Consider the following 72,089-nt stretch of genomic DNA (forward strand, 5'->3'; position numbering starts at 1 on the left):
ACATTGAAAATACAGTTTTGATATTAGGATTCATTATGTGCATGTGTATGTATGTATATATATATATATTTCTAGTTTTTATACTGTTTCTGGCACAGAGCTCCTAACACTTTTAGAAATTACAGAAGTGAGGAGAACATAAATGTGTCTTTTGTTATGTTAATGAAGTAAATTTGGGACCTCATCTGACGCAGACACTGTCTGGCAGTGCCCCCAGCATTATGGATGAGACATGAGATACATTCACATGGACTACCGAGTCCTGTGGAGGAAAAGGGATGGCATGGCTACCCTCTCAAGGAAGGTGCCTCAGAGCGGTCTGGCCTCTCTCTCTAGGGAGACCGCCCCAATCCTTGCCTTCACTGGTTTTTATTGGAATCAATTTGCACAAGAATACAGGTACAGCTTATTAATCATTGTCAAGCAGTAAGGGTCAAATGATAGATAGCATACAAAGAACTATTAGGGCTCATTCTGAGTCAGGGTCTATCACCTAAAAGGCTACAAAACTTAAGGGAACAAACTCATTTCCTGCCTGGGCCTAAGAATTAAGAGCATTCTTAGCAAAGCAGGTTTCACAGGAATTTCTATATTCTTTCTCAGGCCTGATCACCCAGGGAGCCCACCCCTGGGTTCCAGCACAGGACTGCACCTCTCTCTGTCATTGTTTCAGGATTAAGTCAGGCAGAGGAAGCAAAGCAGCCAAGAGATTAGGAGACTTCTCACAGACAGGATGAGGACTCAGGCTTTGCCAAAGCCAAGGGGGGAGGGTCCATCACCCCCTTTTGCTGTGGCCCCCCAAGTCCTTCCTTGGGGGCCTCCCATGTGATCATGCCTGTCTTAAGTCATTCCCCCCTTGGGGAATCTTACCCATCATTGGCTAACTGACCAAGCACTGGGGGCCAGTTATGGATGAAGTAAAAAGACCAGAAGCAGAGCTCCTGCCAGGGAGATAAGCTTTGTCTCTTTAGTGGCTTATGGTTCAAAGGTCACTCACTCTGCCTTAGTCATAGGGGTGGTTGCAGCTCCTGAAACCAGGCAGGGCAGCTCCCAACACTCAGCCAAATGCAGGCTGGTTGCCAGGAAAACTAACTATGTGATATGAAGTTTGGAATTTTAAGTCACACACTAGGGTAGGGAGACTGACAGTTAAGTTGATAGTTAGTGGCCAATGATTTAATAAATTATGCATATAGTGTGAAGCATCCATAAAACTCCAAAAGCATATGGTTTGGAGTGACTCCAGTTTGGAAAACATAAAAATTTTGGAAAAGTGATACACATGGGAAGAGTATGGATAATGTTCTCCAGGTCCATCCATACTGTCGTAAAGGGTAATTTTTTTTTCTTTTTGGCAGCCGAGTAGTATTTCATTGTTTAATGCTAAATGAAATGAGCCAGTCAGAGAAAGACAAATGCAATATGATTTCACTCATATGTGGAATATAATGAACAAACTGAACTAGCAAGCAAAAGAGAGACAGAGTCACAGATAGAGAGCAGGGTTTCAGCTAAGGACAGGGGAGTTGAGGGAGTGGAGGGATTGAGCAACAATGGAAAAAGAACTCATGGACATGGACAACAGTGTGGTGATTGCATGGGCAGGTGTATAAGGAACAAATTAGTAACAGCAATATACAATTAAATTTTTTTAAAACTAAGAGTATGGCGGCTCAACACTTTGTCATGCGTCTCTTCCATCTGGTTGTTCCTGTGTTATAGTCTTTTATAATGAACTGCTAATCTAGTAAGCAAAATATTTCTCTGAATTATATGAGGTTCTCTAGAAAATTAATCAATCCCAGGGAGGAGGTCTTTGGAACCTCCAATCTTTAGCCAGTCGGTAATTATCTGGACTTACAATTGCCATCAGAATGCTGAGATAGTCTTCTAGAACTAAGCCCTTAATCTTTGGTACCTAATGGTAGATAGGTACCTACCAGGTACCTCCAGGTAGATAGTGCCAGAACTGAGATGAATTGTAGGTCAACCAGCTGGTGTTGGACAATGGCTTAAAGGTGTGGAAAAACTCCCCTCCCCCAACCTCCAATGGGAAAGGACCACAATATCACAGGAAGTAAACAGAGGAAAACTTAGCCATGTAGTTTTAGGGGCAAAGGAATAATATTAGGACCAGATATGTGATACAGAACATTGCTTTTGGATTATCTTTGCCCATAAAGATAAGCATGTTGATATAGTAACAGGAGGAAGATCAGTGTTGCACTCTTTAGAAAACATTAGGGTAAGGAGTATTTTACACACATAGATACATATCTGTAGTGAGAGCCAAGCCAATAAATGCACACAACAATATTTCTGGCAAAAGGCCTTTTGCAAAAAGAGATATGACATATAAAAAGAAGACATTTTCTTGCTGGCAATACAGCTTGCTCAGCCCCCAACCATTGCAGGCTAACATCAATGATCCATTTAAAAAGATCTGGGGGGAGTCTAACAAAATCTAGGAAAAGAGTAAAGGCATCTAAGAAATATACATTCTATTTTTGGACAATGCTAGGTTTAGGTAGACTGACATTATTTAATGAGTATAAATGGAACAGTTAGGAAAACATTACAATATAGTTTTAAAAACTCAAATATCAACTTCTTGATTCTTGTAGCACTGTGTCACCCTTATTGATTTCTATAACTCACCATTAAGGCAGGAACCTTAGACTATTTTATTTATTGATATTTCTCTAAACCTTAAAAACAGTGCCATGCCTATCTCACAGATGTTCATTAAATATATAGAAAATAAGTGAATGCCTCTCTCTGACTTTTTTCAGCATTACCATTTGATATTTCTTCTCAATCTTTCCAGACCTAAATATGGTTCATGTGCTGTGTCTCCTCTACTCATCCCTCCCAGTAATCTTAATAATGAATGTGATAATGATAACCACTGCTGGTTGGATTCCCTGAGTATCCATATCTTCAGACATCTGCTTGATATTTCCACTCAAGCATCAAAACTTCAGATTTTACATCTCTAAAATTGAACTTATCATCTTCTTTATTAAATCCGATTATCCTTCTAGATTACCTGTCAGCCAATGGTGACTTTGAGTTGCTCAAACCAGAAATCTAGTCTTTATTTTTAAAATTTATTTCTATATCTCAGCAACAATAAATTCTCTCTAAACCAATAAATAAGATCTACAATACTTAATTTCCTTTTATCTTCCTTACCATCAACAAATTCAAGTTATTGTGGTCTTTTTTTTTTTTTTTTTTTGCATTACTGCTTCAGCTTTCTAACTAGCTTAACTGCCCACTGTTTAGCATCCTCCCACACAATCTTCATTAAATGCAATCTGCTCAGTTACTTGCTTATTCAAAAGCCTTTCATGGTTCTATTGTTTTAGGATAAAATTCAGTTTTTTATCATGACTTTATTATTTTTTATTTAATTTATTGGACTGACAGTTAATAAAACTATACAGGTTTCAAGAATACAATCATACAATACAACATCTCTATACTGCATTGTGTGTTTACCACTCCAAGTCAAGTCTCCTTCCATCACCATTTATGCCCCCTTTCCCCTCTCCCCTCCCTCTGGCAATCACATACTGTTGTCTACTCTATGAGCCTTTATTGTTTTTTTCCTTGGTCAATCCCTTCACCTTTCTTACCCAGTCCCTAAACCGCTCCCTTCTGACAGCTATCAATCTGTTCTCTGCATCTATGAGTCTGTCTCCACTTTGTTGGCTTATTTTGTTCACTAGATTCCATATATAAGTGAAGCTAGTCAGAGAAAGACAAGGGCCATATCTAGAAAACTTTATTAACAAAAACTAAACTTAAAAAAGTTGGATGTGAGGTCAATCTGGATGTGAGGGAGATCTGGCTGCAACATCTGTCACCCCATTTTCACCATGATTGATTCAGCTGATCTGGCTGGCTAGGTGGGTGTCCCTTCCTCCCTCACCAATCCCTGTGTGTCCCTCCTGAAGCTGCATTCTGGGTAGAAAAGGACGACCTCCCCAGCTAGAGAGGACTGGTCATAGGTTAGGAGTATACTAATAGCTGTGCTCCCCTGCTAGAACATACAAACAAACTCTCAAAAAAGTCTCTGAATATGATGCTATTCTCTCACATCTCTAGATCCCTGGACATATATTAATCTCTTTGTCTGGAAAATATTTCTCCTCTTCTCTCTCCTGTTCCTAATCCTAATCCTTCCCTAAACTAAAGTCCACAGGTCTTAGTTTTGGTATCACTTGATTTGGGAATACTTTTATGATTAGAAAATCTGGGATGGGGTCTTATCTTAGGCCTCCAAACCTTATTGCATTTTTATCCACACACTCATTAAAATGTTTGTTGATGTGCCTAGATTTCCCTAGACACGAGACATTACTATTTTTGAGGGCAGGGATATATTTCTGTTGATTGAGAAAGTTTATGTGCATTGTAAGTACTCTATAAATAGTTTTAAGTGCATGGGTGACTGAAGATATGCAGTAAAATGCTAATTGTGATTACATTTGTGCAGTCTGATTAAATATTTTATAATATCCTGCCTTAAGCTTTTCTATTTTAACTAAATATTTTCAATTATCATCTTTTGATGGTTAGTTTTCTATGTGTCAGCTTGTCCGGGCTAATGGATGCCCAGCTAGCTGATTAAACATTCTTTTTGGGTTTGTCTATGAGAGTGCTTCTGGAAGAGATTAGTATTTGAATTGGCAGACTAAGGAAAGAAGATCTGTCTCACCGATGAGGATGAGCATGATCCAATCCATTAAAGACCTGAATAGAACAAAAAGATGGAGCAAGAGTACACTGGCTCTTCATTTGAACTGAGACATGCACCTTATCCTGTGCTCATATGAGGGTGCTCCTGGTTCTCAGGCTTCATTCAGACTGAGATTAAGTACTGGCAAGTTGTCCAGTTGGGGGGTCTGTGGGCCGCATGCAGCCCAGGATGGCTATGAATGTGGCCCAACTCAAAACTGTATACTTACTTAAAACATGATGAGATTATTTTTGTGATTATATGTCACAATATATTTAGTGCATGGCCAAAGACAACACTTCTTCTTCCACTGTGGCCCAGAGATGCCAAAAGGTTGGACACCCCTGCTGGTTTTCCATCCTGTAGACAACAGATTGGAGGATTTCTCAATACTAATCCTCCATTAGCTTGTGGGCCACTTCCTATAGTAAATATGTGTATGGGTGTGTATGTCTCTGTACATATAATAACGATATAATTACATTCAAATATGAGATACTTAATTTTTCTGTAAAACTACATATATACATACACATATATACATGAACACATGCACACATATATGTATGTCATCTCCTATTGGTCTCTGTCTTTGGAGCACCCTGACAAATACAAATGTATCATATTTCTTAACTATTGATTAACCCAAATACAGAATTTCTGCATGTATCAGGTTTTTAAGGTATATAATGAGATGAAGCAAACAACAATATTTGTTTTTATACCTATGTAAGCTAATTATATTTAAGACATCATTTGTTACTCTTACTTTCAGACTAATTTAAAAATATTTGTAACTATTCTTTAAGCTGAAGGAAGCTCTTGCATGTGTGAGAAAAGCAACCTATTATAGTTTTCTTAATTTAATTTTTGAATATTACACAAAATACAAGTAAAATTTACTCTCATTCTTTGGATGCTGTCATGGGAACATGCATCATCAGTCAGTTTACTAGTCTAAAAAACATTGTAATCTCTACTTTTCCAAGCCACAAATAATAAAGGAATATCCACTGGAAACAGCTGCCCTAAAATTTTACTCTTCTTGGGCTATTAACATTTTTAGGATTATGTTAAAACTTACCTTAATTTTAAACCTCCTTAAGTTGTCTCAACAAGCTTAATGTAGCCCAATAAAAACTTGGTAACTGAATAAACTATCAAATAAGTATTATTAGCTGGCAATTATATTCTTTGTCAAATAAAATATGAATTTATACACCATCATTAACCGTATATTCAACATAGTTTGGTCCTGGTACAGCATAATGCCTAAACGTATTTACAGTAGCTGTGGTCTACCTTAGATTAACCTCTCTGTAAAGCAACTTAATTTATCTATAAAATAAAGATAGTTTCTTTTCTACTTTATTATATTTTATAAAAATAAAATGAGGTGATTCATTTAATATAATATATGCATGGTACATAATAAGCCTCAAAGTTGTCATTTCAAAGTAATTAAAAATATCTTGCCCATTTTCCCCAGTAAGATTGTGTATGTGTGTGTATGTGTTTATTGTGTTTTATGGAATAATCTGTACTTGTAATGTCATGGCAACCTCTTCTCCTCTAAGTCTATAGAGGCTTAAAATTCTTCTAATGTTTACTTGTGCTTTCTTAGTTCTTAGAAGGAGTTACCACCAATCATTCTTGATGTAAAAAAATTGCATTAACCAATTTTTTGAGTTTTCAGTCATACATGTTTTAAATCATTTTGTTTGGAAAATATCCAGGAACTTCCTATTAGAATGTTGATTCTGGAAGTGATTAGGCATGGTATTAACTCATGTTCCTAGAGTGCCATTTGGAAAAGTACCTCTGTAGTGAATTAATTTGTACTCTAGACTGAGAACATTCATGTATCTTCAGAAATGCCTTACTTTATCTGGGGAAAAATTCATTGGAATAAATTTGCCATCTAATAAAGATTTTAGGTTAATATACTTACACAATTAAAGTAACTCACTTTCTCAAAATAAGTGGAATTACTCAGACTCTAGCCAGATTTGAAAGTCCATTATTATGATTTATTTCAACATTTCCTGAAAACCAATAGTGCACTAGGCAAGCCAGAGTGACACAATTCTACAGTGATGCCAGCAATTATGCAGGTTAAACTAGCTTTGTTACATATATGCCAAAACCCAATTTTTAAGCATGGATAACTTCATTTTTGCTTATTTCAAACTCAAAGTCATAGAGGACATCATGCACATACAATAAAAAGCTTTAAAAAGTTCAGTTGTGTGCTCACTATCTATGACAAGCTTCAAAAACTTGAAAAGGAAGACTGCTGACAAAGCAGAGAATATGGGTACACTTCTTTTCAAACAATAACCCGCAAATGAAAGAAGAAACTAAAAATTCAACCAGAAATAAACCCTGATTGTTCTCCTGTCAGCCTGTCACCTACATAAAACAGCTGCTAAAGCAAAGACAGACACAGCAGCTGTTGCTACTAAAAGTACTAATGCTAAAGCTTTAAACAAAGAGCTTATTTTTATTAACATAGAGCTGTGCTGACATGTTTTATCAATCTGGTGACACTGCCTATCTCAATTAGGCTCTCTACAAGGCCTCTACCAATGTCACACTTATGTCCAGGTTTGCATCCATGTCACTTTATGAATGTATTGGAACTCAAGCTATCTCTTCCCCATTTTGTGTGTGGTGTCAGTGAAGAACATTTTAAAAAATAATTTGAATAGGCCCTTATTTACTGAGACAAACTAAAATTCTTTCAAATGTTAACCCATAGATAAAAGTGGATTAAATGCTCTTGCCTTTATGTTTTCAATGTCTTTACAAACAGCTAATCCTGCAAGTACTTTCCAAAGAAAGAGACACTATGAAGAGAAATCTCTAAAGCAAGCAAAGGAATGAAATCTAAAAATCTAAGTATGAGGTATGAAAGAACAATTCAGACCTCAGCTCTTATAACTAAAGTTATACCTTGATTTCTTCATTGATGCAGTTCCCTAGGCCTGGAATGCCCTTCCATCTCTTTTTAATTTGGTTATTTCTAATCATTCTTACATTTTATTCAATGAAATGTCACATTCTCTTTTAGTTCTGCTAGGTTGAGTTAAATACAACCTTATATATTTATTATTAACTTCCTATACATTCTTCTATATAGTCACTATTTCGGGAACTGCTGAGAACATGAACTTGTTTTCTTTTCATTTGACAGTACCTAGCTCAGAGCCTGTTTAACCTAAGTTCAATAAGTATATGATGCATGCATGAATGAGATAAAAAACATCATCTCAATGGAAATTAGCAAAGGGGAAACTCTAAGTTTCTTTATCTTGAACTGAAATGTATAGCCTAATATAGGGGAGATTTTCCTACTGAAAGTAGTAGATATGGAGAAAATACATATATATATAGAATACATATGAATCAAAATGATATTCAATTTAAAAAAATTGGTGCCTCTTTATTTTTCATATGTGTAATGGAATCACATTATACTTTTATTATTTGTAACATTTGAACTATGCTCAGTAATCAGAACAGAGAGAAGCTATGAAATTATATCATAATAAGATTTGACGTACTTATGATCTTTAACATTAGGAAAAGATGTTTCAAAGAAGGAAAGGGCTAGAAAAAGCATCAATAGGTTAAAAAAAAAGAATGAGAGACAGTTCAACTTAAGACTTAACAATGAATATACTAACAATTAGTTAAATCCAGAGAAGGAGTGAGATACTCCAAAAAATAGTGAATTATTTGTAATGAAAATATTTAAATACCTGGTACAGGTAAATCAAGCATTAAATGGTTTGAAAGACCAGCTGAATTTTAAAGACCCTTTCTCTAAGGGTCTTAGAGACCCTTATAGTTGTTTATATACTAGTTTATATGCTAGTTAGCAAAGTTATAGTAAGACTTTAGGGTTTTATTGGTGCCTTAAAGACACATTAATAATGTTTCCTTTCATAAAATCTTTTCAGCTGTGGGAAATCCCAGGCTTATACACAGTTCCCTGAAATTAGAAGTTAAAATACAATTGCTATAGATTTTAAGTTACTATTTTTAATAATGTGACATTTATTACTTTTATATTAGTGTGTAACTCTAGCTTGTATCTCAAACTCTTTCTCTACAAATGGAAAACTATTTTTTTGGCATCTTCCAGCTTTGAAAATATGCTCAAACTGTCTCATTTACTGGAGGTCCTCATCATTCTAAATAGCAAGAAAAATAAATAAAGTGCATCTGGTTTGAAAGGTAGTATTAAAACTGTCTTCATTCTCACATGACATGATTGACTATGTATATTCCAATGAAATCTATAAAATAAGCTCTTAGAAGTAATAAGTGAAATTAGAAAGTTGATAAAATATTCTACCATATATGATAGCATTAAAATATAAAATAATTATACATCTGAAATATATGGGTTGGGAAAAAGGAGATTTTGAGTTTTGAGAGCTTCTTCTTGTATTATTCTTTATTAATTATTGTATTATTTTCCATATTAGCAACTATAAGCCTACTTTTTCCCACACAGAATGTGTAAGATCTTTATACTTAAAACTACAAAACATTGATGATAGAAAACAAAGAAGACCTCAATTACAGGAGTAATAACCACATTCCCAAAAAGAACACTCAACATTGTTGAAATGTCAATTTTTAACACAATCTCAATTAAAATCCTAGCAGGTTTTCTTTTAGAAATTGATGATATGATTCTAAAATTCATGTACAAGTGAAACTGATCTAAAATAGTCACAAAATTTGGAAAAATAAAGAAGAATCAAATTTGACAGGTTAACCATTACATGATTTGCTTAATAATTTGTATACACATGAAGTTTGCTAGCAACATCTAAAAACAACCAGTAATAATATTGAAGTGATTGTGGGTTAAAAATATCCAAAAAATTTCAGAATAATGTAGGGAATGAGCAAGCCAAAATATCAAGGTTAAGTTATAATAATTAGGACAGTGCATATTACATATACACCAAATGAACAAAATAGGATGCCTGCAAACAGACATCCAAAAACCTAGAGCTATTTGCATATTATAGAGACAACATTATAGATAATGGGAAAAATGTTAAGTTTTTAGTAAATGTTTGGACATGTGACCATTTCTTTGGAAAAATAAATTATATCCTACTTCACAACTCACTGAAGTATGTTTCAAATGGATTACCAAGGTAAATGTGAAAAATATTTCATACTCATAAGAAAACATAAAAGTAATTTTAGTTCCAGACATTGGTATTTATGGATTGGACACATATATTCACAAATATCACCTGACACCATGTATAGGTATTGTGATATTATTGACTATATTTTCTACACTGTGCTTTATGTCCCTGTCATTATTTTGTAACTACCAATCCATACTTCTTAGTCCCTTCATCTCTTTTACAGTCTTCCAACTTCCTTTTCCACAGTCAACCACCTGCTATCTCTCTGTGTCTATGAGTCTGTTTCAAATTTGTTTGTTCATTTATTCTGTTCTTTAGATTACATATATAAGTGAAATCATGTGGTATTTATCTTTTCTGACTGATATATTTCACTTAGCATAATACCCTCTAGGTTCATCTATGCTGTCACAACTGGTAAGATTTCATTCTTTTCTGTGGCCAAATAATATTCCATTGTATATATGTACCACCAGTTTCAAATCCACTTGTCTACTGATGGACACTTGTGTTGCTTCCATATCTTGGCTATTATGAATAATGCCACAATAAACATGGGGATGCATGTATTTTTTTGAATTAGTGTTTTGGGTTTCTTCAAATATGTACCCAGAAGTAGAACCACTGGAACATAAGGCAGTTTTACTTTTAACATTTTGAGGACCCTCCATACTATTTTCCATAGTGGCTGCAGCAATCTTCATTCTCACAACAGTGCAAAAAATATATACAGTATATAACTACCTATATAAAAAGTAAAAAGATATGCAATGTTACTGTATGTTCTTGAAAGCTACATATAAACCAGATTAATTCTAGAAGGAATAGAGGAGAACAGAAGGAAAAATGGGACTTGAGCACTTCATCATCTTATTTCTTTCAAACGTAAAGGAAATGTATTTAACAGTAGCAGCTTTTATTCTGTGGTGAATATCTTTGGCTATTATATTTATTTTCTTTTCTATGGGTATATGATGTGGACCCTGACTTGTGGGGTTCTTGACATGAGATACAAGAAATTCACATGGACTACTGAGTCCTGTGGAAGAAAAAGGGATGGTGTGGCTACTCTCTCAAGAGGAGAGCACCCCAACCCTTGCCTTGACAAGATTTTATTGGGTTCAATTTGCACAGGAATAAAGCTAGCTCATCAATCATTGTCAGGCAGAAATGTTTAAACAATAGGTAATGTTGAAAGAACTCTGAGGGTTTATTCTGAGTCAGGGTCAGATAGTTAAAGGGCCCTAAAACTCTGGGGAAAAAACTCACTTCCTGCTTGGTCCCTTATTATTTAAATTGAGGGTATTAGCAAAGTAGGTTTCATAGGATTTTATGCATTCTTTCTTAGGCCTGATTACCCTAGGGAACCTACCCTTTCCAGCACAGGGCTGTACCCACCTCCAGCATCGTTTCGGGCTTAAGGCATTGTTTCAGGCTTAAGTCAGGCAGAGAGAGTGAGACAGCCAAGACATTAGGAGACTTCCTGCAGACAGAGTGAGGACTCAAGCTATGTCAAAAATGAGTGGTGAGTGTCCATCACCCTCTTTTTCTATAGCCCCCCAAGTCCTTCCCTGGAGGCTCCCCAGGATCATGCCTGTCTTAGGTTGTCCCTCCTTTGAGGAATCTGACCCATCATTGGCTAACTGATCAAGCATTAGGGGCCAGGCAGGGTGAAGTAAAAGGAGCAGAGGTGGCACCCCTGCCAGGGAGGTAAGTTTTGTCTCTTTAGTGGCTTCTGGTATGAAGGCCACTCATTCAGCCTTAGCCATGGGGGGTTACAGCTCCTCAAACCAGGCAGGGCAGTTCCCAATAGGTATATAGTATTTCAATATTTAAAATAAAAATTAAAATAAATGAAGGACCCATGGACAAAGCCATAAGGGGGTAGGATTAAGGGTGGGAGGTGGGGGTAGGTGGAAAAAATGAATAAAATAAAATAAAATAAAATAAATAAAAGTAATTGCATGGACAAATATACATTCTGAAAGAAGTGTATATTTCTTCTTCTGAAAGAAAAAAAATTAAAGAATGTGGACACTCTATAGGAAAATATTCACTAAACACTTGAGAAGACACATTCAACTTTGAAATCATTTATTAACAATAGCTTCAACTTTAATTTGATTAAAAGTAATATATTACTCAGGTAAATGTTCAAATGTCAAAAATAAGATATAAGTACAGCAGGAAATTTATTTCTTGTAAGATGCCAGAATGTTTGGTAATGTGTATGATATATGATAGACAAATTTTCAAGTAAACAGATGAAGGTATATGTCATAGTTTTAATACCACATTGTAGTTTATTTTATGGTTATACCAATATTTACTTATGCAATTACTATTGCTAGACAGATTATATCCAATAATTTCTTGTTTAGAGCATAGTAGGGAGAGAATCTTACATATTTGTCTTAATATGTTTGTTTGTTTCTTTGTTTATACCTGAGGATGCCAAGTTCAATGTATTGATACATGCACAGTTTTCTTTGGAATGCAAATTACCAAATGCCTGTTAGATGGGTTAGGCCCTCATGTCTAATCCTGTGTTATATTAGTGGTTTTTTTTTTAATTCTTAGCAATGTGGTACATAAAATAAATCTTATTTTTAAATTTTGAATCTCATATACTGCTGCTAAGAATTGTACATTTTTGTTTATTATTTGGATTGCTTTGTTTCTGAATTGATTTATTTTATGGTTCTTTGCATGGAGTGTTTAACTTTTTATCTGTTTTAACTTTTTCTATATATATTTTAATGCTAAATAATTTTAAATATCTTATTATATATAAAACATAGATGCAGAAGTCTGTATAAAATAAATATACAGCATAAGGTAAATGTTTCCATAATATTAATACAATTACTCAGGTCAAAAAAATAATTTTATAAGATACTTCATGTAACCCACCCCAATATCAAATTTTCCTCTCCCTGCCAACTAAAGGACTATTCTGAGTCTCAAATTAATTATAGCTGTATCACCAGTGTATGCCTTTTTTAGTTTTACATTGATGGCCAATATCCAGATTCATTATTTCATAGAGTACAACCAAGTAAATGCATCTATTATAAAATATCAGTACTTTTTATTTGTTAATAGAATGTTCTTGTAAAGAGAATCTTCCTTTCAACTGCTAATTTTTACCTATAGTAACATTCATATAAGAAAAACAGAATAGCCTTGGCTGGTGTGGCTCAGTGGATTGAGGCCTGGCCTAGGAATCACAGGGTTTGATTCCCAGTCAGAGCATATGCCTGGTTTGTAGACCAGGTCCCCAGTAGGAGATATGTGAGAGGCAATGTTTCTCTTCCTTTCTCTCTTTCCCTTCCCCTCTCCTTACAAAAATAACAAGTATAAAGGACACATGGACAAAAACAAGGCAGGGTGGAAACAGGAGGGAGGTGGGGAGGGTTGGGGAGAGTGGACTGGAATGGGAGTAAAAGGCAGAAAACTATAATTGAACAACAATTAAAATAAGAAAGTAAATTAAAAATAAATAAATAAATAAATTCTTTAAAAACTAAAACTAAAAATATATAATCATTTTAAAAAGAAAAAAATAAATGTTTTTAAATCTTTACATTGTTTGCAGTTTTCTAGACAATGAATTGCTATCATCCTTCTAAAGAGATCAGTTAGTTAACACTATATCTTTCGTATGCATTTATTTTTCTTGTTTCCCATTTTTTCTCTGTTTTCTTAATCTTTATGAAATCTTTCTTTTTTTTCTTATGGTTCCTAATTTGCTTTAAATCTTGGAATATTTTTTTCTTAATGCAACATTGTAAGTATTCACTATACATTATTCCAGCATTTTTATGACCATTATTATTTTGTGACCATTTATATTTTTAGGTCTTTCATCAGTTTAGAAATATTACCTTACAGGCTTGAGGTTGCACAAAAACATAGCATTTTGTATTATTAAAATATAATATGTATGCAGAATAGGACAGTTCAATGAAGCTCCACAGAAATTACAAACAAACATAACCTAGTTAAGGCTTACATCTCAGCATCCAGAGACCTCCCGCTTGCCACCTTCAACTCAGAATTCCCACTCTTTTCCAAAGAAACCACTATTCTGCATTCTAACATCAAAGATTATTTTTACTGTTTAAAAAATTTATGTAATTGAAATCATAATATGTACTTTTATATAACCAGCTTTCTTTGTTCAATATTATATTTGTAGCATTTCATTGTGGTCAACTATATAATTTGAATAATGGCTCAGAGCTAAACATCAATAGATTGCTATTTATCATGGATCATCCAATATAGTGACATGAAAATAGAAGGTATATATATAAAACTCAGGAAAGTACAATTATCATGAAGATAGAGTGTAAGGTATTTTATCATCTGGCAAGCTGCAGTAGCTAAGAAATATCAAATCTTTGATTTCTTCATGCATTGAGTAGATTATGCCAGCACCATCACCATTACCTGCAGGCATAGAATTGTCATATCTAGTTGTGTATAAATAATCCAACAATAACAAGTTATTTATTACTTATACATGTTTATCTAGGTATAATATTAGTTGCATTAATATTAAGTTTCTTTTTAAATTTTGGTATATTTTTATATGGCTAAGAGCACCACATTTATTTTCACTTTTGTTATAGTATATAGTAAGTTATCTTGAAATGGGTGGTGTTACAAAATATTTAGCATAAGAGCCCAGAAATCTATTTTTTCTTTTTCTTACTCATCTTTTTATCATGTTGCCTTATATATGAAAGACTTCAGTTATGTGACAACAAATATATTTTCTGCCATACTAAAATTATTTAATTTCATTTAGAATATGTTAAAGACAAACAAAATTCTGTCTTACTGTGTCACCATTCCTTTTATTTACCAAGATACAAAGCATTTTCTCACTAAGAACTTTATCTGACATTCTCACTGAAGCATATAGTATATGGGCTCAATCATTGTATCTATAAAATGATGTAGTAGAAGTTAAACACATGGAGACTATTACAAAGAAAGACAGCTATTAATTTACAAGGAAAAGAATTAGTGAATGCTTGGAGAGAAAGCAAAAAGAAATCAAAACAAAATGAAATGCAATTACACACTACATAAAAGAAATTGTAAAGCATTCTTTTCATCTGGCAGGCCTAAAAAACAGATAGAAAAAAACAAACAAACAAACCTAGGGAAAGCTAATAATGGATGTCACTAAAACAGGCAGATGTTGCTCATTTTTAACCTCTGTCATCGGGAACAATTAACATAGAAAACTATAGAATATAGGGGCAAAAAACCCAAGATGGAACAGAGAAGAAAGGGAATGTATAAAGAGAAAGAGTATAGAAATGTACCAATTTTGGGTATGTTAAATGTATTAGGCATTAATGACTTGATCATGAAAAGAGCTAATAGACTTTGTTTTCTTATATTTCATTGAGAATGAGAAAAACATTTAAAGAAACTCTTGTAGCTAAAATAAAATAATTATGAAACAGGTTATGCTGAAAAGCATGTTTTTATTTGTGTTTTGGGCTTATATCTTAACACAAGAAAAAAATCTTCCTTGTAATTAGAGAAAGATAGACTAGAGGTATTTTTTAGATCAAAAGCCCTTATCATATCAAATAATGGTTTTGGAAGGTCCAAGAAAAATAAATTTAATCATTCTTTATACTAGCAAGACTTTTAACTTTGTTCCACATGACATATTCATCAATATATTGGGAAAATGCAAACTGTTTAACTGAACTATTATGCTGAAAACTAATTATAGAATGAGTGTGTAGGTGGTTAATCTACATAATTTTCAATATTTCATGGTGAGAAAAGGAAGACATCATAAGAAATGTTCTGTAGAGACTTGGCCCAGTTCTATTTAACATTTTCATTCATGACCTCGAAAACAATATGGGAAAACATACTTTTAAGGATAGAGTTAGCATATTAAATAATTTAAAATATTAGAAAAATGACAAGAAAACAATAAGAAAATGGTATAATATAAGTCAATATTTAACAAATACACATTAGAAATAGTTTGTAATAATGTAGCACTAAAGTATTCACTTCCTTGATGAGACATATGTTGAAAATACTTTAATCATATAATGTTCTTTTTGAAAACCAGAAAATGTGTTCATTGATACACAAACATATATTAAATATTCTTAAAGTCATCTTATAGTCAACTAAAGGTTCAACTTAATTTAAAAAAAAACATTGAAATCCTGAAAGCAACATTATAAAAATGAAAAATTGTATTTATAAGAAAAATCTAATTCACTAGTGATACAAGAATATTTGAAACTGGTAGTGAATAAAGGAGTGCTTTAAGAAAATACTGATCATTTTGTGCTACCAAAAACGTCAGAATATAATAAAGTAGACTTGATTGGTAGAATTGATCAGCTCTGTGATTTAGGTATTAAAAGTTGGAAGCTTTAGTAAAGGTACTTTTTTGTTAGGAAATTTTCAAGACTATGATTAGTTGAATTTGTGTCTCATCCTCTCTATTGACTTGTTAGTACACACTCTTGTATAATCCATTTTCCTTGAGTCTGTTATTTCTTCCAACTAAAAAGAAAAATGACAAAAATGAAGGGATTGTGAAGATGTACTAAGGTTCCAAATCAATTTAAATTTGAAAGAGATATTAATTAAGCGAGATTATTTATGTTAATCAAAACCTGAGCCTTTAGAAGAAAGTCTAAAAGTTGGAGACACAAAGCATCAGGGATTCTCTCATGCTGACTCTCAAGAAGAAAGTCACCATGAGTTCTGCAGCTGTAGCTGCAAAGAAATGAATTTACCGGTAACCTGAGGGAAACTAGAAACTGATCTTTTCCCCATTCAAGTAACTGGTGAGAATGTAGCCCACCTAGCTTGGGTTTTAGCCTTATGAAATCCCGAGAAGAGGACCCAACTATGCTATGACAGGACTTATGATACAAAGGACTGTGAAAGAATACATGTGTATTGCCCCAGCTATTAAATTTGTGGTAAGTTCTTACATAATGCAGAAAGCTAATATTGTAAATATGGTTCACTGACAGTGTAAGAGCTTAAGGCAGTTGGTTTTGCATTTCTCAAAAAATTTAGTCCCACTTTATCAGGTTTACAGAGCCAAGGGAATTGGGATCACATGTCATTCTAGATACTTGATCAAATCAAATCAGAAACATTTCCTATTTTAGATGGTTCTAAAAATTTATGTGCAAATCCCTTATGAAAGATATCTTTTAAAAAATAAAGTAGAGGTAGTATACAATTATATATTTGTTCTACTAGTTTCAGGTATACAACATAGTGATTAGACATTTTTATACTTTACAGTGTGATCTCTCCACCAATTCTAGTAACCATCTATCACCCAGAAAACTTATCATATAATTATTGACTATATCACCCTTCCCCTTTTCATCATTCCCTCCATACCCTCCCTTCTGGAAATCATCCCATTTAGTCTATTTCTATGAATTTATTTTTATTTTGTTTTGTTTGCTCATTTTTTCACTTTTTTAAAGATTTGACATATAAGTGAAACCATATGGTATTTTTCTTTCTCTGCATAACTTCTTTCATTTAGCAAATACTCTCTATCAGGGATGTCTAGCCTTTTGGCATCTGTAGGTCACACTGGAAGAAGAAAAGTTGTCTTGGGCCACACATTAAATGCATTGCAACATACAATCACAAAAAAATCTCATAATGTTTTAAGTAAATTTACAAATTTGGTTGGGCAGCATTCATAGCCATCTTGGGCTTCATGTGACCCACAGGCCACAGGGTGGACACCCCTGCCTAGATCCTCCCATGTTGTTGCAAATAGCAAGATTTCATTCTTTTTATTGCTGTATAACATTTAATCTTTCATTTTCTTTATTCAATCATCTATCAATGAACACCTAGGTTGCTTCTATATCTGATAAAGGGCTGATATGTAAAATATATCAATAACTCATACAAGTCAATAACAAAAAATAAATAGGCCAGTCAAAAATTGAACAAAAGACTAGAAAGTACATTTCTTCAAAGAGGACGTATAGATGACTGACAGACATATGAAAAGATGATCAACATCACTAATCATCAAGGAAATGCAAATAACAACCACAATGAGATATCACCTCACACCAATCAGAATGGCTATTATCATAATGTAAACAAATACCTTGTGTTGGTGAGGATATGGTAAAAAGGGAATCCTTATGTATTGTTGATGGGATTGCAAACTGATGAAGTCTATGTGAAAAACTATATGGAGATTCTTCAAAAAACAAAAATAGCCCTGGCTGGCATAGCTCAGTGGACTGAGCGCGGGCTGCGAACCAAAGTGCTGCAGGTTCGATTCCCAGTCAGGGTACATGCCTGGGTTGCAGGCCATGACCCCCAGCAACCACACAGTGATGTTTCTCTCTCTCTCTCTTTCTCCTTCCCTTCCCTCTCTGAAAGATAAATAAATAAAATCTTAAAAAAATAGATATACCATATGACTCAACAATTCTACTTTTGGGTATTTATCCAGCAACAATGAAAACACTAATTTGAAAACATATATTTGCACCCCTATGTTCATTGTGGCATTAGTCAGGACATGGAAGTTTCTTTGTGTGCACAGCTGTGACTTTGGGAATTTGTCTTCAGGTTCTTTCTTACTCTGCTGCAGCCTATTTATTTCAGATACCAGTTTTGCTTTATGATTGCCTCTTTGGATTTATACTTAGGATATTTCCTAATTTCTAGAACAGCTTAATACTAATATACTTTCCATCGTTCTTTATACCAACAACATAGAAACTACATTTATTGTCACTTCTATTCTTACATTTCTCCAGAAAATAAAGTTAGACATGATTCTGTAGATAATTCAACAAATCCAGTTCACAGTTATAATTTCCTATGCATCTCTTGCTATTTCTCTTTATCTGCCCTGTTCTATTTGACTCCTGGTCACAAAGTTCCCTGAATTGTTATAATTTCAGCAACTCAGCATAAAAATAGCAATTGATCTACTCCTTTGTACTTTGGGGCAGACATCTAATCAAGACAAACTATCACAAATTGATACTGCTTGCAGGCTATTCATTTGTAGCTTCTTTCTTAAGTATTTATTATATATCAAGGTAGTGAAGGCAACAATGAATGTCATGAAAAGTCTTTTTAAGTATATAATAGTAAATTTCCACTTGAGGATAATATACTTCAGTGGAAACAGAAACACTACATTTCATCATTTAATCATATAAATGGGCAATTGACCCCATTATACTCACTTATTATAATGATATTCACATAAATATTATGTTTGAAGCCCTGAAAATTGACTGCTTTGGTTTTCCTATAATCTGTCAATTTGTGGGCAGGTACTTTGGAGACTTATTATGATCTAAGCAGTAAAATTAAATGGGGATAAGAACACAGACCCTGGGTTTGAATCTAGTCTCTACTTCTTACTTGTTCTCCAAACTAGCAAAAAATCATATTATCTTTTGCAGTTATCACTAATTAAATTAGGTAATGTATAAAATGTGTCTGCATCATATTTTGACATTGTGAACACTCATTAAATATTAATCAATATGATTAACTATTACTTAGCATTTACTATATTATTCTATTAACATTATATTTTTCCTGTCTTGACTTGCATTACAATTATCTATCACCAGCATAGTTATAAGAAAGTTCATATTTACTGTATGTACAGAGTCAGAGAGGTGATTGTGTTTGCTTTGTCATCTTCTTATTCAGTGTGCTGCTCTTACAGTGACTTCAACTCTACCATGTTATCCTACCCACAAGCCCTAAATCATCCCACCTGGCCAATGCACCCAAGTCATCTTATTGCAGATCCTCCCAAAGCCTCAGCACTTTGTAGAGTGAGATTTTTTAACATACAATTCAGCAAAAACTTTATACGTAATCAGAGGCTATATTTGTCTACATTAAAAGGATAAGGAGCAAAGTTTCTATGAAGTTTTGCACATATATCTTCACAGAAAAAAAAACATTGTTAGAAAATTTAAGAAAGGTAAGAATGTTGATGATTTCAGATCATCTAGGCTAACATAAGAAAGCAGTGGAATCACAGAAATTATTTTTTTGCATCTTCAGCATCCTTATGTACATTTTGCCCTAAGGTTTTTGAAGTTTTCAATGACAAAAGTTTGCATTATGAAACATTCATTTTTTGTGACTTGAAAGTTGATTACAATTTTGTCTGTGTATGATGCATTCATAATGCATATCTCATACCTATACAGTTTAATCACTGTAGTGTGATTAAACTGTATAGGTATGTCCTTACATGTACTCTTATATTAGTCAGGATTCTTCAGAGAAATATAATCAATAGAATTTCTGTATGTATCTATAGGTATAGCTATATAAAGAAAGAGAAAAAGAGATTGATTTATTACAAGAAATTGTGTCCTGTCATCATGGAGGCTGACACATCTCAAGATCTGTAGTCGGCAGCTGAAGACTGAAGAGGGACAATGGCATAGTTCAGTCCAGAGGCCTACAGGCTCAAGAGTCAGAAAGAGCTGATGTTTCTTCAAATCTAACAGCAGTAAAAAAAAAAATCTCAGCTCAAGGCAATCAGACAGGAGGAAATTCCGTTATTCATGGCAATGGCAGCCTTCTAGTTCTATCCAGGCCTTCAGCTGATTGAATAGGGCCTGACCGCCTTAGGAAGGGCTATTTGCTTACTCAGTTCATCATTCAAATGTTAATTACATCCAGAAACATCCTCCTGGTCACTTCCAATATAAGGGTCCACCAAATGTCTGGACAACATGTGTCCCAATTACACTGACACATAAAATGAACCACCATCTTGTATAAATGCAATAAGAATAGTACAAAAACATTTACAAGTTAATAGAATTTGAGGCAAGCTGAAAGAAATCCTAATATTAGAATTAATGATAAAATTACTTTTGTTTTATTTGTCCTTCACTTCATCCCCATCCTCCTTTTTGCTTCAACCTATTTCATTAAGAATCCACTAAGAACCAAAGATACATAGATGAATAGCATTATTGAATAGCATAGATGAATGTATTATTACTGTATTATTACAGTAATAATACATTACTGTAAATTGTGATGAATGCAATAAGTATTATGAAAGCCATAATCAAGTTGCTATAGAATCCTAGAAGAAGAACCTAGTGATCTAGAATGCAAGAGTGTTTTCCTTAAATAAATGTCAACTAAGTAACAATTTAAAAGATGGTTTTATAAATCATCCTGGATGCATACAAAAGATCATTAAAGACAAAGAAGCAGTTAGAAAATACCATTTGGTCTATTTAGTAAAAACTAGATTGCTCTGTATGACTGTGCTAAAGAGCTTTTCATTTATGCAAAGGATACTGATCTTTATCCTATGCCCAAGTGCAATGTTGAAGAAATTTAAAGTAGAGAAGCATTATAATTATGCTTTTAAGAAACAGCTGTATGGCTCTGGGGTGGGGGAGTGGAAAATAAATTGGAAAGCATGTTAAAATTAAAGGCATATGAAGTGTAACATTTTTTTCCTAAAGGATATTGTGACAGCCAAGGCAGGAAAGTGAAGCAAAGGTAGTAGTAAAGGCTAAAAGAGGCAGAACTAAAGTGAACATACATGGAAGCACAAGGACTAAGAAAAAAGTGTTAAAAGAACTGAATGAATCATGGTTGCTTACACAACCAAATCGACCATGGAGTCTTCCAACCAAAATGAAGAATACAGGGAACATTAGGTGATGAATTCAATGATGCATACTTGCATTAAATAACCAGATAGTAGGATGAAAATATCCTATAGATAATCCCCACAATATTTGTAATTGTAACTGTGGATAAGGTTGCTGAAGGAAAGTATATAAAATGAGAGTGGTGAGACTCTGTACAAAAACCCCAACTTTTATGAAAAAGTTCCACAACAGAAACCCACAGAGTACTGAGAAGAAGAGTTTAAAGTAGAAAGAAATGCATAAAAACAACATTAAAAAGTTATAGAAAAGGCAGGAAAGTGTTTCCAGGTGAAGGTCCTAGACATCTCAGACATTTCAAGAAAGGGGTTGACTAAAATAAAACTCTGAAACTGTTTTAAATGGCTATTATCTTAGTAAAATGTTTGCATAGAAGTGTTAAAGATTATGTCAATATGTAGGAAATCAAGATTAGGGAGTGAGTAAGAAAAAGGGATATGGAAAATCTTCACTTTGTTGAGAATGAAAGAGTTAAAGTTAGGGATGAAATACAGTTGAAAGAGTTTTCATTAAAGAAAGAAGAAAGATCAATGAAATCTATTTTAACCTAACTATTCCCTCTCCTCTCACATCAGTGGGCTCCATGAAACATAGGAGGAATCCCTCTTCTGGTTAATTGTCTCCGGACTTGCAGGTTAATGTGTCACATTTTCCAGCACATATAAATTATTTTACTCAGTACTTGGGAATATATTTATACCGATGCCCTGTCTGGTAATAATTAACAATTCTTGATGCAAAGTAAGTCATAACAATGAATTTGCTTTCTTAGCAATATTGATATTTGTGTTAATTTGAATATTTTTGTGTAAAGATAAAAATAACATTCAAATCGATAAAATTTAAGGTTCCTGGTTATTTATGATTAGATAATTATTGGTAATTGTGCCACCCAACATCATTACAAACTAATGTAGCAAATGTAATTTGAGTCCCTAGAGAGACAGAAAATGAAAGTTAAAACAATGCTAGTTTTGGTTGTAGTACTTAAGGCATATTGAAAACGGGACTGTTCTCTTTGTTTCTAAACAGTTATGGTCATCTTCAGTTTAACTTCATTTTGAAATGGTTTCATCACTTTTATCTTATGGTCTTGTTTCTCCATGATTTCCTCTTTTGGCTGCCCATGTATTTAAACTTTCCAAAAGAATGTTTAGTTTGTACAGCATGGCTTGCTGAACAAAATGTAAGAACTATGGTCAAAATGAACAGAATGAAACATTTTCACTCTTAACCACCTTATCCACCTTATCCTTTACATAGACTTTTTTGCCCCAATAATAGGCACTAATAAGTGAATTGAAGTTTCTGACTTTTTTATAATACGGTATACATTTTTCTTCATTAGAAATGTAACTTACATCTAGAGATTAAAAATATAGCATCTAGTTTAGCATATGTGTATCAATTAGACTGTCCTTCTTAAATTAGATCATCCATCTTAAATTAGACTGTCCATCTTAAATTAGACCATGATTGCAGAGACATCAGCTTTCAGCTTTATACTCTGTACCATTCTAAAATCCAGGAGTCGGGGTATTTGAAATCCAGGGAAGGAAAATTGCCTCTTTGCAGTGGATCTTGATATGGAGTATGAACTGAGCCAGTTTGGTGGAGGTTCATAACTACCATTCTCATTCTTTCTGACACACTTGTCTAGAGATACCATTTTGCCATTCTGGTTGCTTTAGTTTAGAACCTTGGTTGCCATGATACTGTTGCATAAAGCATTTAACTTAAATTTAGTGTCCATAAATTTCATTAAAAAACCCTCCAGCCCTTATGTATACATTAGTTCAATGTATAGTGTGTGAAAGTACAAGGAGTAATTTAAAAGAAAAGAGATGTGCTGCTATTCTGTAAGGTATATCCATTTCACCAGAGGTCTTGGGAAGCTAATTAAGATTTATCCATTGCTAAAAAGGAACAGATAAGCTTCTCTCCATTAAAATATTCAGGAGATGATAGACAAATGAATGTTCTTACATCTGCATTTTTTAAGGACAGTTAAGAAATCTGACTCAAAAGTGAATCATGGAAAGGTGTATTGTCAAGGCATCAAGCTTATCCCTCTAGTACCCTTTGTCAAAAGGAAACAAATATTATTTAACCTAATCAACAAAACAAAACAAGCAAGCAAAATACAACCAGAGATATTGAAATAAACTGCCAGTAACCAGAGGGGAGGGGATGGGGAATAACAGGGGAAAGAAGGGGAAAGGTGGTCAGGAACATGTATAAAGGACCCATGGACAAAGCCAGAAGAGGGAAGGATTGAGGGTGGGAGGTGGGAGTGAGTGGGGTGGAGGAAAGTGGCGGGGGGGTGGGAATGGAGACAACTGTACTTGAACCACAATAAAAAATTTAAAAACTAATACAATTTTATAATAAAAATGACTGGAGAAGCATTGCAAAAATAACACAGATTCTTATAATTTATGTAGAATTTTAGTAAATAAATCATTCCTTATGAATATACTTACTAATCAAATGTTAACTAAAAACTTGCATTAAGAAGAACAGTTATAGAAATATCTGAAATGTAGTAGCTGCCCACATAACTTCTTATTTTCATAAAGTACCATTTTAATGACAAATAGTTAAGAAATTTAATTGTAGAGTAGTTGAAACAATAACCAATGCAAAATATAATTCACAATAAAGATGAGAGCAGAGCAGCTAAAATTGTGCATGAACCACATTTAGATTTGAATGTTTTCTCACAAATAAATATGTTTAAGTAAGAGAGAAAAAAAAATTAAACATCATTCTAGCCTGCACACTAATGTTCATGGTAAGTATGAACAAAAACTAGAATAAATAAAATAGAGAATGTATATTAAAAATATTTTTAAAATTTATTGCAGTATAAAATAATAAGACATACATATATTCACTTTATTTTAAAATACTAATTATAAGTTGTGGTGAAAATAACATTTTAATATGTTATAGTACTCCTTTTATTTAGAAAAATTATAAGTAAGCTTTAATGGGAGAAACATAATACTAGTACTGAAATACACTTCAGTATCAATAATTTATATAAATAAAAGTATATGAAAATATGAGCTACACTTAAAAAGAAAAATTAGCAACTTTAATGCAAAATAGCTAATGGGATATTGCAAACATATTAAAAATAATTTACTCAAATGCTTTATGTTGGTTCTGCAGAATTTATGATTATGTTTGTTATTTATTAGAGCAATATAATGTTTTTTCTTTATGTGAATCCAATGTTGTGGAAGACTTTTCCATGCTTCTTATAAATATGATTAAATGATTAATTCATCACTCTGAGCAATAGCATGCACATATTGTTTGTTAAAAAATAAAGAACTCTAATAATTTTAAGATTTTTTGATTTATGTCTAATCTTCTAAAAATAGTAAGAAAAATTAAAGCTTGAACTCTATCATTATAATTCTATATCATAAAATATAGTTGCTTCATATTATTTTAAAATTAAAAATACTTTTAATGTTCACCAATTCTTTTTAAAGTGAATCTGTCCTGTCTAAAAAAGAGTCAGTTAATTAGACCACCATCTTTGTCAAATTAATATTAATGTGGTTTTCATTTTTAATTCTCATGTATATTCAACCCTCATCCCTCATACTGGGGAAGTGCCTAAGCAGCTTCATATCTAGTCTTACTCTATAATTATATAATGTAGTGTTGGAATCCACATGGTACTCCTAGCAGTAACAAAATAAAATTTTTTTATAGGCTACATTCCATTGTATGCAGAGAACTTAAATTGTTTTCCAAATTAAACAGTTAAATAACCTAAATGATATTCATCCTGAAGACTGTTCATATATACAGTGCATCAGTACACGACATTAACATTTTTACCTCACTTTTTGGTTTTTATTCAGGAAACATTAGTCCTGATTAAACACATTAGCATAGCTGTCTCTAGTAAGATTGTACTAACACTAATTATCAGTCTGTGTGCTTGATAAAATGTTTCTCATCTTTCTTGCAATTTATAATGTACACTGTAGACATCTGGGTTTATGGTCTTGATTTTAAGGAATGAGGGATGGAACTGAATTTTAATGATATTTCTAGAATGATAAACTTAATTTTTGAGGAGATGTGGTGGCTGCAAAGTTTTAAAATAACTCATGATACTATATACATATCAACCTCTTAATGGGCTATTACTGACTTAAGGTGGAGATGCATCTCTGTTGGTGTCACATTTTCCTTAAGAAAAATCTTGGGGAATTGAGGGGCAAACAGCATGGTATTCCAATTCATCTCCATTGTTTTGTCACTTTATTATTAATCTTGAACATTTTTTCTAGTCTGTAATTTTATTGTCTATTTAATATGTTATAAATAACTTGATTCTTTCACCCTCCAGGAGTTTAATTTTCAAATAACATAGGGGAGCTTTTGTACTAATATTTTCCTTTTATACTTTATAATGATATTGACCAACCAAGACAATTATCTTAGTTAATGTCCCCCAAATATGTGCAACTCATTTTATCATAAAATCTATTCTTTCTCACAATTACCTGCATCCTCAATGTAATCTCTCTTTAGCAATTTACCATAGGAGAAATCTAGTGACATTTAAATTGGGTTTCATGATACTTGGGTTCCAGGTTAGGGTTTTACCTATCTTCCCATGAAAGTATGCCCTTACTGTTGAACTAGGCTGAATATTCTTTCTCCAAAGCCCTTCACTATTTATAATTTTATTATAACACATTCTATGTAGCAGTTGAGATCTCTGAAATAGTCCTCGTGCATCATTTCCATGAAATGTTGACATGTTCTCAACTGCTCTCATGGTCATTATGGCTTTATTTAACTGAAGTGATTTATATGGACTTTCAAAGTATAAATAAAAGGATTGCATAATGTAGTTCATATTCTATAGTAAATGAATTTTTAAAAATACATTCATGTATTTATTCATTCAATTATTCAAGTTAATAAAAATTCTATTAGTTCTCAGGAACTGGGATAGCCATGGGACTTTTTCCAAATCACTTGAACCTGAAATATTGACCCCTCTATATATAAATTTGTAGAATTTGGATGATATGAAGAATCAAAGGGAGATATAATAAAAATGCATATCAAGATAGTACATGCTATATAAATGGTAATCATTGATGCAAGCTTTTTAGAGTAACATTTCAGAGTGCAGGTTTTACACCCCTAATCTTTCCAACTTTTTCACTCAGTCTCCTCATCCTCACTGTCCTCTGACAACTGTCCATCTGTTTCTTGTATCTATGTGTTTACAATATTTTGCTTTTTTTGTTCACTGGATTCCACATATGATTGAAATCATATGATATTTCTTTTTCTCTGGATGGCTAATTCACTTATTACAATAATCTCCAAGTCCATCCATGCTGTCACAAAAGGTAAAGTTTCCTTCTTTCTTACAGCCACTATTACTCCATTGTGTAAATGTACCACAGCTTCTTTATTCACTCATCTACTGATGGGCACTTAGGCTGCTTTTCAAATCTTGGCTATTGTAAATAAGCTTCAATGAACATAAGGGTGAATATACAGAGAGCTACAAAAGTATGTTTATGGTTATTCATATGAAAAATAATACAATAACTAATAAATAATAAAATAAGAATAAATTCTGTGTTTAAAGTAATCACAACTGTAAACTTACTTTTGCCCTGCCCTTTATGCTTGTGAATCAGCGTTTCAGGGTTTGTTTGTTTTTTTTTTAATGTAATGTCAGAAGTAGAATCATTAGGTCATAGGACAGTTCTATTTTTTATTTTTTCAAGAGCATTCCATACTGTTTTCCACAGTGGCTGCACCAGTCTTCATTCCCACCAACAGTGCACTAGGGTTCCCTTTTCTCCACATCCTTGCCAATATTTGTTTGTTGATTTATTGATTACAGTCATTCTTACAGATGTGAGGTGATATCTCATTATGGTTTTAATTAATATCCAAAGTGTATAAATAACTTATACAATTCAACACCAAAAAACACAAGTAATCCAATTAAAAATGGTCAAAGGACATGAATTGACACTTCTCAAAGAGGACACACAGATGGCCAATGCTCAATGTCACTAATGATCTGAGAAAAATCATAATGTTATATCAACTCATTTTGTCTAGTTTTAGAGATGCAAAATATGAATGTGGAAATTTTAGAAGCATAAATGAACAGTCATGGCTTTTATTAAGTTACTCTTTGTGATTAAAAAAACAATTAGCATCATGAAATGCAAAGTGCAAAGAACAAAGAACAAATGTTCACATATTCAAAAAATAGAGAAACATTTTGAAGCAGTTGTAAAAATATGCAGTCATAATAAAGAATTTCTACCTTCATGTCTTACTATGTGTTCTGTTTTTACATAATCTCACTGTATGATTTGATATTTTTATTTTATAGATTTTGTGGTGGAGGCCAAAAATCAGTCATGAAAAACATAAAGACTATAGGGACATTATTACATATTTGAGAGATATTTCTAATACAAAGCTTTGATAAAGTTTGCATATCTTAAAAAAATATATTTGCATGACAAATTTGACTATGTATTTCAGTATTAATAAATTGTGGTTAATGAGTTTTAGGAAACTGGTTGTAGATGGTGTTTCTGTGGTTTCCCAGGTTCTAGAGTGCTTTCATTTCAGCTAATTTTCATAACTCCACAGCTATTACAATTAAGATACTGAGAATAAAGAAAGAAGAAACAACTCAGTGAAATGTATCTTTTTAGAAATTATTATAATGTTGCTGCTGATTCCTAATTACTTTCATATTCTAACCTTAGGTGATGGATACCATGGAAGCCTCTTAATATCCTAAATTTTCTCTGTCCCTCAAGATCTGTACCTCAGAGTCATTTCTTTTTTTTAATCTTTTTTAAAAATTTTATTTTAATTGTTGTTGCAGTACAATTTTCTATTTTTTACTCCCATCCCAGCCCACCCACCCAACCCTCCTATCATCCCTCCCATTTCCACCCACCCTTAGTTTTTATCCATGTGTCCTTTATACTTGTTTCTGTAAACCCTTTCCCTTTTCCCCTGAAATTCCCTCTCTTTTCCCATCTGAATATTGTCAGTCTGTTCTCTATTTCATGTCTTTGGTTATATTTTGCTTGTTTCTTTGTTTTGTTGTTTAGGTTCCTGTTAAAGGTGAGATCATATGGTATTTGTCTTTCACTGCCTGGCTTGTTTCGCTTAGCATAATGCTTTCCAATTATATCCATGCTGTTGTAAAGGGTAGGAGCTTCTTTCTTTCTGCTGCACAGAATTCTATTGTGTAAATGTACCATAGTTTTTTGATCCACTCATTTACTGATGGGCATCTAGGTTGCTTCCAACTCTTGGCTATTGTAAATTGTGCTGCTATGAACATTGGGGTGCATAAGTTCTTTTATATTGGCGTTTCAGGGTTCTTAGTATATAATCCTAGCAGTGGAATTGATAGGTCAAAAGGCAGATCCATTTTTAGTTTTCTGAGAAAATTCCATACTATTTTCCGTAGTGGTTGTACCAGTCTGCAATCTCACCAACAGTGCACAAGGGTCCCCTTTTCTCCACAGACTCTCCAATACTTGTTTGTTGCTTTGTTTATGATGGCCATTCTGATTGGTGTAAAGTGGTATCTCACTGTGGTTTTAATTTGCTAGCTATCAGAGATATGCAAATGAGAGTCATTTCTTAACACTTGTATCATATGCCAATCTGGCTCAACCTTCCAGACAATGTCTACCAAGGGGAAGTGAGCCCAAACTTCACTCTACCCACTATTGGTGGAGGAAGTAGTACTCTAAGGAAGAAAGGTACTTTGATTACCATATTTTAGGTGCTAAATTGATTCCTTTACATTAGTGTTCTCATATTTGTTCCTAGATATGGCCTAGTGGTGGTATTTGGAAATAAAGCCAGTAAGTATTTGGTACATACCAGAGACTTCTCATAGGAAGTTAAACTACAGAGATAATGACAAATGTGTGTATAATTCCGTAGTAAACATTGTGGTGCTTTTGTACTGAAAGCTAACATTTACTAGAAGTGGTTTTGTGATGGGTGATTGGTTGTTTCACTGTTCTGGTTTAGTCAGAATTACTACATAGCTAACATTGATTTATAAATAAATAAAAGTAACTCACTGCACAGAGAGATGCACATTTGTAGTACATATGCGTATGATATACATACATATTCAAAGAAATATATATATTATTCTATGATAATTTAGAAACTACTTTATGCATTTTGAATATAACAATTTCATTATTTTAAAATACACATTTGTTTTAGAGTTGAAATACTGATATTTTCTTACATTTTCTACAAATAATATTCTTGTATCAGTGAACTTTTATTCAAAGTTGATAAATTGAGTAGACCATGAATATTAAATTCCTAATTAAAAATAGTCCCATTGTTTTGGAATGCCCCTTCCACCAATGAAATGAGAATTGATGGCTGGATTTCCTCAGTGGTCCATTGTATGTGTGAATATGTATGCAACCAATAAGTGCAAGAAGCTAAAGCACTTTGAAAATCTATATACTCATATATGTGTTCTTTCTTTGATCTTTCCTTTCAAACTCCCATAGTGTCCCCATTCAATGCTGTGGTCAGCTGGTGTGAAATTTTGGAAACTACAAGTAACAGTGTTGACCTGTAGCTTGGCAATCTGTTCATGAAAATAGATTATGGACTTGTTGGTAAAATATAAGATTATGAGTTAAATAATCAGACTATTGTTGTTTACTTTGGAATGCATTTTATAATTTACTTGAATAAATTATTTTTCTGAATAATTAAAATTCAAATTATTTCAATACACAAAAAATGATAGGGAGCAAGGCAGTCTAAGAAAATGTGAGGTCACAGTGAAAAGAGAACTGAGACACCTAACTGTTGAACTTTCACAAAGTACAGTCTACCAATTATTTGAAAAAATTTAACTGTGAACTTGTGTATGTATATGTTGCTCTGTTTTTGTGTGTGAGGTCCTATTGATTATACATCCTTCAACTCTGATCCTCAAATAATGTGTTAACAATATTATTTTTTTATGCATAGCTGACAGTATCTTGGAATAATATGTGACTCTGGGAATAACTTAGCTCCTTAGCATACTTTGTATTATGTACTTCAATTGCATTTAATATGTAATACATGAATAGATGTAGTATGTTTGTCATGAAAATAATAGTTCACTCCTCTCTGAATTGATTCTTTCTGTTGAGCTCATGATAATATGATGAGGTATATCTAGAAGGTACCTAGCCATGTAATATGAAAAAGAGACACATTTATTGAAGAAGATACAAGGTATAAGAAACATTGTACCTAGGACAATGACACTTCAGTCCCCTTGAAAGTGGGCACTTTGAGACCTCATACAGTTCTCCTAATCACCATCAGCTGCCCTGTCATATTTTCCTGAATCTCATCAACAGTCTGAAATCTCTTCCCTTTCAAGGGTGATTTTTGTTTTGGAAAAAGGCAGAGGTTGCAGGGCACCAAGTCTGGGCTGTCGGGGGCTGAGTCACCTAGGTGATTTGATGTTTCACCAAAAAGCTCTGCAGGAGACAAGATGCATGAGTAGACACATTGTTGAGATGAAACTGCTAATCACCAGTTACCCATAACTTGTGGCATTCTGAGTTATCCAAATAGTTTCTGTGGAGGAATGTTCAAGATTAATGCAAAACCTGATGTAGATCCATTGCTCTACTTGCTCACTCATTTTGAATGCAATGGCCACACAGTACATATGCCCACTCAGTGGTGGCTACTGCCCTCATTGACTAGTACAGTGAAGTTGTCAATGTTCATGCATGAACATGCCAGTCCACTCTCCTTGGATGTTAGGTTACATTGATGTCAAACAAACCATTCTTGTTATATTAACAATTACTGGAGTTTTTCTAGACAGACCTAAGTTGATTTCATTCTACAGGGAAGGAAAATTCTTTACCTAGCTTTGATTATTTCTAAATAAATTATTCTAATATTTTTAACATGAAAGTTTTTTTTCTAGCAGCCACAATACAAATGACCAACATAATGTAATAGAGACAAAGTTCAATAGCATTCCAGATGCACTACTAAAATTTAAGCCCCCAATCTCTTGTCTACATTTTTATGCTGTCATAAGAGTAATCATCTCTTATGTTATCTCAATGAAGGAGCTTTTGCAGAGTTACAAATAAAGTATGCCTATAATTTCCCTTTATACAGAATACCAAATTTTTAAAATAAAACATTTTACTAACACATTTCTTATATCTGGAAATTCTATAATTTTAAGAAAACTATAGCAGCTCTATATAACTTTACTCATTAAAATGTTCTATTTTTCACATGATTGATTCTTTTGAGTAAAGAATCATTCCTGTCTATTCATTGTTTTCCCTGAAATAGATGAAGATGAATCAGATTTCCTCTTTGGTGATTAACCTACGAATGGTTATCCTTTGACAAAATAATCCTTATACCTCTTTACAATGTAATGCAATATAATTAATGTAATATAATAAATACAATACAATTAATATAATATAATTTTAATTGTTTAAATATTATTTACATTACCATTTGGTCCCTTATATATCCTCTGTAATCACTACAGCATTGTCCATGTCCATTAGTCCTTACTTTTTGCTCAACCCTCAAGTCCTACCTTTCCCCTCCACTCTTAGCTGTCATTCTGTTACCTATTTATGAGTGTATATCTCTTTTGCTTATTAGTTCAGTTTGTTCATTAGATTCCACATGAATGAAATCACATGGTATTTTTCTTTCCCTGACTGGCTTATTTTACCTTCTCAAAGTGTGAAGTTTTCTTTTTTACACCCAAGTAATATTCCATTGTATAAATATCCCATAGTTGTTTTAACTACTAACCTACTGATGGACACTTGAGCTGCTTCCATATCTTGGAGATTGTAAATAACACTACAATGAGCATAGGGGTAATTATGTTCTTTCTAATTAGTGTTTTGTGTTCCTTTGGATATAGTTCTAGAGGTGGGATCACTGGGTCAATAAGCAGATTCATTGCATATATTAGTGTATCCTGTTTCACAAAGTTTATGTACTTCCTGCCTGGTGCCAGACACTACTGAGGGAAGCAGAACTAGAAATTAAGAACACAAGCTTGGACCCCTTTCTCCAGCTGCCAGTAAGGTGTTCAGTCCTTTCGAAGAAGCTAAGGCCTCATTGGGATGAAGGTCTCACTTCTTCTGGAAACTGGAACTGTGCCCAGCAGCTCTTGTCCAGCACTGGGCCATGCCATGGCCTGCTTCTAAGGGTTTGCCTGCATTTACTTGGCCCTCATCTTGCACAAGGATGAGGTGACAATGACAGCTGACTTTGCACCAGTAGGAGGTCCTGCCCCTTCTACCACTGAGGCCCTAATGGAGGAAAAAAATGGAAGCAAAGAAAGAAGAATCTAAGGAGTCTGATGATGACATGGGCTTTAGATTTTTGACTAAACCTCTTTTGTAACACTTTCAATAAAAAGCTGAACTCTGAAAAAAGAGAAAAAAGAAAAAGAAAAATCATGTGGAGACAATATAAACTATTTGATCTGTTATGTTGCTACTATCTTTGTGAATTTGAGTAATTTCCCCAACTTTTCTGAAGCTCAGTTTTTTCATGTATTAAATGGAACAAATACCTAAAATATAATATATGTGTGTAAAGTATAAATGAAAAATGTAAAAAAAAATCTATCCATAGCCTATAAGCCCCCCATGGAGATTAGCCAATATTTATCATAGGAGTTCTGAAAAATGTTTAGATATAGACTGTACATTCAGTGTTCTCCATAGAAAAGTAGGCATATAAGCAGAGAATAAATGTAACAATAAACTTACAAAATATTGAGATAGCATAAGAAAGGAAGGGGATGTAGAAACCTTTCACAGAGGAGATGCTGCTTAAAAATTTGAGGGAGGAAAGTGAGTTTCATAGAGAGATAAACAAAAGCAAGAAGTTCAGAATAATGAGGAGGTAGAGTGTGACGATGTGAGATATATTCCACTAAGTGATTATAAAAACAACTCTTTTTTTCTTCTTCTACAACAGATGTTATTCCCTTACAGCTCTCAGAAATTTTCACATGAATTTTATCCATAATTTAATGAACCAGATATTAAGTGCTAAGAATAAAAAATATAATAAACTATTCTCTATTCTTAAGTCTAATGGGGGGAAAGCACATTAGACTTAAGAACACTATATATAAATATCAATAATAAAGGCACAGTGCAGTAATGTTCTAAAGAGTTGCATACAAGATGCTATCAGGGGAGAATTCCATACCTGTCTGTGATAGACTCTTTGTTACAGAATTAATCCTTCTAACATGTGACAAGATATAGAATCCGAATATAGTATGAAAAAATGACTATTTGAACTCAACAGAAAAGGGGGGAAAGCCAAGAATTTAGTGGTTAATATTCCAGAGAGAAGGAGAAGGTTTTATTTTGAGCTGTTTTTCGGTAGTATTTTCATCTCAGATAATTTATTTCCTGCAAGAGACAGAGAAACTATAGAGGAAGCAAAAGCCTAAAGTTTTTGACATCTCACTGAGCCAAATAGAAAAACAATGGATTTAAGGCTACCAAGGAGATCAAGACTTGAAGGGTTAATACCCTGAATAAAATGCTACATAGTTAGAATAAAATTCTAAGACACTTGGCAGAAAGTAGTCATTAGCAGGCTCAAAAGCTAAGAAGAGAATTTAGCAGTTTTCCAGTGTTGGGAGTAAAAATGCTAATAGCTTGTGTGCAAAGAAAGTGGGCCCCCGGTAAAGTCCCTAAGTTTTCTACTCAGAACTTATTTAGTCTAATCTTAAGTATTGATACTTACTCTTAGCCCTTTTTCAACTGCTGTTAATATGCCAATAATTCCCAAAACACTAGCTGCGGAATTAAATAATTTTATCAAGTCCATATGTATATCTGCAGTTGAAACTGTCTCTGCCTGGGTATACAATACATAGCCTTGTCAAGTGTACCAAATTCAACTATGAGTACATTCTCTTTTCCACATGGATTTTTTTCCTGGATTTTTTATTTCAATTAATGTAATATATTCTCATCTATTCTTTTCTTTACTCAGTAGAAGAAATTTTACTTGAGACTCTGTAAATTAATGTCTAAAATACTTCCAAGTACCCATTTTTAGTTTAATTCAACTTGTCTTTAGCCAGTTGTTACCACCCCCAGCTGACACTATTTCAGTGGGCTTCTACAGGCATCCTTGCTTTCAGCGTCTTTACCTCTCCAATAGTAAATTAGTATCATCACTTATCTGAATGTATAATTTCTTTTGTGGTTAATCATTGCTTAAATGAATTCATGGCCATTCAGGATCTAGTCTCATTTTCTTTTGTTTAAATTTAATTTTCTTTTTTGTTTGTTTTTTTAAATTTTTTAATTTTATTGTTGCTAAAGTATGGTTGTCTGCCTTTTCTTCCCACAACTCCTCCTACCCCAGCCATTCCCACCTCCCTCCCCTGATTCCACCCCTCTTTGGTTTTCTCCATGTGTCCTTTAGAGTTGTTCCTGAAAACCCTTCACCCTTTTCCCCTATTATCCCCTCCTACTACTTTCACCACTTCTATTCAACATAGTATTGGAAGTCTTAGCCACAGCAATCAGGCAAGAAAAAGAAATAAAAGGCATCCAGATTGGAAAGGAGGAAGCAAAACTGTCATTGTTTGCAGATGACATTATAGTGTACATAGAAAATCCTATAGACCCCACAAAAAACTGAATTGAATTTGAAAAAACAGTGGGATACATCGTTTCATGTTCTACAAGTTCTTCTCATGGGACTTATGACCCCAGATGCCCAATGCTTTAGACATCTTTTCTTATGCTCTTCTCTCTGCCTAGAATACTCTTTGTACTTTTTCTACACTTGATTACCCTTTGAGGCCCAATCCAAATATAATCTCTCATATGAATTCTTAACAGTTTAATTCTTTTCACTCAGAGATTAATTAATTTTCTCCATTATTCTATAGTTATTGCACTCATAGTGTTAGAGTAATACTTACATTATATTACAGTTAATTGTTTATAAACCTGTCTTCTCTTTTAAATAGAGAGCTCTATTAGATTCAGTTCATATTACCTGCCTTGTTTCTTCACAATTGATCATAAGCCTTCTGGGATATCATAGGTGGTTGACTGAATGGGATTTCTACTGACAGAACATTTTTCTTTTGCCTGAGCATGACCCAAATATACCAGGAATGAGCTTTTAAATGAACATTTGTATTATTATATTTTGTCACATGGTGAACATTTTTGGAAAAAAAGAGGAACATTCAGAAAAGCATTCCAAAAATTATAGTTCCTATAGGAAACATCTTTAAGTGCTATACAAGTAAGAGTAGAAAGTAGCCTCACTGACATGAAATTAAAATGATTCCACTTTTAAATAGAATGTTTATCTTCAGGTCTTTTGTGATCTATTATGCCTCTAGACTTATTTAAGGTAATTGTCATCACCTTTATGAATTTAAGCAAAAGACATAACTCAAAATTATATAATTTGCATTTATCACTATAATTTCAGCAAGAATATAAATCAAATAAATACTCTATTTTTGTATAAATAGTTTCTATTCCTAGTTTATCACAGTTAGTGAGTTTTACCTAAGAATAAGAAAAAAGGTTGCTGCCATCAATGCTGTTAAGTCAATAGCCAGCATGGAAAACACCTGAAAAACAGTACACTATTATTATTATTGAATAACACACATAATTTTGGCAAATATGTTAGTTTCTAACATGTACTTTTCCCTAGATTTTTTTTAACTCTCTGCAAAAGTCAGATAAAAAGTAAATAATTTTTTTTTCAAGAATGTACCACATGAAAGCTAAATTTATGAAAAAAATTACATATGACATTAAATTTTACAGCTTCCTTTGTCTAACATATTAAGCTAGCCATTAATACTTGGCCAGATATTTAATGCAATAATGGATTATCTTCTAAAGCCATGTTGCCCAATAATATCTCCAGAATTCATGAATCTCCATTCCTGTATCTGAGGTATTCTTTCCAGAAAGCAGGAATTCTGAATAAAAGACAATCACCAGTGGTAATATGATGTATTTTTGTGACAGCCATAGATATCTACTGGCAGCAAAGTATAAAGACAATTGTATTTTTATAATTTTTCTCTAATAATTTGGTATTAATTTATGGTATAAGTGAGGGTTTAGTTTCTCCACTGGTATTAACTTGTTATTTAATTAAATCAATCAATTTATAAGTATGTTTTCCATGTCCAACTCAAAATCTGTTTGTTCAACTTCCTTAGCTATTCTATAATTTCTTGGCATACTTACTCAAAGATTTTTCCAACCAAGTGTATTATTAAGAATAAGCCAAAATGCATGGAGAGAGTGACACAGTTTAATTCTTTTCACAAATCTTTCAATCATTTTCCTAAAAATCTACAAAGATATCAGCTTGGTATATTGACCCACAAAGAAGAACTTTTATTTGTGTATTTTAAACAGTTATAAAACAGTGATTGTCCTTAGAAATTACTCTAAACAGTCTGAGATACTTACCATAAAAATAGTTATGTGATTGATAAATCTATATACTTCAAACAAACTACAATTATTGTCATTCATTCTAATGATCAGAAATCTTACATAATGAGGAGGATAAAAACAGTCAGGATAATAACTTAAAGACTAAACTTCTCAATAAAGTACTTCTTTCAAAAAGAAAATGGCAAACTTCTTATCATGTTACCAAATTAGATAATGTAAGCCAATAGGTAGAGACAGGAAGACCAGAAAATCAATAAGTTGAAATTGAACACTTTTATGTTGGATAATAAACTAATTAGAGTTTTAAAAAAGATAATTATAATGTTCACAAAAGGGATAAAAATTCTAGACATGACTTCTGACCAAGGTGGAAGCATAGGTAGATACAGTTTGCTTCCTCATACAACCAAAAGGACAACAACTAATTTAATAACAAAAACAGGAAGAACTGCCAGAAAACCAAACTGTATATAAGTCTAACATTCAAAGACTTAAGGAAGGAACGTTCATCTAGGCTGGAAGGAGGTGTGGAGACAGACAGCTGGGGTGGAGAGAACTTGTGGCAAGGCAACAGATGAGACCTGGTGAGGTGGCCACTCAGAGACAGGGAGGACCCACATTCTCATGTGGATAAGCCAGGAGGAACAACTGAGGAGTAAAATAGGTAACACAACCCAAGATTCCAGGATGGGAAACTAAAGCCTCAAAACCTCTCACTGTAAAAATATGTGGGGCTTGTGGCTGCAGAAGAAAATTTCAGCCTCACAAGAGTGTTTGTTTGAGAGACCCATGGGGTCCTAGAATGTATACAAACTCCCCCACCCAGAAATCAGAACCAGAAGGACCCAGTGTGCTTGTGGGTAGTGGAGGAAGTGACTCACAGCTGGATGAGAGCCAAGCAAGGAGCATTGTTCCCTCTCTGACCTCTATCCCACATACAGCACCACAATGCAGCAAAGTGGGTTGCCCTGCCTTGATAAATACTTAAGGCTCCACCCTTACAATGCAACAGGAGTGCCAAGACAAAGAAATATGGCCCAAATGAAAGAGCAGATCAAAACTCCAGAAAAACAACTAAGGGATGAGGAGATAGCCAACCTATCAGATGAACAGTTCAAAATACTGGTAATCAGGTTGCTCACACAAATGGTTGAGTATGCTTACAAAATAGAGGAAGGAGTGAAGGCTATGCAAAGTGAAATAAAGAAAAATATACAGGGAACCAAAAGTGAAGGGAAGGAAGCTGGGACTGAAATCAATGATTTGGAACAGAAGGAAAAATAAGCAATCAACTGGGACAGAATGAAGAAACAAGAATTCCAAAAAATGAGGAGAGGCTTATGAACCTCCAGGACAACTTTAGACATTCCAACAACTGAAGGGATGCCAGAAGGAGAGAGGAAGAGAGAGAAATTGAAAACTTATTTGAAAAAATAATGAAGAAAAACCTCCCTAATCTGGTGAAGAAAGTAGACTTCCAGGAAGTCCAGGAAGCTCAGAGAGTCCCAAAGAAATTGGACGCAATGAGGAGCACTCCAAGATATATCATAATTAAATTGTCCAAGATTAAAGATAAGGAGAGAATGTTAAAAGCAGCAGGAGAATAAGAGACAGTTACCTACAAAGGAGTTCCCAAAAGACTATGACCTGATTTCTCAAGAGAAACCTTGCAGGCAAGAAGGGGTGGATAGAAGTGTTTAAAGTCATGAAAGACAAGGACCTACATCTAAGATTACTCTATCCAGCAAAGCTATCATTTAGAATGGAAGGGCATAAAAAGTGCTTCCCAGATAAGGTCAAGTTAAAGGAGCTCATCATCACCAAACCTTTATTATATAAAATGTTAAAGGGACTTATCCAAGGAAAAGAAGAAGATCAAAAATAAAAATTGTAAGATGACAACAAACTCAAAACTATAGACAACTGAATGTAAAAAATAAAAAACAAAAAACAAACTAAGCAAACCCGGGATGGCATAGCTCAGTGGATTGAGTGCGGGCTGGGAACCAAAGTGTCGCAGGTGCGATTCCCAGCCAGGGTACATGTTGGGAACCGCCCTAACTGGTATCAGAGGCTGAAACCCTCGCCTAGGCTAAGGCTAAGGGAACGCCCTTGGAACCGTGAGCCTGCAAGGAGACAAAAGCTTATCTTCCTGGCAGGAATGCTGCTTCTGCTGCTGAACCCCAAAAAGCTTGGTCGGTTAGCCAAAGACGGGTAAGATTCCCCACGGGGGAACAACCCAAGCCAGGCACGATCACTTTTGGGAGGCCCCCCAAAAGAAGGACTTGGGGGGCTGCAGCAAAAGGGGGTGATGGACCCTCACTCCTCGGCTTTGACATAGCCTGAGTTCTCATCGTCTGGGAGAAAATCTCCTTATCTCTCGGTGGCCTTAGTTCCCGCGCTCCACCTAAGCCTAAAACAATGACAGGGTAATACAGCTCGGTACTGGGAAGTGCGGATTTCCCGGGGTGATCAGGCCTAAGAAAGAACATGTAAATTACTGTGAAACCTTCTTTGTTTAGAACGCTCTCAGTTGAATGAGAAGGGTCTTAGGAGGAAGCTATTTTGTTCCTCAGCCTTACAGCTCTTTAACCCCCAACTCAATAGACCGGCAGAGTTCTTTGTTTTCTATAGTTCCTTACTTCCCCTAATGAGTATTGTACTTTACCTGAGTTATTATGTAGCATGAGCCCAATAAAAGCAGGTATGGACTGTAAATCGGCGCGCTCCCCACTAGGGGGGGTGGCCATTTCTGTCCCTACTTCCCCACAGAAACTACTTTGTCTCTGTGCATGTTGTTATTTCTCGCGTGTTTATTGTCGAGCCATCCACAGCGTTCCGTGGTCACTGCTAGCCGGTGACCCACGCGCAACAGGTACATGCCTGGGTTGCAGGCCATAACCCTCAAAAACCGCACATTGATGTTTCTCTCTCTCTCTCTATCTCCCTCCCTTCCCTCTCTAAAAATAAATAAATAAAATCTTAAAAAAAAAACCAAACTAAGCAAACAACTAGAACAGGAACAGAAACACAGAAATGGAGATCACATGGAGGGTTATCAGTGGGGAGCAGGAGGGAGGAGAATGGAGGAAAAGGTACAGGGAATAAGAAGCATAAATGATAGGTACAAAATAGACAGGGTGAGGTTAAGAATAGAATGGGAAATGGAGAATCCAAAGAACTTATATGTATGACCTATGGACATGAACTAAGGATGGGGGCGTGCTGGTAGGGGCATGTGGGGTGGAGGGGGATAAAAGGGAGAAGAAATGGGGCAACTATAATGCCATAATCAATAAAATATACTTAAAAATTCACACAATAAATGCTAGACATGAAACATTAAAAGTTTTCTAATTGAGCTCTAAATTTAAATTACTATTATTTAAATCTATAAGACATTTTAGTAACTGCAGTGTCTCTTTTTTGAAATATTCTAAGAAAATTTAATGATAAAATGCCTTAAGGAAATGCTAATATAAAATGTGCTGACATGTCTCTGAAAGCCACATTATAAAAAGACAAAATAATTATCTAGAATTTTTAGGGAAGATAAGAAAATTAAAGGAGAATATGATTTTTCCCTATAGTATATTTTCTTGTATTTTTTCTTTAATTCTCCTTAATATAATGAGTAGAATTTTTCCTTCCGTTAGATATCCAAGCTATTTCTTCAGTGCATAATTTTTTTGCATCATTATTAAAATAATTAAAAACAACAATGTGACCTAAATATTTTCCCACTTTGCAAACAAGAACAGTAAACCATAGAGGTTAAAGTGTTTATTTAAATCATAGAAGAAGAAAATAGAATGAAGGACTCCAAACACTTAAATAGTTCTTATCTAAAGCTTTATGGTCATATTTTGATGTTACTCCACAACTGATGAAATGAAATTCATTAAATATAATTCTTGTTCTGTTTTAATATCCTTCTTTAAGGATTTTTTAACTGAAAAATAAACCTTTTATACCTGTAATATGTTGTTCAAAATTTAGAAAAATCAATTACTATTATTTTGGTAACTTTGAATATAAAGTTAAAAATGATAAAAAGAAAATGTTAGAAGTTTCTTTTCATAATTTTCTCTCCAGAAAGTTTGTATACTTTTTATAATACATATATGAATTTACACAAGTACTGATTTATTAAATTTTAGCAGTAATTCACAATCATTCTTTGCAGCCCACATTTAAAACAATAGATCATTTTGGTAAGTGATACAACTAAGGGATTAAGTGTTAAAAGACCTAACAAGTTGGAAATCACTATTAATTGTTAATGCCATATATCAATGATTATCTGTTTCTATGAAAGAATTTCTAGACTAATAATGTGAACAAAAAATCATAAAAGAGGAAATTCCAATCAGTAATACACTTATGAATCTGTTTTTGACCTTGGAATCAGATAATTGCTAATTAAAGTGTAAATACGATACAAGTTTCTTTCATAAGGTAATCAAACAATTAAAATATAATAATGTCATGTGTTAATAAGGAAGTCACTATTTGGAAACAGGTCCCCTCATTAATAGGATAAGCACTTAAAAGACAATTTCTTATATCTTTTAAAATTTTACATATATACTCTCTATTACTCAGCATTTCTACTTCAAGTCATTTAGAATTTAGGCTGCAAGAAAAACTGCTATATTAAACCCTGAAGAAATCCTCCTATATTAACAATTACAGAAGACATTACAATGACCTTCACCACAACATTGTTTGTGATAGAAAAAAAGGTAAATGAACAATTTAGTGTGACTAAGTTAAAAACAATAGGCTGCAATTATGTGAATTACTTTGCTAAGGCAATGTTAAATAAAAAAGAAGGATGTGTTTACATAACTTTTCTTCATTCATCCTAAATAATATATATATTTTCCATAAATATACATATGTGTGTATATTAAATACACAGAAAACAATTCTGGGAGATGAAAAACAACTAGTAACTGATAAGGCCACATATCTTTTATTATAAGCAATATTTGTGGTGACTTCATTTTTATGTACATAATACATTTTTACATAATGAATTAATATGTAATTTATATAATAAAAATTTCACTTGCATTTGTACCATATAATCCCCATCACCTACCTGCCCATCAACCCACTGCCCAGTCCTCTGGCAAACTATCAGTTTGTTTTCTGTATGAGTCTGTTTTCTTTGTTTTTTCATTTGGTTAGCTTTTTAGATCCTACACAATAATAATAGAGTGAACTAATAGAGTATTTGTCTTCCTTAGAGTTATTGTTTAGCAGAAAACCATCTAGGTCTATCCATGTTGTCACAAATGGTAAGATTTCATTCTTTTTTATGGCCAAGTAATATTCTACTGTTTGCATGTGTGTCCACTGCTTATTTATCCATTCATATATTGACCGACATCTAGTTTGCTTCCCTATCTTGGCTATAAAGTACAGCATAGTATTTTCAATATACAGTCAATAATATCACAATAAATTTATATGGTAACAGATGGTTACTAGACATCTCCTGGTGATAATTTCATAAGTTTTATAAATGTCAAATCACTATGAATCTAATATTGCATGTCAACTATACTTTAATTAAAAAGAGCTTTACATTTTGAAATGAAAATGTAGAAATATTATTTAAAATCAGCTTAAAATAAATGCAATAGCTATGAGAAAAGCTATAATTACAGTCCCAATGTTTCTTCATTTAGTTGGCATTTAACTTTGTGTTAATATTAGAATATGTGTTTTCACCTTTGACAAAATTATAATTTTGCCTATGTATTGAAACAGGTTATGTCTCATTCTAAATCACATCTTTGAATACATGCATCACAATGTTATATCTGAGAGACATTGCTTTAACAATAGGTATTGTGAAATATTCTAAGCTATTTTGGTTATACACAATGCTTAGTTTTATTTTATTTTTGTTAAACAATGATACCTGCTGGAGAATTTTGAGGTAGATGAAGATTATCTTTACCCCTCGAGTCTTGCTAAAAGCTTAAAAGGAAAGTCTTAGGCCCTTTCCAGCCATATATACAGAAATTTATTAAGCAAACATTAACCAGTAGACATAAAATAGTTTATACCATTTGTGAGCTCAACAAAACTCCAACGTTCTGAATTTTTGATGCTTTGACCTCACATTGAATGAAAGATTTACATAAGGCAAACATGCTATTATTCCAGAGATATGATTCTATTTTCCTTTTAAGTGATACTGGACATTAGAAGTGTTTGAGTCCAATGTTTGGCCACAAAACCACTCACTGATGGATTTGTGGGAGAATTTTATGATTTAATTATGCAAATATGAGTGATTCCTAATTATTTTAGTCAATTTATATATCTGGAATACTATGAATTTTACTGAGAATTTATTGCTGATATTCATTGTTGTGATTAGCAAGCCATTAGTTTCACTAATAGAAACATAATTTCTAGTGTTCTTGCTATTTGGAAAAGGCCTTAGTATTGGAAAGTACATGTGCTCTTAGTAGTTACTCCAAAATTTAAATTTCCTAAATTTAATTATAACGGAAACTTCTTGAATTTCAAATTACTCATTAAGGCAATTAAATTAGCCTAGATATAGTATCATCTATCTACTCTATTAGTGGTGTTTTAAATATTTTGTTTCATCCAAATAATGAATATACTTAGTTTTACTAAAAATACATGTTATATATTACTAAATTTACTGATATGATTGTGAAGGATTGTGGAAGGTTCATCACTGTGCCATGGTGCTCTGACTGAGAACTAGCACAGCACAGAATATTTGTTAAGCAGTGGTATTTAGGCTTTAAAATATTTTAGTAATTTTACAGGTAACTTACTCTTGTATTAACTCCTTTGAATACTGTATTAGTCAATACTCTTGATTATAAGAGAATATAATCCAACTGAAAATGATAAAATTGTTCACACACATGCACACACAAGTTCAGAGAAGAATGTGGTGAGATCCAGGATTGGCTTAATCCTGGGTCCATCTCAGTTGCTCCATCTCCAGGACTCTGGTCTCTCCATGCATGAGCTCATCCTTAGGCTGACATTTATTTTATAGCAAAATGGCTATGGTGATCTTCCCAATATACTGTGTTAATTGGAGAGGTTACATACTTGTATGTTAGTTATAATCATGAGTAGAGGTTCTATGCTACACTTCATTTGGATCAACTTCTCCACATTCTCATAGCTGAAGCAAATACTGTGGTCAGGTCATGGGTTGTGATGATTAGTGTAGTCAAAGATTCATGTTTACTTTCCTAGGTGAGATTTTAGATAACCTCCCTGGAATAGCATGTAAAAGCTATAGAAAATAGTAAAGAGTAAGCAGTAATAATGAGTGCTTCGAAGGAAATAAACACATATCCGCTATAATTATTAACTTTCTACTGTAACCTTATGAGAATATTGTGGTGAACTCCCTAATTTTAAACAGTTTAAAGACAGAAGGGAATAAATAATAAATAATCATTAAATAATAAATAATTTGCTTTTGCTCCTGCATACTGGACTTAGGCAGGTCACAGAAAGAAACTACTTTTTGAATATTAATTTAATGACCAGCTTTCATCTAAAGTTTATATAAAAAGATCTTCAAATCCTGTTTTATTAATTCTTATGCTAAACTGGTAATAACTGAGTGATATTCTCATACATGGCCATTAGTCAAAATGTCATAAATATCACATGGAGAGTAAAATGGAAAACACTGCATACTTTTTCCTCCAGAATGCATTTTTTTCAAATTAATATAAAGACAATTTAGGAAAGAGAATTCAGTTCTACTTATCTCCGAATTCCTGTTATTTTCAGTACTAATTTATCTTTTTAAAAAATATACTGGTGCAAGGAAGTAGTATTTGGCCATTTTAGTGTTCTTTGACCTGGCCACACAAATTTACATCCATTACAAAATTAATACTTCTTTCTACTCAAAACAAAAATTCAATTTTTTTCAAAGTTGTTCAAATAGAATACATTTGTAGTATGTCCATTTATTTGATTTAATAATTCATGCCCAGCTAGGCGTAAACTCTTATGTGGAGCTGCCCTTTCTTCTAGCAATGTAGAATAGAACAGAAGCTAATAATAATAGATATGGTCACATTTAATTACTAGAATTAATGTAAAGCCTTTGCAATTACTTTCTATAAGACTTTTTTTTAATTTAAAGAAAACAGTCCAAAAAAAGCAGTTAATTTCAGAAATCCTGTGGCTGCCTGCCAAGAGTTTAAGTAACTAATGATAGTCAGGGTCATTGGCTCTCTGAAAAACCAAGGGTGCCTGGTAGTTGTGGGTTTCAGTAACACCATCGGGAACTTTCGATTTAACTTCATACTTAAGATAGACAGTAAGAGCTTTTCAATAAACTCAGTCAATGTTGAAAGCAAATTGCTGTGAAAAACATGGGTAAACATTGATTTTAGGCTATAGGTCCATTCAGAAACTATTCTTAGGGAGGTCTCTACCACCTCATTCATCTATAGTAAGGAATGACCGCTATCATGGCACAAAAACTGCACACAATAGTTGTCACATCAGCCTTTTACTTATGTTCTTGGATGATCACATTTTTTAACTCTTGTAGCATTTCCTTAGTAAACCAACTTAGGATGCAAAGGCTCTTTAGGCTTTGGGGTCTTTATGTGTGCCCAATTTTCAATATGGCTGAAATTTTTGTCAATGAACAGGCAATGAATATTACATTTTGAGCATTTCCATTATGTCACTTTTGAATCCATCATATTTTAACTTATCTCCACTGAAATACATTTTGCTAATATAGGTATACATGGGCTATGAATTGTAGCTGCAGATGGCTTTGAAACATACTTTATAGTGAGCAAAGTTTGAATGACTAAAAGAAAATTAACAGATACTATGGAGATAAATTATGTATAATTTCAATAACTGAGGCCATAAATTAAAATAATAACAAGGAAAACAATAAAAACTTGCTCCCTAATAAAAATATGTTAAATCCATCTGAAGAATTGTAATAAATTTGGTCATTTCAAGCAAACCATAATACTTTTCCACTTTCCCTGTTGCAAAGGACTTTTCTTGGTTGGTTATTGGGCTGACATGATGATAGGATCTGCACTTTCAAAAAAATCCCATTCACAATTGCTTTAAAAAGAATAAAATACATAGGAATAAATTTAACCAAGGATGTAAAATACCTATACTTGGAAAATTATAAGATAGTGAGGAAATAAATCAAAGAAGATACAAAAAAGTGGAAGCACATAATGTGTTATTGGATAGGAAGAATTAACATCATTAAAATGTCCATACTACCCAAGCAATCTATAGATTCAATGTGATTCCTGTCAAGATACCAATGATGTATTTCACAGAACTAGAACAAATATTTCAAAAATTTATATGGAACCACAAAAGACCCTGCATAGTAACAGCAATCCTGAGAAAGAAGAATAAAGTTGGAGGAATCATGCTACCTAATGTGAAACTGTACTATAGGGCCATAGTAATCAAAATGGCATGGTACTAACATAAAAACAGACACATAGATTAATTGAACAGAATAGAGAGCCCAGAAGTAAACCTATGCCTTTATGGTCAATTAATATTTAACAGAGAAAGCAAACATATATACTTAGCTGAAGATACAATAAAATTGGATAAAGTACAATAAAAATTAAATATAAACAAACAAACAAATAAATAAAAAGTGATTAGTGAATTCTGGTCAGTGTGTGACACCGAGCCAGAGTTGATGTGGGGGAACAGGAACCTGCTGAGAAACTGGACATAAATGCCAAATCCAAATGGACAGAGATATATCATAAACAAGAGGCAATATTTGAGTTGGGGATCAGATTATAACAGAGGCAGATTGTGAATAAGTGAAGAGAGACAGAGCCAAGTGTCATGGAGAGGTATTTTGCTTCAGTATACTAATAACAGTTGTTTAAGAAATTGGTAAATTGACTTAAATGCTACTAAAAGGTATTTCCATGGATAAATTAATGATATTTATATACAATCATTTTAAAATTTCTGGTGACTCCAGAAATGTTTCATACCAGTTAAAATCTCCTTTTAAAAATATTTTGTTGATGCAAATGCTTTTAAATTCTTCTTTTTTGGTTTTCTGTTTCATAAGGTTGTGTTCATTTTTATGTCTCTATTATTTACCTCTCCAGTCACTTGTTAATCCTGTTTAGCCTGAAAGATTTTTCCAATATTTGAGAGAGCATTTTCATTTCCAATTTTTCTATTTTGTCTTTTCAATAATTTTGTCAATTTAATAATATCTCTCTTGACCGTTCCTCTCTTTTTTCACTTCTTAAAAATGCTGCTTTACTCTTTGGGATTATCCCAATAGAACTGTTTTTAATTCTTAAAATTGCAAAATTTCTTTTCAAAATTTTCAAATTTCTGTTGTACTCTGTATTTTTATAGCAATCTTTCCTTGTTTATATTTTATGACTTTAATTATTTATCAAACAAATCTGAGGATATAGATTTAATATTCATAAGATATATCTAGTTTTCTTCTTGTTATCTGAAATAGTTTCTTTAGTAATTTCTGTTAATGTTTAATAAATTGATACTCATATTAATTTATCAATATTTAAAAACAAAGAATTTGGATGACAGTCTCTTTTATTTAACTTCTCAATAAGTATGCCTTGTCTTTCAATCTGTCAGAAATACTTCAATACTATGTTCATATTGATCAATATACATAGGTGTTATGGATGCCTTTTGTCATTATATAATGAGGCTTAGTTTCTCATAAGGCCCACTTCCTTATTCATAATGCTGACTGACAGTTGAACATATGTGGGAGACCTGTGTGATTTTCAGGCAAGCTTTGGCAAACATATGCAGAGATCAGTAGTAAGCATGCTGTTGTTCCTTTCCATGAAAATCTAAAATGAGATGAAATGGCTCTGAAGCCCTAATATCATCTGTGAAAATTTTATGTTCTTAGGAGTGCAATATTTAAAAATAGAAGTCTACTTTTTTTCCTTGAAAGAAGCATCAGGTGCTGAAGGATTGTACAAGCTGAGTTGGAGGAGGTAGAAAGAGTAGGGGCAACTGAACAAGCAACTTATATTACATACAGCAAACCTTTAACTAATCAACCTGTTTTCTGCCCCACTATTCCTACTTTCAAAGTGTATTTAACTCACAAACTTATAAAATATTTCATTTTATTCCTCCTTCGACTTTCTTATATCTGTGTACTAGGTTGCAGCTTCTCCTATTCTGGTTAATTTTTCAATATGTGTGTCTTGATTTTCAACCTGTCAGAAATATTTTAATTGTGTCCAGATATTGTTGGACACAATATTGTTGGCATATCTTTCCTATAGTACTGTACTCTAACTGTTACAGATTTTAACATTTTTTACTTCAATTCAATAAGATTAGAAGAAACTGGAAGGAAGATAAGCTAATTCTTCTTGCAGCTTGACCTCAAATTTAAACTTTCCAAAATAATATGTTAAACACAAAAGTTATGTTAGTTTTCTGTTTTTGTTTTAACAACTTATCATGCACTTAGTGGCTTACAACAACACAGTGATATATTTAGAGTTTGGAGAGCAGCGTCTGAAAATAGATCTTATGGGCTTAAAAATCAAGGTGTTGGCACTATGAAGTTCCTTTGGGGGTTCTAGGGGAGAATCTATACTTTGCCTTTTCCACCTTCCAAAGGCTGTTCAAATTCCTTGGCGCATGACTGCATCACTCCAACACATGTTTACTCATCAAATCTTCTCTGACTCTCCTCCTCCTTCTTTCCCTTATAAGAATCCTTGTGGTTGAATTAAGCCCACATGAAAAATCCAAAAGTATCTTCTTATTTCAAGATCCTTAACTTTTAACCACATATGCAAAGTCCCTTTTGCCATGTGAGGTAACATATCCAGAGGTTCCAGGGAATAGGATATGGATATCTTTGAGAGGCCATTATTTTGCCTACCATAATCATGTGCATGGTTTTATGTCATTAGTTAGTATCCTAAAACATCATCACTAATTGCAACAAAGATATTGCATTAATTATAGATCAAAATTTATTTAACCGATACCTCTGCTGACATGTATTCCACACAATTGGGGATATCAAAATAAATGGGAAGTATTTTCTGTAAGAACTGAAGCTAAGAAAGAGGTTTAGAAGAGACAAGGTTAAGCTCTAACTACTTAAGTTATTTCCAGTGGTTTTCAAAATTATTATTGATCTTTTTGGTCAACTGAACTTCCATGACTTTAGACATTTGCATATATATCTACAGTAAAGAATATGAAGTATTACCTAATTCAATCCCTTATTTAAAACAGAAGAGTTCAAAAGATTCTACAACTCCTACAATCAGTGTTAAAACAGAAATAAAACCAACATTCTTGAATGATGTACATTTCATAATGATCTGTGACAATTATTGTGAATGTTTTTTCTAGCTTACAATTAACAAAGCTTCCACAAAATTATTCATGCAAAGTCTGTAAACAACTGTAGAAAGAGATCATAGTCTTTTATGATGCACAGATATTTATGATGAGATACAGTCCCTTAAATTGTTAGGTTAGATTGTATAGTGGTAACAGAGTGGCTAAATGCAAGTATCTGTGACAATTAAGTTTATAGTGCTCAAACATATTCTGCAAACTGCCCAGCAATGCTAAAAATTAAGAACATGCATGCATTTAGTTATCAGTACCTGCTGGAGACTGAATATTTAGAAATTCCAAATTTAGGAGTGGGATGTAGAGACCTCCAAACTTAAGTCTCTGCCATTCCTGAAATGATTTTACCTAAACAAGTGATAAAAGAGCAAGCAAGTTAGCTAAGAGAATTCTCATGGACTATTCAAAAGTCAGAGGTGGACCTTCTTTTTTCTTTTATGTTCCATATATATGAAGATGTACATGGGACTTTCTCGGTCTCCAGCGCTAGTTTCTTACAGAATTCTGTGATATCAGAACCGTTTATACCTGTGGTGACTCCTAAAAACTGTCTCTCTATAACATGAAAAAAAGCTTAAGTTACTGAGACTTCATTTTGAACACAGTTTTCTTGTTAGAGAATAAAAACAGGACAGAATGTCTACTCTCTAAAGTTCTTAAAGGCAAGTTACATAGTATAGCCACTGACTGTTGATGCAGAAAAACATCTAGTGTATGTATTGATTTATAATGAAAAAGTCTAGTCATCACAACCACATTGTTTATAGAAAATATGCTGAAAATGAACCTTTAGATTCTAGTCAAAACAGCCATATCATCAGCAATTTTCAGAAACCTATAGTTGAAATCATTTTCATGTTGAACAGGCATCCTCCAGCCTGTGTCAATCATTATTTATGAGTGGCTTCAATGCTGAATTAAAGAATGGTGATGGAATTGCAAAATGTATCATTAAACCACTGAATTTTAAAGAAGAACTGTGAACACCTGGAGTGCTACAAGCAGCAACCCAGTGTATTGTGAAAACCCATTAACTTTGGAAAAGATCTGCTCAAAGACCACCATTTGACCCTGAAAAAAAAAACAAAACAAAATAAGAAAACGAAGCAAACCCTGCTGAGGTACAGAATGCTTCATCTTTGAGGAGCACAACAAAAAATGACTAACACTGTTAGGCACTGAAAATTACAAAATGCCCTCAATGCTAGTATGACTGACCATCCATAGCCACTATCCCTAAAATAAAGGACAGGAGAGGGAAAGGTTGAAGTGATCGCTCACCTGCTCACCTACTGTACTTTGTCATCTTTTGTGGCTGGCTTTTCTTGTTACAAACAGCAAATGTTAATATTTGCTCTGATTTGATTCCATTTTTATACATGTCCTTTTAATTATTGATTTTTTATCTTATGTCCAATGATTTCTTTTTTCTTATTTAAAAAGAAAGACCCATATTTTTCTCCTATTAGGAATTAAAATGAAAGGCACACCCACAATTTGTGTATACCTTTGTAAATATTTCTGCCCAGAGAAATGGGTGAAGGAGAACAAATATTCTGTGTTTTGTGTGTTTTTATTATTTATATATATTTTTTGGTGTGGGCACAATAATGGGTTCCAGCAGCAAGAGAAGAGCTCCCTGCAGAATGAGCCATTGCAGGGAGCTTTATCCCTGCAACAAACACATTCTATTCAATTTATACAGCATCCTGACATGAGCCAATGAATTACCATTTTTCTCTAACTGACCTAACAAGTGGGTTCAGAATTAACTTTGGCAATATCCTATTGTAAGTGTGAGATGGCCATCTATACCATAGGTGATGTCATCAATAATGGTCTAACTCACTAAATTCAACCAAGGAATCTTCCCGGTGTATTTCAGTTTGTCACTGGTTTCACTGTTGTGTCGGCATGCTGACAGGAGTGCCCCTACTGGGAGTCATTAACCACCCTTTTCTATTACCAGACCTAACCACCCTCAGGTGGTAAGGGCAGTGATACTGGAGCCTTTATTACATGGGGACCAATATTTATTCACTGCAGCTCCTCATCTCTAAAAGAAATGGCAGTGAAATGCAGAGCCAACTAACAAAAATCACCAATTGTGAGGCAAAATTCTTCCATAGGCTTTCAACTGCCATTAGTATAAGTGAAGAGAAGACTATCAAAGCCATATTTTTAAGTGTATATGGAAATTCTTTGTACTTCGGGCAGCTGAGGCTGGTTATAAGACTTTTTGTTGTCCTCGGCCTTGTTGACATATATATCTTACAGACCATATATCAATACAGACCTCATTTCAGAAATGTTTCAACTCTTATCTATCACTCCTTTCCATACTTTCTATATTCCAGAAAATTTTCAGCTTTACTTTTTCCTGCTTTAATGCATTAACAACATTATATACTTCCATTGGAGTTCTCATCCTCATTTCTAGATCTATTCACATTTTTTAAGATTCAGCTCATGTTATCTCCTTCATGAAAGTGTCTGCTATTCACCTGCTTCTAAATGCCAAATGAAGAATTATCTCTTTTCTATATCCTTTTACTTAGTATTGTATCTATGTTTTCATGGATTTTTTGTCCTTTTTGAAAACAGCAAGTAAGACATCAAGATACATTTATTATTGTATTCTCCATAGCTTTATTCTAAATTTCTTCCACTTAGTATTTTCTCAATAATATGATTTCATTAACTATACTGAAATTAAAAATAAGAGGGAAGCAAAATATATTTGTTAATGATGTTGAAAATTTATTACAATATCTGACAGGAAGAATTCAGATGATTTAAATTAATAGACTTAATAAAGTCTGGTAGTTTAATCCAATCCTCTATACCAAAAAATAATATTTGCCAAGCATATACAAACATTTATCTTCAGTGTTGTGGTTTCTATTCTCTAAGTAAGAGCCAACATATTGTTTAATGCTGCCCATGAGCAGACATTCAGTAAATGTTGCCTGAATGGATGCCAGTGTCAGATTCTGAACTGTGGGCTCTTTGTTCTTCTCACCCCCAGACTTCAAGCAAGCCTTAGCTTTCTGGTGACATTACATAGAAGAAGTGACATCTAATTAGGTCACAGTTTATCTTACATTGGTTTTATTTTAGTCTGTTTAATAAGATTTAAGAAAGACCCTTGTGTAATCATTCTCATATTTAGGAACCATCTGTTAGAATGGGTCACTTCTGCAGATAGCCAACCTCATTAATTTATGTTGAAGCTTTCCAGCTTCAATATCAAATTGAAATTTTTCTACTAGCTCCCAACCTTTAGACAGATAATTAATTTAGAGTCTTTAACTATCTATGATCTGGATAAAGAGCTAAATGTATCCTGTTTTATACACAAATTTATTTAACAATGGGAATAATTCACACTATATGCAGTGCAAGTTAAATGGACTCGGTCTGGAAAAAGTCCAGTCATTGTTAAAATAATGAGAACAGTTTGCACAGTATCATTGTAACCTGGCAGCCAAAGAGAGTAGACTGGAATGCATGTGCATGAACAGTGATGACTTCACTATACTAGTCAGGGGGATAGTAGATGCCATTGAGTTAGCGCGTGTGTGCTTTGTGGCTGTCATATGCAAAATAAAGAAGTAGAGCAATAGATCTGCATTAAATTTTGCATTAAGCTTGAACATTCCTCCACAGAATCTATTTGAGTGATTCAGAAGGCCTCAGAAATGGGCAACTGGTGGTTGGCATCTTCATCACAACAACACACCAACATCACATCTCATGCAGAAATTTTTGGTGAGACATCAAATCACCCAGGTCACTCAACTAACTCCCTATAACCCTGAGACTTCTGGCTTTTCCTCAAACTAAAATCACCTTTGAAAGGGAAGATATTTCCCTTCAATAGATGAGATTCAGGAAAATATGACAGGGCAGTTGATAGCAATTGGGAGAACTGTGTGAGGTCCCAAGCTGCCTACTTTGAAGGGGACTGAGGTGTCATTGCCCTATGTACAGTGTTTCTTGTATCTTGTATCTTTTTCAATAAACGTCTCTTTTTGTCACTTTACATGGATGAATATTTTCTGGACAGGCCTTGTATAGCCTATTGGTACTGCCCACAGAGAGCCAGCATGTCATTTAGGAAGGTGGTAATTTGAGCCATAATTAGTTTTGATTTAAATGGTGACTCATGACAACTGTGTTTCTTCAGAAATGACACATGATGAATACTAGAATATTCTTACACCTTTATGCAGTCCTCAAATTAGTGATAGCAGAGTTTGAGCCCTACATGGAAGTGTCCACAACATTCTGTAAATAACAGTATTTATCTCTATTCATTTTCAGCTGCTTTTTCTTTCTACATTGGTTGAATAATAATGGTATTAAAAGCAGTCTTATTTTGTATTAATGGCACTTTTTTGTTTTCTTTTTTGTTTTTGTTGTTTTTATTTTCTTTTTCAGTTTTATTCTACAATCACAGTTTATATCCCATAATGTTTTGTATTAGTTTCAGGTATACAGCATAGTGGTTAGATAATCACATACTTTACATTACCTGCCCCCAATATTTCCAGTATCCACTTGGCACCATACATAGGTATTACAATGTTACTGACTTTTAATTGACTTTTTAAAAAATCTTTACCAATGCTTTTGTTTTTTTTTTCATTTTTATTGAATTTATTAGGGTTACTCTTGTTAAAAAAATTATACAGTTTTCAGGTGAACAATTCTATAACACATCATCTGTACACTGAATTGCCTGTTCACTACCCAAGTGAAGTCTCCCTCCAGTACCACTTATCCTCCCTTTACCCCCTCTCATTTTCCTTATCCTCCCACAACCCTGGAAATTACCACATTGTTTCCTATGTCCATGAGTTCTTTCTCTCTTTTTCATTTTTATTTTTTGCTCATTCCCTACTCCTCCTGACTCAGTATCCCCAGCAGACAGCTGTCAGCCTGCTATCTGTGAGTTTGTCTCCATTTTTGCTTGTTAGTTCATTTTGTTCATTAGATTCCACAAAACAATTAATTGAACACTTGTACATATGAACAAAAATCTGAACATTCAAGGATTTTAGAGAAAAGCAAAATAACTTTAATATCAGAACATGACATTATAAAATATATATATTTCCCTCATAAAAGAAGAAAATTACTGTTACAAAAATTAATAACTCTTTCATTGAAATGAAGTGGAGAGAGATCACTAAATATTACAATTGAAGGATGCTTAGAGACCCCAATCACTTCACTTTTCATTAAAGAACTATATACAGAAATCTATAGTGACTTACACATAATTAAACAGCTAATTATGGGAAGATGCAGACTAGAATCAAGTGTTCAGGCTTTCAGAGCTGCGAGTGTATGGGTAAAAGACTTAATTTTTTGAATGATTTTACATTCACAGCAAGTTGAGTGGAAGGTACAGAGATTTCCTGTAAGTTCACTGCCCCATATATGTATAACCTCTCCCATTATCAACACACTTCGCCAGAGTGGGATATTTACAATTGATAAACCTACACTGACAAGTCTTATCCACTCAAAGTTCATTGTGCATACTGATGCTCATTCCTGGTGTTTTGCATCGGGACAGATACATTTTATATAGTGGCACACTGACGTAAATAATCTCTGTACTTAACCTATTCACGCATCCTTCCTCTCTAGTCCCTGGGAACCACACATATTGTACAGTCTCCATAGATTTGCTTTTTCCAGAATGAGGTATAGTTGGAATCATACTGTAGGTAATCTTTTTCAGATTGGTCTCTTTCACTTAGTCACATGCATTTAATATTGCTCCATGCATTTTAATGATTCATATCTTTTTAGTGTTGAATAATATTTTATTGTCTGGATGTAACACAGTGTATTTACCCATTTACTTATTGAAGGATATATTGGTTGCTCCAAAGTTTTCACAATTTTGAATAAAGCTGTTAATAGACACCTCTATACAAGTTTTTGTGACAACATATCTTCAAATAATTTGGGGAAATGTCAAGGAGAGTGAATGCTGGATGCATGAAAAATATGTTTAGTTTTGTAAGAAACTACCAAACTGTCTCTGAAAGTGAGTGTACCATTTTGCATTTCCATCAGAAATAAATCAGAGTGCTTTTTTACAATACAACCACACTAGCATTAGGTGTTGTCATCGTGATGGATTTTAGCTATTCTAATACGTATGTACTACATCTTTTTATGTGCTTATTTGCCACCTGTATATCTTCTTTAGTTAAATGTCTGTTAAGATTTCTTGGTCCACTTTTTAATCAAGGTTTTTGCTTTACTATGTCATTTAAAGTTTTTAAAATATATTTTGCTTAATGGTGCTTTCTTACCTAGCCTTTTGAAAATATTTTTTCCTAGTGTGGCTTGTCTTTTCATTCTATTTTACATAATTTTCACTGTATTTTACAGAGCAGAATGTTTTACTTTTAAAAAAATACTTTATTTATTTATTTTTAGAGGGGGAAGAGGGAGAGAGAAAGAGAAGGAACATTCATGCATGGCTGCCTCTTGCATGTCCCCAGATGGAGTGCCAACCCACAACCCAGGCATGTGCCCCAACTGGGAATTAAACCAATAACCCTCTGGTTTGCAGGCCAGCACTCATTGCACTGAGCCACACCAGCCAGAGCAGAATATTTTACTTTTAATAAAATCCATTTTAATTATGTTTTCCATGGATTGTGCCTTTGGTGTTATATCTAAAGCCATCACTATATTGCCCTGGCTAGTGTGGCTCACTTGATTGTAGTTTCATCTGGTAACTGAAAGGGTCAGGCCAGTTTCCCAGCCCTCCAGACTACTCATGACCCAGTCAGGCCAGTTTTCCAGCCCCCTGGACTGCTCATGACTCAGTTATCCCAACTCAATTGACAACCAGAAGCTTAATCAACACTTTTTTCCACCATGCACAATATACCTCTGGTGCCAGCCACAACTGGCTAGTGGTCAGACTGACCTTCCTGTACCTGAGAACAGCCCGGCCCTTTACCTAACTCATTGTCCTGGCTTACATTCTGAAACCCTGAGGCACCTGACCAGAAGAACAAGAGACTAACCCCTCCACGATCCCCCACAAACCCTGCATCTTTTCTTTTAAAAACCCCACTCTGCCTCCCCTTGCTGCCACAGTTCATTCTGACTCAGTGCCCTGCTACGTGCAGCATCAAGTGAAGGCACTTGGATCAGATGATCCAGTTCATCCCTCCTCTATTTCTTGTGAATTTCTAACAGTAACAGGGTTGTGGGTTTGATTCTGGGTGATGAAATATCCCTAGCTTGTAAATTAGGTCCTTGATCCAGATGTGTTGGATCCCCAGTCTGGACGAACATGATCCCAAGTACAGGATCCTACAGAAGGCAACTGATTGATGCTTCTCTATTAAAAAGAAAAAAAAAGTGCTGTAGTGAAGATTAAAAAATGAATAAAAGAAAAATAAAGGTGTTGCTATATCCAAGGTCATCCAGATTTTCTGCTGTGTTGGCTTGTATGAGTTTTATAGGTTTATACTTCATGTTTATATCTATGAGACATTACAAGTTAATTTTTGTGAAACATGTAAGGCCTGTGTCTACATTCATTTTTTATGCATGTGGATATTTAATTTTTCTAGCATTGTTTGTTGAAAAGACTACCTTTGCTTCATTGTACTTCTTTTGCATCTTTGTCATAAGTAACTTGACTTCATTTATGTGGGACTACATCGGGGCTCTCTGTACCATTCCCATGATATATTTGTCTTTTCTTTTGCCAATACCAAATTGTCTTCATTTTTACCTTCCTAAAATTTCTACCCCTATTATTTTCTTTTCCTGTCTTATCATATTATCTAGAACTTTAAGTGCAGGTATGGTGAGAGGCTACATCCTATTCTTATTTCTGATCTTAGTGAGAAATTTCTAAGAAATATATGTTAACTATAGGAATTTTTTAAAAGAGATATTTTTTATCAGTTAACAAAGTTCTCTTTTCTTTTGGTTTACTGAGAGTTTTTATTATTAATGGGCAATGAATTTTGTAAAACGCTTTTTAAACATCTATTATGGTCACATGATTGTGTGCTTTTTTTAGTATAGTGATGTGTTGAATTTCATTATTAATTTTCAAATAAGTAAACATTGCCTACCTGGGATAAATATCACTTGGTTGTGGTGTGTAATTCTTTTTATATAGTCTTGGATTCAGTTTGCTAATATTTTGTCATAGTGTTCCTTGATTTTTCTTTTAATGTCCATGGGCACTCTACTGATACCCCCTCTTTCACTTTATAGTATTAATAATTTGTGTTCTCTTTGTGTGGGTGTATGTTTTCCCTCAACTATTATATTATTTTTCATACATTTATTCTATAATTTTTATAGAAAAAGTCTTTGAAGGTTGTTTTAAAGCAGTTTTATTTAAATTTTTATTTAATATTAATTATTTCTATTTTCTTAATTGTTTGTACAGTTTAAGCTTGATTTCCTCAAATATGTAAAGTAATCCCAGAAAACAAAATATGGCTTGAATATAAAAATCATTTTTTTAACACCAGATATATAGTCTTTCCTGAATTTATGCTGCTGATCTATGGTAACTACCTAGTAAGTAATATTTCTAACTGTTCCATGAGGTTAATAATTTTCCCTTCCTAAGCTAAAAAGTATAGAGAATGAGAAAGACATTAGAAAAACCTGAAGATGATGTCTTTGTTATTTTGCATAATTGCACCAATATATTGGAGAGACAGATAACCTGATGCAAATTTTGGGTTAGCCTTATGTGAGATATTGTCAACCTGGGAACAAATGTCAAAGGACAATGGTGTAATGATTTCTGACTCTTGAGAGTGAGAGGTAGGTATGGCTGGGATGGGGGAAATGGTAGGGGAAAATGGAGACAACTGTACTTGAACAACAATTTTTTGAAAAGGAAGTTCTTCTTAAAGCACTGTGTGGTATTCTGCTCACATTCCTTGGCTAAGGTAAATCACAAACAATTTTGACTCCATAAATTTGATATCTTAAAATCTTCAGAGAGTCCCGGCTGGTGTGGGTCTTTTGGTTGGGCATTGCCTGTTCAATTCCCAGTCTGGCACATGCCTGGGTTCGAGGTTTGGGCTTCCCGGACACGTACAGAAGGCAACACTTGATGTTTCTCTCACATTGTTGTTTTTCACCCTCTGTTTCTCCTTCATTTCCTTCTCTGTAAAATAAAAATAAATGCATATTAAAACCCCCACAGAAAGAAGCATTCAAACCACAGGTCCAGACCTAATGAATGGAATGAGGGTCCAAATCCTCCCACAAATATGAGCAGCAAATATTTAACAATATTATGGAATCGATTTCAGAACCTAAAATTAATATATATAAGAAAAGTTATCTATAAGTAGCAAGTAATACAGGTTAAAATTATTAAAACATAAAGAATTGCATTCTATCAGTTTCTCAATTATAAAACTTATAGTTACTGTTCCAGAAGTGTGTTTTGTTGATGCCAACACTTTACACTAACTCTTTGGCGCTTTCTTTTTAAGATCCTAATGGAATAATTGTAGAATAAAAGAAAGGAGAGAGAGAGATGTTGAGGGAGAGAGAAAGAGAGAGAAGATGATGACAAAGAGGAGGGGAAGAGAAGGAGGAAGAGGGAGAAAAGAAAGAAAAAAAGAAGAAATATAAAAATGAAAGTAAATTAATAAAAACAGAATAAGTAGGAAGTTTACACATGAATTATTGGGTGACCAACTGTCCTGGTTTTTACAGAACCAAGAAGTTTCCTCAGGTGAAGAATTTTTAGTGGTAAAACTGGGAACATCTAGGTAAACCAAGAAGGACTGTCACTTACTTGCACACAGCTTTAACTAAAAGAGAGAGCAGGAAAGAATGTGCATAGAGAGGCACTAGGAGTAGAAAGCATACATTTGCCTGTCAGTTTCTTACATGCTGAAACAAAACATGCCATCCCTGTATCAGAGGCAAAGACACTCTCATTCTCTGAAAAGGCAGCAGTCAGAATATTGGAATTTTCTTGTACTTGTTCCTTGAGTCCTAATTGCCACAGGGTGATGTGAAGAGTATAAGGATGAACTTGTACATACAGTGAGTTGTGTTGCAAAAAAAGAAGCTCCAAGGCAGCAAACCCAAGTCTTTCAAATTGGAAAAAAAAAATGGACTGATTTTTGTTTTAGAAGGAAACATTACCTTTATTATACTGGACAGTAAGCATGCTTGTCCTTGTCCCTGGATGGCGTTGTTATCTCTACCTTCCACAACTTTTCATTATACAAACATCATGAAAAGATAACCTGAAATAAAAGTACGTGATGATTCTGCTGGCAAGATGTGCAAAAATATGACAGTATGGTTAAAAATTGTGTCCCAACAATTTTTCTGAAGTTTTTCTAGATTTCTACAACTGTTATGGGATACACTTTAGTATTTTAATGGGATATTGGAAGAGAAAATTCAGTCTTCTATATAATTTAATTAATCAATGTATGGGTATACAAAACTTCAGAGTAGAGAATAGTTATGTTGGGAGGGAGTTAGGACAGTCTAAAATAATAAAATTACCTTTAGTGACACACACAAGCACACACATGCTGATATCACCCACTGTCTGAGGTCCATATAGACTGTGGTGCACACAGGCAGGAGTGGCTGGAGGACAAGGATACCATAGTTACACATACACAAATGATAGAGACAGCTTGTTAAGCTGTCTGCATATTGCTCATAATATGATAGCAAATCCAATGAATGCAGGTGGGCTTTTACTTACTTTGTCTCAGTGGTGCTTTGGGGATCTGGGCTGAATGTTGTTTGACCCAAGGGAGAGTAGACTTGACATTCTCTCATGTGCCTTCTCTACTATCCAGCTATCTCTGAGTGTTCAGTTTTCATAAGACTGAACTTTTACCTGCCCAAAAAGTCTTACATAGCCTTGTGATAAACAAAATTATTGCAGAGTACTGAGTTTCTATATAGGCACTTTTGCATCCTCAATAACTATGATTTTACATCATATATAATAATAGAGATTTGCCTCCTCCCCACTCTCCTGGACATTTGGCAATGTCTGAAAATATTTTTGATTGTCACAACTTTGGAAGAAGGTGCTGCTAGCATTTAGTGGGTAGAGATCAGAAATATTTCAAAACACCCTACATTGCATACTTTAGCCCCCACAATACAGAAATATCTGGTCCAAAATTTCAATAGTGTCAAGATTGAGGAACTATCTTATAATGTACTATACATAATCACTTTTAATTCAGTGCTTAGCAAATGTTTATTGCAATTCTATCAAGTGTATGAGTATAAAATTATACTCATGTATTAACTTTTGTCTCCCCTTCTACTATTGTTTGTGTGTGTATTTTGAGAGGAGAGTACCATAGGTTTCTTTAGTGCTGAACCAGTAAATTAGATAAATAATGACTATCCATCTGGAAATGATTAAAAATATACAAGAGTGTGAACTACTGTAAGTTTTGTTATTAAAACCTGTTTTGCTAGAGCCATTTTTGTAAGATTGAAGAACCAAGCTTGAGTGAGGAAGAGGTTCACAATACACTAAATCTTAGTGGATTTTATTATTTAAAATAAAACTTTAAATAATAGTCTTAATTTCTCAATAATCCAGGGACTATTCTTATTTATTTGATACAGCAGGTGCTTTATGGTCTGCCTTTCATTTGCTGACATATTAATCGTTAAATGTTTTCCAGCTTATTATATTTTAGCATGAAGCATCAAAATCTTTAAAATTTATTCTGTTCAGCATATATTTGGGTAATAAATAACAGAATAGCTATTATTATTGACAAGTGAACTCAACAGAAAGTATAACTGAAGGATAAAAATTTTATCAATGGCCAGTTATAATTTGGCTGCTGTTTAGCTGCCTAGTATCTATAGTTGTATGTCTTACTGGTAAGTATTTGGAGCAGGTAGGAGCTCAGAGTGTTAATCTACTTAGACAACAATCTAATTGCACTCCTTCACTTCAACCAATAAAGCCTCATTTGAATCTGACATTCCATCTATTAATGTCCTTGAAATTTCAGGTAAACAAACTGAAAGAAATCAATCACCATCCCACCGCATGCTCTACAAGTTTCAGGTATTCCTGGGAGGCTATGAAATTGAGTGTGATCATCAGTCTAAAATCGGAGTTCATTTACAAGAAGGAAGAGAATAGAAGGGACATGAATTAGGACTATCAAACCATACACAGTATCTTTAATTTCTGACATTGTGAAAAATTTTGTAAATTCCAGTGGCTGTTTCTTCCTTTATCTTATTGTCATTTTCATGAAACTTCATTTTAGAAAATTAATAGAGTAACATGTTGCACATGGCATACTCTGGATATATCTAAGCCCTTCTGCACTTTTAAATTTAGATGGAATTGGTCAAATGGGAAAACATGTGGGTTTAAGCAGTTCTTTCTAAGAACTATCATCATGTTATTGTTGAAGTATGGAATGGAATTGTGGATTATGGACAGTCAACAAAATGTACTTAAAAGTTAAACTGTTGTAAACCAGTATATTATCCAGGTACTCACTTGTATATTACTTTTTGTACTTCTTCATCTGGTACCAGAAACATTGTCTTTTATTGTTGTGTTGTTTTTTAAACATTGTTTAGTTACTTAGAGTAAATCTGCTTATGACACAATATTCCTCAAATCCATCCCAAGCTGTAAATTTATTTGCTAATGAAAAAAAATTACAATTTACCTTCCTCAAACCCTCCAAAATAGGAATCCATATTGGACACTATATTACTTAGCTTTTTTTCTCTACTTTGTCCTAATTTCTCCACTCCACCCCCAGAGAGTTTTTCTTCAATTAATATCCTGAACAAGAATTTCCATCCCAAACTCTGCTCTGTAAGACTTAAAAACACTTATTAATAGACACAGGGATATTAATATCTATTTATTTTATTATAAATATAATACCTGCCCTCAAGAAAATTATAATATAAACAGCTAATACTGATTGGTAATTTTGTGTATTCTAGGCACTAAGCCAATTATTTCAATTTATCTTCTGAATCTAAATCACTTAACTATTATCATAAGTAATAGTTGGTAAAATATTGTTCTTTTTACATTGAATAAGTTGAGGCAAACAAAAATTAAATAATTTGCAGAATAAATGAATAAATGAAGTGCATGTTACATGCATTGGATGTTTTATGTTCTATATGCAAAAGAAGTAAATCTGAGACTTAAGTCAATATATAACATTATTTATTACAATATAGTTATGATGAGAACATAGGTGGTGTTAAGAAGGAATATAAAACAGCCTAAGAAATATTAAGATATGTGTGTGTTTTTGGTGGGGGTTTGGGGAACAGCTTACTATTATTTGCAGTCCTCTTAAGATGACACAAGGGCTGAGGCATGAAAGAAGTTAAAGAGAGAATGATCTGTGCAGATATCTTGAGAAAAAACATTGGAGAGAATGGAAGAGCAAACCCAGAGATCCTGATAGAAGCAGGTTGATGTGTTAAATAGTGCAAAAGAAGGCTATGCTAGCATAAGCCAGAGCTAAGTGTAAGGTAGTAAGAACAGAAAAACACATTTTCTTTTATTCTGGGTAAGATGGGACACCAATAACATCTTGGACATAAAAAGAAAATAACCTATCTTTCATTTCTTCAGGGTATCTCTGGTTGTCATGTGTGGTTCAGGGGCAAAAGTATAAACAGGCAAAGCAGTTAGCAGATGTTTACAATTTCTCAAGAGAGATAGAAGATACCTTGGGTCAATGTTAGGATTTTGACACCAATTTTGTGCCCCTCCCGCCCCACACATTAAGCAATTCTCCAACTGGGTGTACTATTATTCACCTCAATTCTGACAGTATCTACCTAGGTTTAAAATAACAACCCACTAGTTAAAGACTCAGTCTTATAAGCCTGACCACCCCCTTATTTCAGATGCCATCTGTAAATCCAGATTATTACCTCTGCGCCTAATCCACTGGCTATAAATTGCAAGTCTAATGACCCCTTCCTTGGGTGGGTTTAATTTATTAAAACAGCTCACACAACTCAGAAAAAACACTTACCTAATAAATTTCCAGTTTATTATAAAAACATGTAACTCGGGAACAACCCAGTAAGAGATGCACAGGACAAGGTATGGAGAAAGGACATGGAGCTACTAATCTGTCTTTGAGAACATCACTCTCCCCAAATCTCTGTGTGTTCAACCAACTCAGAAGCTCTCTGAACCTCATCTTTTTAGGTTTTTATGGGGTTTTATAAAATAGGTATGAATAATTAGATCAATGGTCCTTGACAACTGGACTCAATCTCCAGCCCTTCTTCTCTTCCAGAGTTCAAGGTGGTGAGACTGAAAGTTAAACTGACTCATCACTTGGATGTTTTCCCTGACAACCAACTCCCATCTTAAGGTGACCTAGGGGCTTCACAAGTCAGCTCATTAACATTGAAAAAAGGCACCTTTGGCCTTAATAAATTCCAAGGGATTTTGTGCCAGGAATAGGGACTAATGCCAAATATGTATGAATATATCGAGATACCATTGTTTAATAATATTATAGAAGTTTCTACTGGGAACCACCCTGCCTGGTTTCAGAAGCTGTAACCCCTCCCATGGCTAAGGCTGAGGGAGCGACCTTCAGACCATAAGACACTAAGAAGACAAAGCTTATGTCCCTAGCAGGGGTGCTGCTTCTGCTCCTTTTACTTCATTTATAACTGGCCCCCAATGCTTGGTCGGTGAGCCAATGATGGGTAAGATTCCCCAAGGGTGGACGACCTAGCACAGGCATCATCACGTGGGAGGTCCCCAAGGAAGGACTTGGGGGGCTACAGCAAAAGGGAGTGATGGACCCTTGCCCCTCGGCTTTAATAAAGCCTGAGTCCTCATTCTGTCTGCAAGAAGTCTCCTAATCTCTTGGCTGCACTACTACCCCTACCTGACTTAAGCCTGAGACAATGCTGGTGGTGAGTACCGCCCTGTGCTGGAAAGGGTGGGTTCCTTAGGGCAATCAGGCCTAAGAAAGAATATGTAAGATCCTGTGAAGCCTGCTTTGTTTAAAATTCTCTTGATTAAATAAGGTTCCAAGCAAGAAGTGAGTTTGTTCCTCAAAGTTTTACAGCTCTTTAGCTATCTGAGCCTGACTCAACATAGGCTCTCAGAGTTCTTTGTTATCTATTGTTTGATCCTTACTGCCTGACAATGACTAATGAGCTTTACCTGTATTCTTGTGCAAATGAACCCAATAAAAGCCCATTGAGGAAAGGCTCTTGGCCCTTCCCCTTTGAGAGACTGGCTACCTTTCCTTCCCAAGCAGATCTTGTCTTGGTAGACTTATTCTTATCCACGGCGGCCAGGGAGGGGGCTGTGGGCAGAGCTCCCCCACAAGTTTCGAGTATACAATTCTATAATACATCTTCTGTATATGGCATGTTTGTTTATTTGGTTTGGTTAGGTTGCTGATTTCTGTTTTCCATCCCACAATGAGGAAAATCATATGGTTTTTGTCCTTTTCCATCTGTCTTATTTTATTGAGCATGATACTTTCAAGATCCATATTTGTTGTTGCAAATGGAAATATTTATTTTGTTTATGTCTGGGCAGTATTCCATTGTATGTATGCACCACTTCTTCTTTATCCAGTCATTCATTAAAGGACACTTACAATGTTTCTATATCTTGGATGTTGCAAATAATGCTCCAATGAACATAGAGGTACATAAACCTTTGCAAATAAATATTTTCAAATTTTCCAGTTAGATACCCAGAAGAGAGACTGCTAGGTCACATGATAGTTCTACTGTTATTTTTTTTTTAAGAAACCCTTCATATTGTTTTTCATAATGGTTGTACCAATTTACATTCCCACCAACAGTGTATGAAAATTCCTTTTCTCTACATCCCTGCCAGCACCTTTATTCCTTGTTTTTGTTTTTGTTTTTTGATAGCTGCCATTCTAATAGTTACCTCATTTTGATTTGATTTGTATTTTTCTTATTAGTCGGTGAAGTTGAGAATCTTTTTATATATCTGTTAGTTCTATGTATGTCTTCATGTGAAAAGAGTCTTTTCAGGTTCTCTGTCCATTTTTTAACTTAATTGTTTGCTTTTTTTGCTGTAGAGTTGTATGAGTTCTCCCTATATTAGCCCCTTATTGGAGATATCATTTGTAAATATCTCCTTTAATTTGGTTGGTTGCTTTTTTGTTTTATTGATGGTTTCTTTGCTATGCAGAATCTCTTTAGTTTGATGTAGTGCTATTCATTTAATTTTGTTTTTATTTCCCTTGCCTTTGGGGTCAATTCTCAATAATCTCTCTAAAACCATGGTCCATAAGTTTAATATCTATGTATTCTTCTATGCATTTTATTGTTTTAGGGCTTATTCAAGTCTTTAATCCATTTTATGTTAATTTGTGTGTTTGGTGTCAATCAGAATTCTTTTGCATGTGGCTTTCAAATTTTCCCAGCACCATTTATTGAGCAGGCTTCCCTTTCTCCGTTGTATGTGTTGGGCTCCTTTGTAGAAAATTAGTTGCTCATATATGTGTGAGCTTATTTCTGGGGTCTCTATTCTGTTCTGTGTGTCTGTTTTTAAGCCAATACCACACCATTTTGAATATTGTAGCTTTGTTTACAATTTGAACTCAGGGAGTGTGATCCCTCCAGCTTGGTTCATTTTTCTTGGAATTTCTTTGGCTGTTTGAGATGTTTATTGCTTCCATTCAAATTTGATAATTTTTTAAATTAAATGGCCATATTACCTAAGCAATAAAAATATAATGCAAACCTCATCAAAATCCCAATGGCATTTTTCAAAGAAATAGAACAAAGATACACTTTTTATTAGAAATCAGAGTATCAGAAATGTGGTAATATGAAAATTATGAGAACAAATTTTCTACAGCTATACCACCCTGAACGTGCCCGATCTCATCTGATCTCGGAAGCTAAGCAGGGTCGGGCCTGGTTAGTACTTGGATGGGAGAACAAGTAAAGTCTGAGTATATTTTGAATCAAATACTTATTTATATAAAGAGTTAAACAACTTTACTTTTCCTAGTGAACCATCAGGCAGACTTCTTCCAACATTGCCTCCTTTCTTAGCTTCTAGGTTGAAATACAGAGCTTAGATGATAAATGACTACCGGGATTCTGGGCATGATAAAAGAACTTTGCATAATAAAATGAGAAGTATTAGGAGCTGGGGCATAGGGAAGATAGGTGTTTAAGAAAGAGACTAAGTGCTGGAAGGTGAGCTAGATTGACAGGATGCTGATTGCTACACCAAGGATTGCTCCCAACTGTCTCTGAAATCTTTAGTGTTTCTACAAAAGTTTTGAGATGATTGAATTTCTGGTGGAGAAGCAGCTGGTTCAAAACTAGATTAACTTAGGGATATAGCTAGGCAGCATCAGGGCATCAAGGACAAAACAGTGCAGTGGCCACTTGCTAATTTGCAGTTGTTAGAAACTTAGGGAGCACCCAGTGAACTCATTTCTTTAGTTACTTTGACAAAGTGTTCACCACCTAATCCCATACAAATTTCATATGGTAATATGCAATTTGCTGTAGTGGTTCTTTTGTCAATATCATAGAAATCATACATTTTTTTCTAGTGGACATTTATAACTGGATGTTGGGCAGTTTTAACTTTTCTGACCTCAGTTTCTGACTGTGTTCCTTAATTCATCTATCTCTTCTCTCTCACACTCTCTCAGCAAGGAAAAGAACTCTGTAAACCCAGTGACAAAATTTCCCTATTATCTTTTCTCTAAATTGGACTTGTAGGAAAAATCTGTGACTTGGAAATAAACCTAGACTGCTACCTAAAGCATGGTCCACCAGATTTAATGGATGAGAGTGGGCAGGAAGTTTTCAAAATAAAAATTGTAGGCAATGCTTGTAGATATATAAACAATACATTTAAAAACATAAAATTACTTCAGATTATTCACTGGGTATGTCTCATTAAGAGAGAAGAACATTTGTAATAGAAAAAACAGATTTAATGACAAACACCAAAGTACTTTATAACCTGTACATTTTTGTACTGTGCTATAAGAAACAGGTGATATGAAGAAAACAATTGTTTATAGAATACACATGTATCATATATATATACACACTTTTAGCTTGATACTTGAGCAAAATGGAATAACATTTAACTATTTTTACCCATGATTTAGTAGCATGACATATGCATGAATTTCACTATATATAATAAGAGCATAGTATATCTCACATAATATTATATATCTAGAGAGCTTACAATAGATCTTGATTTTGAGGAAAAACTGTATTCCTACATTTTTTCAATAAAATTTCTAGTGTTCTTGATACTGGTTTATTTTTAAGTGGAATGTACTGTAAAAAAATTTTTATTTTTATGACATTTTAAAAGCAGCAGGAGTATACAGAATGCATAAATTCCAGTTACATTTATGTTGATTATCTCAGTGAAATCCAGTATAACAATCACATTATCAAATAATGAGATTCAAGAAAGCATTATTGTTCAAACAGGTAGCTCAGTGGGATCAAAATAAATGTAAAAGAGTGCAACCATTGTTTTTCAGTAACAGCAAGGAGGAAACAACTAACCTTTGCTGGGAGACAGATTCATATGTTTTATAAATGTTTTTAATTTAAAATAATAAAAAAGTTTTTCCCATTACCTTTAAAATGATATATTGCATTCAGACATTACAACAGCCTCTCAAACCAACCTAAAAAAAGCAGTATCATTTATTGGCTTATGCAGAGGAGCAGTTTGGTGGGCAGTCTAAGACTACTACAGTCAAGCTAAGCACTGTACCTCCTTTTTCTTTTCTTTTCTTTTTTTTTTGTAAAAAGACAGCAATTTAATGCTTTACCACTTATAAAATGTAATTAAAGCAGGTATTCATTTTATACTCACAAATATAGCTACTGTCAGTGGAGTAGACAAACTCTAGTTTTATTATAATGCTAGCGAATTGAGAGTTCATAGTGAAATCTTATCTCCTATCAGCCTTTCTTTCATAGTTATAATCTTCAAGAGAAGTCTAGCTACATAACATTTCAACTTCCTAAATTTGATTTTCAGATTTTCATTGTTGTTCTTACAATAAATAAAATTCAGAATTCAAGAATAATACAATTAACTTCCTTTACCTTAATCAATATACAGACTTATTATCAATGTAGACACACTAGCTTTCTTTCATTTCATTTATAGGGATTATAATTATATACTAGTTACTGATTCCTGTACATGCTCAGTTGCCTTAAATATGTCATTTCATTTTACTAAATATGAAAACCATACATAACAGTGAATTACAAAATCTTTTTAAATCCATTGAACAAATAAAGCAGTGGAAGAAAGTAAATACAGTAATCCTTCCCTATCAATGGTTTCATTTTCTCCAGTTTCAGTAACCTATAATAAACTATGGCCTAAAAATATTGAATGAAAAACTTCAAAAATAAACAATTCATAAATTTTAAGTTTCAGGCCTTTCTGAGTAGTGTGATAAAATCTCCTGACATTAGCCTTAGCCCTGGCTGGTATACCTCAGTGGACTGAGCACGAGCTGTGAACCAAAGAATTGTCGGTTTAGTTCCCAGTCAGGACACATGCCTGGGTTGCAGACCAGGTCCCCAGAAGGGAGCAACACAGAAGACAACCACACATTGATGTTTCTTCCCTTCTCTTTCTCCTCCTTTCCCCCCTCTCTAAAAATAAATAAATAAAAACTTTAGAAATCCCACCATTAGTTCTGTCTTGTCTGGAAAGTGAACCATGCCTTTGTTCAGTGTCTCCACACTGTATATACTATCTGTCTGCTTGTTACTCACTTAGTTAACAGTCTCAGGATGCCTATCATGGTATCACAGTGCTGGTGCTCAACTAACACTAATGTTACTTAATCAGGGCCCTAAAGTGCAAGAGTAGTGGTGCAAGTAAGTTGGATATGCCAAAGTGAAGCCATAAAGTGCTTCCTTTAAGTGAAAGGTATGGATGTATAGGAAAAAACTAGTATAGGTAGAACTCAGTACTATCTGCAGCTTTAGACATTCACTGGGTGTCTTTGAACATACCCCACAGATAAGGGGGACAATTATAATGTAGATCATTTTCATATGAGGATTGATTTAATTCCGATAATTTAATTTATAGTTAATAATACATGTAAACCTATATAGTATATAAATTAACTTTTATGAAACATCTGTACTTATTTCAATGCTTATCAGTTTGTCAGTCATGAGTATTTAATACAAAATAGTCTTACTTTTATACTCTTCAGTTTTTATTAATTAATGCCATCAATCTAGAAAGCATTAATAAACATTAATATAGGATACAAGAAATTTTTAAAGGAAAACTAGAACAAAAAAATAAAGGAATAAGACAAAAGCAAACTGAGTGAAGAGAAGGTTATTTCAGATAAGATGATGATAATTCATGGAGAAAGGTAAAAGAACAACAGTTCCTTATTTAGTGATTAGGCATAAATATCCCATCCATTTATCAAACCATATCCTGACTGGTTCTAGAATTATGAGATTTTTGTGTGTATTGATATACTGGTAAAGTTTTTCAGTAACTAGAGTTCTTTGCAAAACAATTGAATACACAATTGTATTATCCTATATAACACTGTAACATAGGATGGCTTTATCAGATATAAGATAAGTGAACTGTGAGCTATGGTGGCTCATTTCATTATAACCCATATTCTACAAACTTCATTTTCATGTTCCAAAATGCAAAAGAAATATGAGCAGATGGCAAAAAGAATGGAAAACTATCCAAATTACTCAATGAAATTTTATATTGAGAACTAAGAGAAACTTATGGTCTTTTTTAGATTTATTTTATGAAATAGTTTATTTTAATGTCAAAGGGTAAAATTAATTATTGAGGTAGAAAGATGATGACTTTAGTGATAGAAAAGGAGAGGAAATGCTTAAACTACCACCTTTCACTAAATTACTGCATGCATGAGTTATTCCAGATCAATTTAGTTTTAGTGATTCTGGAAGCACCCCTATAATTCTATAAGCACTACTTTCAAGGGGAAACTGATACTGTAAATAACAATGTGTTAAATAGCTTGAAAATCATAGCAGAATTAATAGCCTTGAAAGCCAAAGTGGTTTGCGTTTGCAAAGGCCCGAATCTGTGAGAGAAGGCCAAGAGTCATTCCACATTTTTTCCCCATTGAATTGTTTTGATGATCAACAGTCAAAAACCTGAACACTAAGTATAACGTAAAAACTATAGAGCTGGAAAAAATACAGAAATATATAAGAATAATTATTTGATTGGATTAGATGAAAATCTCCCAAGTGCAAAGCTTTGAGAACTGGACTTATTGTGAATCAGTCTTCATTTTTAATGTCAGAATAACATGTCAATATCCCTTGACTTTAGATCATCATCATGTAGAAGGATAGGAGACATAGAAGAAAAACAATTCTAAATTGAACAGATGGTTACTTAACAGACATGGAAATTTAAATAACAAGTGGTAAATTATATCATGAATAGTCAAGATAATGATCTGTGCCATCATTAAAATGTTTTGAGCAATTATTATAAAGCAATAAACTTATATTTTCCCACAGAAGTTATTATATAAAGTTAATATGCTAAGTGAAATAAGCCAGACAGTGAAAGACAAATACCATATGATTTCACCTTTAACAGAAACCTAATCAACAAAACAAACAAACAAGCAAAATATAACCTAAGACACTGAAATAAAGAACAGTCTGACAGTGACCAGAGGGGAGAGGGGAGGGAATTTCAGAGGAATTTTAGGGGAAAAGGGGAAGGGTATACAGGAACAAGTATAAAGGACATATGGACAAAAACTAGGGGGAGTGGAAATGGGAGGGAGGTGTGGCGGGCTGGGGGGAGGGCTGGGATGGGAGTAAAGAACAGAAAAATGTACTTGAACAACAATTAAAATAAAATTTAAAAAAGAATTCACTTTAAAAAATAAAATAAAATAAATTTAACAGCTGTTAACCACAAAATGGAATCAAATTCTAAAACAGAATACATCCAAGAACAAGGAATCAGCAATTTTGGATCTATGATTACTTTCCTCCCTACCCCATATTATATCATAATGATATTTTCCCCTTTACTTCTACTTATTTTTTGGCTCCCTTTTCAATGTCACTGTTAACCAAATTATTATTTACTTTCTGATTTTTCACTCATGGGACCTTGCACTGAGTAGCAGGATTCTGAGTTACTTGGAGAAAGAATCTGGCCTATCTTGATCCAATTTCTGTGCTATAAGATAGTAAGGCATTGCATGTGAGCTGGGAAAAGATAAGTAGGTTGTATTTATTTTAT

The sequence above is a fragment of the Phyllostomus hastatus genome, unplaced genomic scaffold, assembly GCF_019186645.2.
Source record: "Phyllostomus hastatus isolate PE091 unplaced genomic scaffold, TTU_PhHast_1.1 phas_contig_86, whole genome shotgun sequence".
Lineage (NCBI taxonomy): Eukaryota > Metazoa > Chordata > Mammalia > Chiroptera > Phyllostomidae > Phyllostomus > Phyllostomus hastatus.